This window comes from Geospiza fortis, unplaced genomic scaffold (assembly GCF_000277835.1).
Source record: "Geospiza fortis unplaced genomic scaffold, GeoFor_1.0 scaffold66, whole genome shotgun sequence".
Taxonomy (NCBI): Eukaryota; Metazoa; Chordata; class Aves; order Passeriformes; family Thraupidae; genus Geospiza; species Geospiza fortis.
In genome coordinates, this window is record NW_005054312.1 from 4,989,252 (window position 1) to 5,050,962 (window position 61,711).

Consider the following 61,711-nt stretch of genomic DNA (forward strand, 5'->3'; position numbering starts at 1 on the left):
CGGCTTTTGTCCCTGGCGGCGAAAGGGCCGGATCCCCCCCACCCCGGACGGGACTGAGCCGGATATCTGCGGCACGGACATCCCCTTCCCCTTCCAGCCTGAGAAACTCCTGCCCAGGGTGTTAGTTCAGCCCGAATTTGGGGGTACTGGAGAATCAGCATCAGCCTCGGCGCGTTCCTCAGTGTCCATCGCCAGCGCTTGTCACACTGGCAAAGCCTGGCCGAGAAAGGAATAGAGGGGACAGATAGAGGGCTGCCATGAATCAGCAGTGAGGGGCCCTTTGGAGGGCAGGAAGGGGGCTCTGAGTGTACCTAGGAGGCTCCAGCGCTGCAGTTGTGTAGGCACAAAACTGCACTTCCAGGGAGTCACAGGCCAGAGCTGGCACACAGAGAAAGGCAGAGCAAAAACTGGGCCCTGCAAGAGTGATTCTGTCAAGAGAGACCAAGAGTGCGGTGGCAGAGGAGGAGAACAGGTAGCATGACTGAGACAGGGCACACAGCTCAACAAACCTGGTGTGCCCAGACTGGCAAAGAGTTGCAAGACCCTCACATCACAGTGACTCCCCCCGGGAAGATGCTGGGACAGTCCGTGGGATGGCATAGGAGAGGTGTACTGGGATAGGACAATCTTACCTGCTCCTAGTAGGATAGACCATCCATCCAAGTCCAAATACATCCAGGGAGGAGGCAATACTAGTTTTGTCCTTGGCCACTTCTCATCTTTGCTTCAGCTGCCCATTCATTAACTTGGAGGTAGAGAGAATAAGGCATGAGAGTGCTGGAGTGCTTCAGTGTCAGTGACAGCACTTTTCCCGGCATGGAGAAAGACAGAAGCACGGCAAGGGGGAGTGAGGTGGTGGGCACTGCCCCACAGCCACTGCTCACACCACGACCTGCTCGTCAGCCCCTCTGATCTTACGTCTAGGTGAGGAACAGAAACACAGCTGGAGGGAACTGTGAGAGGGAGCAGACAGCGAGGCTGGCTCTCAGCCCCCAGGTGCTCTTCCCTCTTCTTCCTCCCACTCCTCCCACTTTCCTCCAGCTGCTGGTGCTGCTCTTTCCTCCCACACAGCAGCTCTAAGAGGCTGGAGGAGACAGCAAGGAACAGGGAAAGCACTTACAAGCTGACAGATGCCACTGCCTGGTTTCTTTCCAGAGCCCCATCTTCCTTCGACCTTCACTGTCTCCTGCCTTTGCTCCAAGTTGGCAGCAGCACTCACAGAGGTGGCCGAGCTGCATGGTGTGGGGCACAGAGAAATGTGGGTGCCTGGGAACTAAAGCTCGTGACTGAAGCCCTGAGAAGAGGTCATTTTGCTGCAAGTAAGGGAAGATTAATGTAAACAAAAAAGAGTAAAGCTCATGGGCTCTCCCCCTGAAAACCAAGCCATGCCATCCAGGATCCATTTTGCTGGAGATCTCGTGAGTAGTGTGCAAGCAAGGCTCTGAGATGGTAATCAAGGGGTGCTGGTGACACTTTGAAGTGAAAGAGTCACAGGGATGAATTAATTTACATTTTATCTGCTGTGACCTTGCTGTTCGTTCTAGTAATACCAACATTTAAATGAATATTGTGAATTCATTCACACTTCTCATTCCCCTCTCAAACTTCCTAGAGTCATGCTGACAATACTAGAAGGTCTTGTTCTTCTTTTTCACCCACTTGAAGGGTTGTGTGCTGAACAAAGAAATCACAGTAACCTGATATGCTAGGACATGCTATCCAGACTGAAAGAACTACAACTGCCATGCAGTCAGTCAAAAGGATTAAAAACAAACAAACAAACAAAAAGCTCAGGGCTAAGCCAATACATAAAAAGATGGAAAGAAAATAAAAGCTCTGTCCCTGGATTCACACAGGTAATGGAATGGGCAGGCTCTAAGCCTCTGCCCAGCACTGAGGAAGGTTGAAACTACAGGCAAATAGAAGAGGTTTGTCTTGGCTTCTCTTCCGAAGCATTTCTAAATTAACTTCTACCCATTTGGGTTTTTTCCCTTATTTTTATCTCCTGCAAGTCCTCCAACTGAAGAAAGCAAGCCTTGCCTACACTAAAATACATCAAATTGTTTGTTCTTCTGGTCAAAATGTCTTTGAAACATTTTAGGAGAAAGTGTTTCATAAGAAACACTCTAGGCATCTAAAGGCACAAAATATCCTGTTTATGAAAAGGGACAGAGGGTTCTTTGTCAGGGTACCAGAAGCAGTGCTGCACTGATCTGATCTGCTCCTGTCACTTGGGTTGCAGCCACCCAATTTTCTAAGAGGTTTTAGTGATGCTCCTGCTAAAGTTGGTTATTGCATGCAGGTGTAGGGGGTGTTGCTATAGATATTCAAAGGAAGGCCCATGTAGACCCACAGTGACAAGAACCCTTGTAGAGCTCTTGCAACCTGATGTGCTGACTAAGCTGCTCCAAATAATTAAAATTGCCCTATGATGACAGTCAGGAATTAAGTAGGGTTTGAAAGATCATTCAATTCACCTCTCTCAGATGACTGAAAAAGACTGTAAAAGCAATACTGTATTCAAGAGATAACACACAGATTAAATAGATTTTAGACCCAATTCTCATTATGGCAGTGTAATAGTTAATAGAACTGGTTCAGTGACTGAGGTAGGGTACATCATGTACTTTTTGTTGTGCAAATGTGTGCATCCAGCCATGCTTAGGGACTACACACTCTGCCATCATGCCACCCACTTGCACAGCGAACTGCCCACACCCTTGTGTGACAGGTCCCCGTGTCACACAAGACAGAACTCACTATTTGCAGGTCCCCAGGAAAGAGGGCAAGAGTGAGTGGGAAGATGCCTCCCTGTGTGTGAGGTGTAGATTGGTTTCCCTGGTGTGAACACCTCAGTTACTGGAATCACATCCTGACCCTTCTTTTCCAGAGGTAACTTCAATCTAGCCTGAGAAGGCAATAAAAAAGCAGATTACGGATGCTTACAGTCTTATTATAAAAAAATCTTAAAATTGCTTTCAACCAAGTATTCTACCCTCCCAAAGAAGTCAGTAGGCTAGAAGTCAAGCTGAGTCTGCTCAGGCCTCAGTTTAGTCAGGAAGGCATGCCTTAGATAAGCATGTCACAGAAAAAATGAGGGACAAAAGCTGTTAATGATCTTTTTTAACACAGAAGTAGCAGTCTCAAAAAGAACAGATGCTTCACTGGAAATTGACCTCTTGGACTCCCAGCTGTAGGTGACGAGGGGAGGCTTCGTTCCCATGCTCCCAGGACGTTTCTGCACTTAGGCTTGTCCCTGGGCCAGGGAGGCTGAGCAGCTGTGGCCCTCCAAACTCCATGGACACACGGACCGTGCAAGAATGCATGTCAATGCCAGGTGCCCCACTGCCTGCAGTGGCTTTGCAACATTGACTCACGGCTTCTTAGGTGTCCTTCTCCTTGTTTTGTGATGCCTCCAGACAACCAGAAGCAACCATCCACTTAGCCCACTGCTTTGTCCTTTTTACTTTGTCTGGTTCTGCCACCAGGAAGTCTCTGATGGTACAAAAAGCAGGACCCTTGCCTTCCTTGCTTCATCTACCTGGAGCTTCCTCTCTCTCCTTCAAGAGTCTCACCACTAAAGCCTGGTTTCTTCTCTGTTTTCACAGAGAAAACATTTTCCTACATTAACTTCTACCATAGCAGTGGGATATGACTGGCTCCTCCATCCATTTTTGTTTGGATTCCATCTGCCCACAAGTTGGTGTCCCTTAACAACTTTTATATACCAATTCTTTGCTCCTCAGCATATGAATCACAAGAGAGGGCACAGCAAAACACACTCCTAAGACATTGTGGTAACTCATGCTACCATACTGTAATTGTAACAGCTGCAGCTCTGGGAAGTAATTTCTTTAAAAAAACAAAAAACCAAACCAACAGTAGAATTAGACTATCAGAGAGAGGGGACATGACTGGATTTAGATCAAGAAGCAAAACAAACAAAAATTTTCCATTGAATTGTAGTAGAATGATGACCATTGTTTTGTCAGAGTATTATTCTCAGAGACATAAGGATGGGTTGGATTTCAAAACCACCAGTGGTGTCACCATGGAGGCTGTGGCCAGAAGATTTGACTCAACAATTGTCTGATCCCTGGCTAAGGCACCAGTAACCACTGAAATTCTTCTGTGGGCCAGTGTCTGGGGCTGTACACCCTTCAGAGCAGAGACTGGCACTTCTGTGAAGTACCTGGCATGCCATAGGCACATATAAACATGCACAGCAATACACTGTTGGACAAGTAATGACCTGGTTCTGAAGGACTGGAAATGGAAGGAGAAGCCTGAAACTAGATTAAAGAAAAAAAAATGCAACAAATCAAAACAACTGCATTAAGAAAATACCCCTAGATTATAAATACCACAAAGCTAACTCCTGCTCACCTGTATTCAAAACCATTCCTTCTGTGGCACTGTCATTGCATCTCCTCTGAGACTACTGAACTTGAATGCTATTATTTTTGCTCTGGAATCCAGAAATAGATAATTAGGCTTAAAAGTTTAAAAAACCAGCTGCTTCAAAAGTTTGAAGGAATGCTTTTTTGAGCAGTCAGCCTTATCAAAACACTGCTCCTAATCAATCCTGAGCTTTTCAATACTTAAAAATAAAGTACAAGAACCCTCTCCCTTAATTCAGATTATCACTTTTTAAACTTTCTTTGTGCGGAATATAGGTTGTGCCACTCTTGTGCTGATTCCCTAAAAATGGTAGTGAAAACAAATTGCCTTTAAACTTACTGTCTTTTCTTTTGTAGTAGTCATTTGCACAACTTTCTGTTGGCTCTCACAGATGACCAGCCAGTGAACTTCAGCAAGAGGACCACAAATTGATAGGAAAGCTTCATAAACCTCAGTGTTCACAGACTCAAATTGTTTTGTTTGAATAAATACTGGCACACTTGAGTACATTCAGCAAATCAAGAGTAAAAATAAAATCAACAAAACCAACCCCACACCTGACAAAGCCTTCTCTTGGGGGATGTTTCTTTTAAGAGTCTCATTGACTCAAACATAGCCAGCTGGTCCTCTAAGAATCAAGACAACCTGCAGCACTCCAGAAGGACACATCTAAGTAATGCTTGAGATGGGAGGATCAGCTGAACCTGCCATGCAACATCCAGTAGCTCTGCAGAAGAGGAGCTTGTGTTTTCCTGAATACCCAGGCAAGTCCTTCTAAAGCATTTTCATTCTTTCATTGCTGATACAGACTTAAACTTGGCCTATTCCCTGTTTCATAGGTTGTTTTTCATTTGGGTTGCTATTATTCATAACCTCTGATTACAACAGTTTCTCACCTGAATTCATAAACAGCAATAATTTCAGTCCCAACCACCGCCCCTCCCCCCCCCCCCCCAATATGTTCTAAAAAGACATCAGACAATGTGTGGGAGGGAGAGGTACAGCAAGGAGGGGAAACATGTTGCCTAAAGTCATACAGGAGGACAACAATGAGGGTAGGAACATTACTGACCTGGGTCCAAATGTGGGGGTTTCTAAATTGGTACCCAGACAAGTTAATGGCAGCTACTGCAAATTGTAGGAAGGAAAAGCATCACAATACAGCAACAGAACTAATTAGCATCTTCAGCTATACCATACTATTCTTAGGGAGAGGCTGTGGGGTTTTTGTTTCTTTTTGACCTTTTTCCTGTGAGAGGAAAAGAGCGAGAGAAAAGAAGGTTGTGAGCTGCATCAGAAAACTTTTCTGATGGCGATTTTCTCTCACAGGTGATGCAAGGTGTCCACAGATGATGTCAGTCTCAACTGCATTTTAAAACCTCTTGTTTGAATATGATCCTATGGTCACATTGGATGCCAATATAGTGTTTCCTTTTTTTGTATGGCATCAGTGCGGTGCTTACCAGTCCAACTAAGGCATCAACAGTGAATCAAATCCAACCACTTCATAGATACAAGTGTCTGATTCTTTTCCTGTACCATTTTCCCTCAAAAAAACCCTGAATGTCAGAAGCTTTAGAGGCTATCTAAAGCCTCTAAAGTGAGGATGCTGAGGATTTTAAGGATGCTATCTGTGAACAAATGGATACTTTTTTCCCATTTGTACTTCATTCCTGGATATGCTCTGAAAACAACTGAGAAAACCCCATTTTTTTGGAGAAGAGAGAATTTTGCTATTTACCTACGGTTATGTCATCCCTAAATCAGACTACTTTGGTGACATGTTAAGCAGAGCAATCAATGTGAAATGAGTTACTAAGCCTCATTATTAGAAACCATACTGAAGTTCAGTTTGTCAAAGGTATCCAAACAGTCCATGGAAAGGAACAGGTAATTTGTCACACTCTACAACAGGGAGGGTAAATCACCCTCTCAAGGTAACCATCTTTCCCATGCATGAAAGACAGAGCCTAGACAACCACCTTAGCTTATTTTGAAATAAGTTAAACGGAAGAAGATGCATGTACTCTCTGAATAGGTATCTTACCCTGCAGAGAATCACACTTTTGCTCTTAAAAATTCAGTGGCCCCTATTTCAGCATGCTGCCCAACTTGTTTTCTGTTCATAGGATCAGCATAATTAATTTTAATTGACTAACATTTGAACACAGTCAAAGCACTGAAGTCCAGCACTTCTTGGCATTTATACAGAAGGGTTGAAGGCATGGACATGAGAGTGTTCCATTAGCCTTCTCCAAGGGCAGAAGCCAACATTCCCCAGCAGATCACCAGTGGGTGAAATCTTTAAGACACACACTGTTGCTAGCATTAGGCCAAGTTTATGCTCCCAAGTAGATCTTTTTACTTTCCTGCTTCAGTTGGATGTACTGCTTGTGCACTACACATCCAGGAATTACCTAAAATTTCAGGAAATACAGTAAAGAGAGAAGCATAGGCTATTTTAAAATTGGCTGTATGGCAGAGAGAGCACACAGTAGCCAAGTAGCAAATGAACATCCATACATACAAATTTTATGGGCCTAAGGCAGTACACGTTTAAGTACTTACCCAAGATTCAGAAGAAAAACCCATCACCAGACTACTGCAGTTTTCAAGAACCATTTCTAACGGGCAAATTCTCTGAAAATGCAAAAGATAGCAAGAACAGCAATGTCCTGCTACCTCCTTGCTGCCAGTTTAAAGTAGGACCACACACAAACTCAGTCTTCCTACATTTTTGCTTGATGTCTGCGTACAGTGCATCTTGCTGGATTTCTTAAATAAATCAGTAAACACTGCAGTAAGCAAGATGTAAGCTGGTGTGAGTATTAATTACCAATTTCAAGTGCCCAGCAACATTTTCCATGAGTATAATCCTTGCTGATCCAGAAAAGGTCTATTTTAATTGCATCTTTTGTCAAAGTCATGACCAGTGCTCCAAATATTGATGCTTGAGGTTCTTAAGGACCAGCCTTACTCTAGACTTAAATCTCAGCATGTCCCAGCAGCAGTGAGACAGATGCAGTAGAAAAGAGCTCAGTACATGGCAACCACTTGATTTAACCATGTGATACATTAGGAAACCATGTTGTAAGGCCCATGCTCAGTACCAAGCTAGGTTTTTGCATACCACATTTTAAAACTAGTATATGAAACGGGAGAGTTACCAAATGTATTTAAGTGACTCCCAATACTTATTAACCACTATAAAAGTGAAGCAGACTAGTTAACAAAACTGAATAAAAGCACCTGCTCTGCACATTAATTCAAGGAAAAGCCTTTGTTCTTTCTTCCTACATCAAATGGAAATTCTTTCCATTTACTTGCACTTGCCTTGCTATTTTCCCCTTTCACAGCTCTATGTCAGAAATCTTTGTAATGCATTATCCCAGTCCATGATCCTAGTGGTGGTATTAAACCTTTCATGAAGTGATCTTCCTCTTGGAGTTTATACAGAGATACAGTTATGCCTGTCTCCAGCCAACAACATTCAGCCTTCCAGTAGCCTTGGGAAGAACATAAAATCTGACATGCTGTTGACTTTCTTGACAAAAATTTGACAGGTTCACACACTTTTAATAAAAATCTACCCAAAAGTAGCACTTGCTCATACCTCTGTCAGGATTCCTAGATAAATGGAAATTACTTGCAATAAAACAGAGGTAAAATTTGCATTAGAACTGCTCATCTTCAGTCATATATAAAAATATTCAAGAATCCTTTTATGAAGTACTAAGTTCCACTATAATAAAAATTACACTGATGTCACACTTTCTACCACTGCCATACTTACTCTTAATTTGCATCAATGAGACAGGAAAAATATTGGGGGAGAAAAAATACCCAGTAAGTTCAAAAGCATTGTTAGTTCTTTAAAAAGAATCATGAAGAAGCATGTTTAACACTAGAAGCTGCAGAGTGGCTTCCATGACAGCTGAGTTAGTTAACTTTTCCTTATTTCCTTCTGCCACAAACAGAGTGAGACACAGCGGTGCAAGGAATTTTCCAAGGGTACGCAGGAAATCATTGTCTGTTCAGGATTGTCCAAGGCTTTCCAGGCTCCCAGCTCAGTCTGCTCCCAAGGAAAGGCTGTAGCTCCTCCAGACTAACCTGCACTCTTGCGAGTGGCGCATCACATACACAAGTACAGGAGAAGCTGTGAGTTGTTCATAAACAATTTATTTTATTTCAAGTATGTGCCCTTTTTGATTCTGGAGAATCATGTCCTCCACCAACCAAAGACAGAACTGATTTGGAAATCTTCCACCTGACTTTTTTGTTGTTGATACCTTGACACCATGTCCCTCCTCCTCCTTGGCAGCTGAAAGTATGGCTCAGGGTGAGCATAAACTTGCACCTCATTCCAAAACGGCTAGAAATACAGTGAACAAAGAATTAGTAAATCAACCACTCAGGGAGGCAGAGGGCTATGAATATACAGACAAATATAAAACATCTTATTGGGATTTTTGCCTTTTTTTTTCTTCCCTGCAAATATGATTAAAAACTATTTTGACTTTAGGGTCCTGCTGTTACCTCCTCCTCCTCATTCCCCAACAGAAACGAAGAATTCCAAAAATGCTTCATGTTTCTCATGTTTTTAATAAATATTTAAAAGTCTGTTCCTCTCCTTCCGAAAAAGCAGGAAATATGGTATGGAGTGAACAAGACTGGACAAAGCATGAGTTTCACATGGATGAATTGCTGATTACCTCTTCTTACTATTTGGTACGGTTGTGTGCTTTGCATTTCCAGTGGCTTAGATTATAAGACATGAAGCAAGTTATTTTGGATGCTGATGCCAATCTGAGCATTACGGAAAAACTAACAGTGCCTAGGTCCTGTTACAGGTGGTCATGGACTCATGGAAGTTTCTTGGTTTAATATTTACACTGATGTTTTAAAATTATGGTCTGTGAAATATATTTTCCAAAGATGCTCCTCTATTTGACAAAAAAATAATAAAAGAACCCTTGATCCAAATCCCATCTCTTTTTAACAGTCTTGTTAAAAATTTCAATTCATCAATTTATCTTAGCACACTTAAGAGCAGAATAGAGAATAATGACATTTTTAAAAAAGAGAAAGATGCTGATCTCTAAGGAGACCGTCGCTCCTTTTTCAGAAGTAAATGACACTGAATGGTGCGGATTCGGTTCTTTGCTGGGGCAAACTCCGGCTGAAGCTTTAGTGTTGACTCATACCATTTCATGGCCTTTTCAAACTCCTCCTGTGGAGAAAGAAACCAGAGTGCAAAGAGTCAGATTCTAAAAACTGTGAACACATTTTCTATGCCTTTCCCATCCCAACCACTTGTGCAGCATGATATGTACAAAAGTAACAAAACCAATCCATGTGATTTAGGATTTTTTCCTTCTCCCACAAATAACTGATATTTTCTTGGGCTAATGACTCAATTCTGCATAATCCATGGAAAGGAGTCAAGTTATTGCTGAGAATTATTGACCAATGTTCTTGCATTTTCTTTTTAATATTACACCTCTGTATTCTTGCTGTGAAAGTAACTTCTAAAAACAGATTTCAGTCAGAATTTGAGTAGATCAAAGCTTTAAAATAATGGACAATGCAAAATCATCAAATTTTCTGAAAAGCTAACATTTTTAGAAACAACCTGAAATTATTTTTAAAAGATTACTCAATAAAAAGAGTAAACGTGAACAACCCCCCCACAAAACTTAAAGTGCATACAATAACTAGACAATTTCAGTTGATAAGCTGGACTCCAGGCTGGTAGTTAGAAGCATTCATGTGGAAATAGCATCTATTTTTGTATAGATGAAATCTCGTTACCTATGCCACCCTGCTTTTTTATTACCTAGGAAAGCATGTTAACATCCAATAGTGTATTAGAGGAAAAATGAGAGGAGAAAAGACCCAAAACATTCTGGGGCTTTCAGTCAGTTTCATCACTTATTTTTTTCTCTTAAGTTCCTTTTCTCAGTAACTTTAGCTATGAAGTAGAGATAATATGAATTTCTGCCCATATCATAAAGACTAACTAGATCAAGGTGAGTTGTAAAACTTGATTTTTAAAAAGGTGTATTTTAATAGTATATATAGACAGTATAAAGAAATTTGAGTTCAATCTGAAAATTATATTGGGCATTAATAATTGAAAATTATATTGAAAATTAACTTCCCTTGTGTTTGTTCACAACTAAGAGTTGGGTTTTACTTATTGCAAGCTTAGCTCTTCAAGATAGAGACCAAATTAATCACCAATTTTCCAGTACGATAAAAAAATCCTGTATTTAGATGGGTGGACAACCTAAATTACCAATTGTTTGCTACTATCTTTACAAAGCTTTGCACACAGCATCCTTAAGCCAGCTTATGAAAATGTCAGCCTTAAAGTACTAAATGACAAACAGGGGTAGAATAAGTAGTAAAAGTTTTGTCTTTCTGAAGATACTAATTCTTGATGATCATACCAAGTTTCTTGAACATTGCTCCTTCAAAATTATTTGTGAGAATAAGACTTTCACATACATTAAATAGTGTCCCAAAGACAGCCATACCTAGGCAACAGCACACTCACCATTGCTACATAGACATTGGCCAGTGTGAAATGATTCACCACGAAGTGCGGCGCTATTTCCACTGCCATGGTAGCCACAATGATGGCATCATTCCAGAGTCTGGCATTGTGGAAGATGTTTGCTAGGCTTATTAGTGGTACATCCTGGAGGAGAAGAGCAAGCAACAAACAGTTTCTTTCCATTGCAACTGTCTCAGGATCAGCAAGACAAACAGAAGAATCCACCACCAAACCACACTTAATCTGGTTCCTACCCACTTCCCTCTCTTTTGATGTTGAGAATAATGATCCAGACCTATTTTAATAAAAAACTGCATTTGAGCCTGAGTTACAAACAAAAAAAAAACCTCACATCCACTCACAATAGTGACAAACATTACTCTTGGACAGAAAAAACTCAACAATTAACTCACTTAAATGAAAGTACATTTTGTTTTCAGAAGCTCTTAGATTATTTTTCTCTCCAAAGATGAGGCGCACTCTTTAGAGACAAGAGAAGCTGTTTTGTTTGAATACCCTCCTTCAGCTCTTGCATAAAAGGAAAGGGAATATGAACAAAGGGGACAGCAGGGAAGAAAATATGGTCTAACCCTTAGTGCAACAGATGCATCATTTTTTGTCCTGCCTCTGCCACAGAATTGTTATTCTGATGCTGAGTAATAGCTATGAATAAAATTTTCTCAGCTAGACACTGATGGTATGTTCTGTATTTCCTGGATTTCCAGACTGTGACCTTGTCTGACTGAAAAAACTGTAGAGCCCTGGCAGCCAGAACAGACTCTCTGGGAGCTGGGCCTCAAATCTTCAAAATACTGCTTAGTACCAAGGCTTAAGTGCCTTCAACAGGACAATAAAAAGTTATGGAGAAAAGCAGATATTATGGAAGTCAGGATCACAAGAGAAGTTCACAGGAAAATTAATTACCTTTTATTTGCAAGAGAAAAGTAAAGAGAAAGTAGCCAAAGTGCATAAAAACAAAGAGGAGGATAAACCAAAATACACAAAATAGCTTTTACTCAGAGTTAGCACTGAATTAAAAGTTGCAGCTCTATCTTTACAAACAAGATCCAGAGTTTTCTCTGGGGGCAGCTTCAATATGGAGGACAAAAACAAGGCACAACGCGGGAGAGTCATACTGTCTCAAGCAACATTATATCATACTTCTAGACAAAAGCACTACTTCACCATAATTTTGAAAAACTGTAGTTTCCAATCCATAGTCTGACCCCTACAAATCACACAGCTAAGGACTCCTTTCCTGAGGAACCAATTACATGGAAAGACAGGAAAATAAGCAAAAGCTTGATGTTTTAGGTCTTCGTTCCAACCTTGTTTTAAATGGATAAAGCAAATAAATAGAAATACAGGAAATATACAAAGGATGTGCAGTGGGGATGTACATTTCTTAGTTGAGGCATTGCTGCTGTTAATGGCTAAATCTTCCTAATAATATCCTGAAAGCGTGAATTACTTTCAAAAAGAAAAATCTGCTATGTTGAGTAAGGAGCCTATACTGCATTTATCAGTTTGCAAGGGGGAGCTTGGTGTTTAAGAGCAGACATTACAAGGCTCAGCACAGCACCTGCCAAGGTGAAGGGTACAGAGCACTTCAGCCAACTGAAACACTGAAGAGAAGACTGTGTCCAAAGTACTGCCTTTTTTTTGGAGCAAGGAACTGCTGCACAAAATCAAGGACAAGTGTACAACCGAGATTCATAGCCCAAATGCTTAAGATTCAAGCACTTAAGTAATTCCTTTAGATAATCACCTTCCACCCTCTCTAAAAGCACAACCAGAAGACATACTCCCTTCTCTAAAAGCATAACCGGAAAACATACACCCACATCTTAGGTTAGACTTGTCCAGACAATGGCTGATGAAGACTCAAAGTCCTAACTAACAGGAGGAATTTCAAGTCTGGGATGCCCAGAGGAGATGTCACACCCACTGAACTGCAGGAAATTCCACTGAACCTTTTCTGCAGTTATCTTTTTTTTAAGTCTATACTAAACAAAGGGTGAAAATCTTGGTTTCACTTCAACTAGCTAGTATCTAATACATTACAGACACCTGATATTGTTGGCCTTAACAACAGTCTGTGAAAGCTCTGCTGTGACAAGCAAAACATTCTTTCACCTGAGAAGTGGGCACACACATGTACACACCTTCATGTGATGGGGTGCATACTGCAATGCTTGCCGTAAACAGTCAATTGCCTTCTTTCCTTGGCCTTTCACCCTCCAGTAAAGAGCTGCCATGCTAGAGAGGACCCATGAAGTCTGATTCTGGCAAAAGAAGAACACAAGAAACTGTCATGTAAACACTGGTAGTGAATACTCTTCCTATCTTTCACTCTTCTAATTTATTTGATATACTGAGGTAGAGGATGTTACACTTTAAAAGAGCATTAAACTATTTCAAAGCAGCAAAAAGTTTCTGACAACATATATGCAACAGCAAGGTAAATGAGACTGCCAAATGAAACAAATTCCAAGTTCAACATCATTTCCTTAGGAACAGAACAGCAGTTAAATAGCTTTCAACAGCAACAACAGTTTGAGCAGCCACAACAGCTTCTAACCAGCTCTCTGATGCTGAGCATCTATATGAGCACACACATTACCCAACATGAAGGAAAAAACTTAGCTAAATTAGCTGATTGGACCTGTAGGCTCCCTGCAGTCACTGGAAAGAGAAAGGATGCCCTGGGATGCAGCTCAGTCCAGAAGCCTGCCAAAGCCCAGTCTCTATCTGGCTGACTCCCATGCCCTGTGTTACAAAGGAAAATACTGAGAATTCTGTTTCTAATCTCTGCACTATATATTCAGCCTATTTGGATAAATCTTGGTGTCTGCAGGGGAAACCAGCATGTAAGCGAAAAAGCTAGTATACATCTAAAGTGAAAAGAAACTAACTCTTGTAACATGAGGATAAGAGTAATGTCTTTACTTTCATGGGATGGACAAAGCTATATTGGTAATAATTTCAAAGCACAGCAAGTACCTCAGACAGCTTTAGGTCCAACAGACTAGGGGCATCAAACTGTTTTCATTGAGCTCCCTTTTCCACAGTAGTTTGGGATATGGTCCCTACGAGTAGTAAATACAGAATAGCAATCCCCGACTGCTTTGTGGATCCTGTGAAAATTATCTCCCTAATCCTCTCATCCTAGGGCTCACAGCTGAGGTCCTTTAGCTAGGAAGCTTGGGTTTCCCTGGGGAGAACAAGAAGTGCAGGCTTGCACACGGTACCACACCTCTGCCTGAACACATCTGACACCTCAGGCCAACACTGCACCAGGTAGAAGCAGCAGGCTGAAACAGGAAGCCCCTTTGAGCTGTCTGACAGCAGCATGCCAGGAGTGTTAGTAGAGAGGGGAGATATGGCTTAACTCCACTTTCCATAAACTCCAAGTCAATGTAGCATAAAGAGAAAGAAGAGGGCTGAGAACTGTTGAAATAGTTTAACAAATCAATAATCAGCAATGCTGCTCACTACAGGGCACAGGAAACACTGGGACATTTGACAAGCTCAGGTTTCAGCAGAGAGATATAGAAGACACTTGATAGTGTAAGCATAGGATATACCTCCACAAAATACCTGTGAGGGCATTACAGATGCTAAATAGACACAAATCCCTAGTCCAAGTACTAATACATTCCTTGAGCAGGATTTTAGACAAACGATTGGCGACCGGATTGACCACTACGCCAGTCATGAGCAGTAAGCCCAGACTTCTCATCTCCTTTACACATACCTTTTCCAAAGCTTTGGCTATTCGAGTACCAACTTGTTCTAGTGACTGTGGTGAGTAGTGGTCTTTGCCAAGATTCTGTAGGACCTGTGGAAGAGGAAGTAAAAGTGCTTAGATGCTGGAACCTGGTAAGAGATGTTCCCTTGCTCATTGGTTGCTTTTTTGCCTGGCATTTTACAAATGCTGTAACCTACTTCAACCTAAACATAACTGTCTATCTTGAGTTGATACCATCTATATAACACAGTGCTATAACTCCATGGCACTGAATACTAAGAACACTAGAAATTCTGAGTATGCTGAGTTGGACTTTACCTTCACTAATTCGTTCACATAGAGCTACAAATACAGAGACACTAATGGTGTTTTAGGATTTCCCTCAGGGCAGACTGTAGATGGCTGAGAAAGCATTCTGGTAAAATTTCATGCTGCACTGTTCTTACAGTTTTATCCAGGCATTCACTCACTGAAAGTCACCTCTGGAGACAAGGCACTGAGCTAAATGCACCTTGAATCTGCCACGGTATGGTCACTTTTGTGTGACAGCCTTCAGCTCTGGCATACCTCTTTCAGCTGACTTTCTCCAGTGTAATGCAAGCTGGCCCGACTAGAGACACCTTGCAGGTGGTCCAAAGTATGCATACTGGCTGGGAGGTTTGGGTTACAAAGGGGCTCCATGGCTGGCTCCTGCAGCTGTGTGGCAAAATCAATGTGTTCTGTAATGCTACAAATGTCATAAAACAAGTCAAATTAGTTAAGAGAACAGAATAGTCATTAGAAAGAGCTCTCTAGTGAAAGTAAACTGCCCAGAACCTGGCAGAATCCCATCTGAGTAGCGCAAGAAGCAAGAGAAACTGGATCTTTCATCTGCACTTGCACTTTTCAAGTCTAATCGATGACATTCCACATAATGCTTTCAAACTTCTTAGAAATCCTTGAAGTTCTTTCTTTCTAACATAAAATCTTCAGTTTACACACACTGAAGACCACATAACTGTCCTGCTTTGTGTAGGTAACTTACTTAGGGGTCATATCCCAGATACTCACTCAATGTTTTTAGCAGAAACAGCAAGCCACGTGCTGGCTACAGTTGTAAGCTCTACTCTGCGGAGTTTCAGGCATTCATCGGGACTTGGCCAGCCAAGGCTACGGTAGTCATGCCTTTTTCCTTGAGAAAATAAAAATAGAAGAAATTTTCGGGAAGGAGAAAGACATTCTACTTCAGAACAATGACTCCTAAAATACTCTTTGCCAGTGGATACATCCCCCACGTTATAAAAGTCACTGTCTTGCAGAGACATTTCTTTAAGAATGTTCCTGAATCTAAATGGACTGAATGGGGCTGGTAGCATACACAGACAGAACCAGACTGTGCACAAGATTGATTAGAAGATGAAGTTTCAAACCTGTTTCAGTACACTTTTTCAAAACTACAGATTAAGAACAACTGCCAATCTTGTTTACAGGTAATGTTGCTACTTAAATGTTCTTAAACCAAATTTGTGAGTCATCATTAATGCTCTACAGCTACAGTTAAAAACTAGTAAAAGTTGACCTGTCTATTTGTTGACAATTCCAGGCAAAAAATACTGCCAATACTGTTCAATGAGTACTCTCTAAGACAGTCAGTGGCTTTTACCGTGTTCTAACACTCAAGATGGAAACCTTCCTGAAACTATTTAACAATTACAGTTTAGCTCTCCCACTTTGCAGAGGAGCAAAGCAAGGCAGGGAAAGGTTAAATAACTTGCTTTATGTTAACTAACAGATTACTGAGAGAAACATGAACCTGATATTCACATCTGAACTAGCCTACTGAAATCTTTCCCTCAAATTTGGTAGATAACTGTATCAAGTCCTAGGAAACTGGCCTGTGTTAAATGTTAGGAAACATTTTCCTCTGGTATCAGAAACATCCAAACTATGTGGAAAGTAAGAAAAATTCACTATAGCAGTAGATTTTCACAGTGGGAAGCCAAGTTTAACAACATGCCAGTCCATCAAACCAGCTACGTAGATAATATTTCAGGATTTATTTCTAGTTAGGAAATTTTGCCCATTGGATGCAATGCCTATTTCTCATCCAAGTTACAGTAAACCACTTTACCATATTTTGCAAATAACGAAGAAGTCTGCAATACCATGAATTTTGTAAAATATTGTGATAAAAAGGAAATTAATTTCGAGATACAAAGGGAAATTTCAAAGGGAAATGATCAGTTCTCCTCACCACCACTGTGAACCATCTGATTGCAAGTTCCTACTGGCATGAACAGTAAAGGACATAGAGAGATATGGAAATGCTACAGACACAGTTCAGTAGTCTGGGAAGGAGTGAAACACAAGACATCATTCCTCTGTTCTACCAAGAACTCCCCAGGTTATCTTCAATTTGTTACTAATATTTTGATGATTTAGCTCTTGCAAAGAGGATGCCAGCAGACCCTGCCTCACAGGAATGTTGGGAAGATTGCTTTACAACTGAGGGATGGTATGTAATAAAGCCACAAAAGTAACTCAGAGGGAAAGATGATATACATTGAGGAAAGGACAGGTGTGTACTCACAAATGACAGTCTGTTTTCATGTATTCCTTCCCCCCCATTTAAATATTTAATTCAATAACCTACATTTGTCAGTTGCTAAAAAAGGAGGTTGTTAAAGATTTAATGTAAAAGCCTTCAAAATGTGAAATCACTTTCCAGGTCATCAAATCGTCAAGAACTAAGATGCACTGTAGAACTGGGCTTACACATCAGCCCCACAACATTAAGATTTTAGCTCAATTGAAAGGTAAGACAAGAAGTGTAGGGGTCAATTACTTGGGTTTTATTCCTTGGCACTATATTAACAGATTACCCTCCAATTCCTCTTATTCAACTAGCAAAAACTCCATCTGCCTCTCAAAATCTCATCTGTGTTAGTGCAGAGCTCTACTCTTCTGTAGCTACACTGTTTTGGAAGACAGTCTCTAAGTTTTCTCTTATAATATCACTAACAATTATAGCAGAACACTTGATTTTTATTTATATACTTAATTTTTATTAGACTAAGCTTTCAGCTCTTTCTCTTTGAGTTGTATGTCTTCTGCTTAGCCAGAAGTCAGAAGTCCTATTCTGCATCCTGATAAACTAACTCCTCTGCCCATTAAGTTTACCAAAAGAGATCACCAAAGTCGCCCCTCTCTTTTACAACTTCTACTCACAATATCTACCTCTTTCATTCTCCACTCTCATCACCTCATCCCCCAGAAGTTTTGGAAATTAACCAGGAAGTTTTCATTCAACACATAACGTTAGGCTTCACTTCATCAAGAAGGTGCTGATAGAAGAGATTTCTTGGTTTTCCATGTACTCATCTACAAGGGGCATTTCACTATGTAGTTTTTGTGATGCTTATTTTCAGTAATAAACCAGTGTAACATAAAGGCTGCAAAGGAAATAAACCATAGTAATACAAAAGCTGCAAATTATTTGCTTTCTCTAGAAGTTGTAGGTTACCTATTGGTCCAGGAGAAGGTATCTTTGGTCCACTGATCTCTAGACCAGTATGGTAAAAGTTTTCATTTTCTGCATTAGTCCCTTCTTCCACATTTCTTCCAGTTGGCTCCTGAAGATCCAAGCTTTCAACTTTTGGTTTCTTTAGACGTTTGACCTGAAAAGTGATCTACCAAAAGAACAGTATTAGCAAGGTTAACAGTAAGAAACACCATGACTGTTTTGCACTACTTGTTTTAGCCCAAAGATGTTAGAGATGAGATCTTTGTCTCTTTTCCTCCCCATCTCAACTCATTCTCAAAGCCTGCTCACTTTCACTGCATCACACCATGCAAACCAAGTATGCAACTTCTGACCTCCAACACAAGAGAAAATCAATTTAACTGCTGAAGAACTGAAAGACATTTTTCATAATATATTTTACTGGTAACACGATGACAAGAGAGATTCCTGTGTTTTCATGCTAACTAGAACTTTTGGTTAAAATATTTTTTTTTATTTTTAACTATGATCAAGAAGTTGGTGATGGATTGAAACTACTTGTTCATTTCACACCGCTATCAACGACTGCATCTTTTAAGCTCATAGGAGAAGTTCATAGATCTGTATCTCCCAGTACTAAACTCCCTGAACTGTTCTCATCTTTCCCTTGTCCACAACACTTAGTACAAGACTTAAGTAAACTTATTCAAACTTACCCATTCAGCTTCATCATCATCACCACAGTCGCCAAGACAGGAGCTAGCCAGTCCATCCTGAGATCCCTTCTTCAGGACCCGGATTCCCTGCAAGTCCATCCGACGACCTTTTACCTCCAGTGCCCCTTCAAAAGCTTCCTGAGGCCAAGAATTTTCAAACTCATCCACCAAAGCCAGCATCTCTTCAGACATCTGATCATCTTCTAAACCCTCCACTCCTTCTGAACCATTGCTTTCTGCAGTGACTGTGTCTAAGAGGGAATACCATAAAAAACTTCAAAAATTATTTTCCCTGTGCTTTCACAAATTGTACAAAACCAATCTTTTTTCTGTGACCCAACTTTTCCACATGCACAAGTATCACTGACTACTCACTGCACAAAGAGAGAACTAGTCAATGCACACCTCCTCATCACAAATAAACATCCCTGCTGTACTTGGAGAAAAATGGTGAAGAGAATGAAACTAATTTATGGTAATGTGTTACTTTATGGACAGAGAGGGGAAAACACAGCTTCCCAGTGGAAAACAGACAGCTCTTCTGAAAATCTAGAAACAATTTTATCGGCCAGAACTGATTTTGTAAGGCTGACTTACTTTCCAGTCTCAAGAAGGAGGGATCTCTTGCTGAACTCTGAGTAAGGACTTCTGGATCTTCTGTACCTCCCTCAGAGTGTCCTCCTGTCACTGCTGTAGCTGACTCATAGTGGTCATCAAAGTATTTCTCCTTGCCATAACTGCCATCTGGATGTTTCTCATGACAGTGGCCTGAAAGAGAGAAATTTAATGATATACCATGAGAGAAAGTTCCTCCTGGATACAAGTGCAGAAGCTGTATTGTGGAAGCCACCATCTTCTAGTTTTGTGTGGATTTTCTATGTTTTTAATTATGGATTAAAACAATAATTCTACAAAGTATGAAAGACTTCATTCAGTGATTAAAAACGGATCTGCCCACTGACAAGGGACATAACGTAAAACAGTTATAGGAATCTATGCTATTAGGTATATGCTGTGAACTACTAATGCAAGAAAAATCAGCTACTTTTCAAGGGAAGGTTGCATAGGAGATGAGAAATTACTGTGTGCTGGTACCCACTCCAATGAACACTCCCAAGACACGTTTTAGTGACAATACACCATATGAGGTATTTGCTTGCCACATGAATTTTCACTTAAGACACCACAGTGGTGATCATGCTTGAGGAAAGAGCCAAGGCAGATTGATCTGGGAATGCCAGGCTTTCCTTCTATGCCAGCAATAGACAGCATGTTGGTACGACCAGCTCATGAAATAGAAAGACAAAAGCTAAGAGCATTAATCTGTGCAAAAAATCAGAAGGTTATACAGCTGAAAATTAAACATCTATAATTTTGTGCTCAGGTTACAAGTTCATATTCCACCAAATCCAAAGATCCAGGAATACCATCGGAAAGAATTCAAACGTAGAGTCAGTAATAAGCAGAAATAAAAAAGGGCACACTTCAACAGTAGCCTTTGAGCATCCTTTAGTGCCACATAAGCATTTAGACACTTTAAAGGGTGACCATCTGCATCTTTGTAACAATACTTATAATAAGTACATTTTAACTACAAATCTCCAATTTTCTAATACTAATTACTTTCCACGGCCAGAGGTGCTTAGGCAATGATGCCATTCTCCACATGTGTGAGAGGCTGGGAACTGCCCTGAACCCCAAGGTGCAGCTATGGGGCTGAGACACAGACATGGACACAGCTGCTGCTCTAAAACCCTTCCTTCCTTTTATTTCAATCACTTGTGAGTGAAAATATTTTACATGAGCAAATGAATTAAGAAGATCACAGCTGAATAAAAGCATTAGAGATTCTCAAGAACCTTCTCCATTCTACCCTCTCTGAGTGTAAATTGTATTTCTCCATGCATATGGGAAGCATTATTTTTTTCAACCAGAAGCATAATATAACAAGAACGTGAATAAAGTAGATCAGTGACCCCTTTCTACTTCACACAATGATCCTATGGTATAAAGGAAAATTCTAGGTTTTACGCCTTCATCAGGCCAGCGGGATGAGAGGATGTCTCTAACTCTCACATAAAGGTAACTTGTTCCCCTGCTTCTCTGCAAAGTGAAACTACAGCTTTTAGCTCTCTGCTTCTCCACCTGGGAACACTCAGGTGTCACCTCTGGAGGAGAAACAGACCAGTATTTTCTCTGTGTGTGTGAGTGACCAAAATCAAACAAATTAAACTAGATTTTAAACTAGATTTATAAATCTTTTGGGAAAACTATTTCTTGTCCTACCTCTTCTGCTGTATGTAAGAAAACAAACAATGATATGAGTAAATATATAAACCAGAAGTAGTTAATGTCATAAACTCTTCTAATATCTACCATCCACTTATACTCAACCTTTCCTACTCTATCAGTCATTGATTATTTCTTCAATCCCCTGCCCACCTCTCGCATTCTGCTAATAAAAACTAATCAGTTTCATACAAAAAAAAAAAAAAAAAGAAAAAGATAAAACAATCACTTCAATATATGGAGAGCCTCAACGTTTAGTCATGAGAAATGGTGCACACAGAACACTTAAGCTGTCACCACCTGACATCAACCCAGCCTGATTTCAATGCAAGTCAGGGGCTTCTCAGAAATGCGATGGCCACAATTCCTTTGGCTGAAGATCCACTCATCATTAGTATAAAGAAAGAAGCAGAGGGGCTCAAACATAGACAACTATTTTTAATTGAAATAAAAATGCCAAAAAGAATTAAAAAAGCTGGAAAGCGCAAGCATAAGGAAAAAAATGATGGTACTTAAAATTCTACTTAATACCAACTCTGTTAATATTAATTTACAAACACTGACAGCTAAAAACAGGCTAGATGACTGTGCTGGCTTTCTTGGGATCTGAGAGCTACTATATATAGAAACCTGAGTGGCCTAATTTTTTCAAATTGCTGCTTTCAGTTGTCTGATATTGCTGGAGACAAAAACACTAGTTGAAAAACCAATGGAAGTTGAAGATCTCTAGTGAGTGAACCATGAAGCTGGTGGCACTGAAACACTGCAAATCAGAACTTCACAGCTTCTGTCAGCCAGAAGCCTGAAACCCACCAGGATGTCCAGTGGGGAAGAGTGTGAGACCAGCAAGGGAACAACACAGCCCCAAACTCCAGGCACAGTCTCTGTCTGTGGAACTTGGGCTGTATTACTGCAATACTTACAGCACCTCTGTTATGTGAAGGACAAAAGTGACCACTGACCTAAAAATGCCCAGCTATTTATTATTAGTATTTCACACATATTCTGGCTGTCTTAGTCTGCACATGAGTTTTAGGCGTAAACTCCTGACACAGTGATATTACAAAACTTGGAAGTCTAAAATTTCTACATTGTACTTGGTAAGTTCAGCTTACTTCACCTTGAAAATTTACTAGAAAAGGATCACTTTCTTGCTCATTTATTTTCTGAGAGCAGCTGTTGTCACTCTTTCCATTGATTCTGTAGAGCTAAGAAAGCTCAGAGGGAAGAGGATCAGAGTCTGCCTTACCTTATGTATTATGAGACCTGGTTACTAAATTCCAGACAGTGAAACAAAAATCATACTGACGATACAAACAAGTGTCTGGGCCTTTATTTAAGCGATGCAAATAACACAAACAGTCTGTATGAGATTCATGTAGAAATTGGCAGAAAAAACCTACACAGTAGTTCCTAATTTACAAAGGAAATCCTCTGTAGAAAAAGCAAATACAAACTCTGTATGTGAGACTGAAGCCTTGAGACATTGCAGATTAAAAGCAGAACACAATATTGTTTATTAAAGGACTCTATTCCCATATTGTTATAACTTGGATTTTTTCGGCCAATGTGAACACACTTGTGCAGCATTAGCACAAACCAAACTTTAAATATAGGAAAGATCTGCTAGATTATCCATGCCATTTAATATCAACCACCTTCATGATTTTCAGGATTTCTCTCAAATGTCCACCAAAGCTGTGGCAACTACTGCAGTTGGTAGGGCGGAAAAAACCCTAGAGAAAAAGTCAGACTCAAGTTCTTCAGGAATGGAGTGAACTCTTAAGCTGAACTCCACCTAGCATAAGGAGGGAAGCACCCAGGGTGTTGACATCTGTCACAGGGAAGAAGAAATATTAGGAGGGAGAAGCGATGCACTAACTGGAGGTTACGAGTTGTTCCATCTATGAATGGGTAACAAATACTTATTCTGAGCCATATTTAATGTTGCCCATTTCTCAGGAAAGTCACACCTGGAAACCATTACGAACTCTCCTCATTACATATGAACTTTTCTGGTGCTATGTGTTGGTTTTTTGTCTAAGAGCAAATTCCTGGCAATTTAGGTGACCCCAGATGCTCAGACTGAAAGCCACTCACCTGAGGCAAGGAAAGAAACGTGGGAAGTGCAGAAAAGAGGAAAGATGAACAAACAACACCCCCAGAGTATCACACAGAAGTGGTGCATCTTGAGTAAGTTCTTCAAAGTAATCAAACCTCACCATTAAATTAGGCACTGTTTGTTCTAAAAATGTAAATTAACTGCCACTGTAGCTGTTCCTTTCTTGTGGTATATCTGGTAGAGAGAATGAGGCCTCATTAAATATTTTCACAATTTGATTCTTATATACTAACTAAAGATACATGATTTGGTATCATCAACAGCATTAGAAATAAAAAGTAAAATTATCTCCAAGTGTCTTTGGTCAGCACAAAATTTTTACTGACATCGAGCTCTTTGTCAGGGCAGAACCTGCAAAAAAAAAGGCATTGCTAACTCCATCACCTATTCTAACATCCTAGGTCTATGAAAATTATTGGGTCCTAACTTCTAATGTTATAAAGACTAGTTCCCTTAAATTTTTTTCAGTACATATTTAGAAATTACAGTGGCAGAACAATGCCTCAGAACTAAAACTCAAGTAATTTTAAATTTAGGTACTGTTTTTTTTTCCCTACTGTTTGTAATAAACACAGCTGCATTATCACCTGAAGTATAACAAGAGTCAAAGACTGTTGCTGTAGTCAGTGACTTGCATTAGGTTAAGCAAATGCACGTTACCTGGAGATATGTGTCACTTAAATAATTTGCCTCTTTATGGGTAAACACAGCCAAGAGAGAACTGCACCTAATACAGATGTAAGTCAGCCTAATACCTGAGTTGTCAGAGTAGAGAACAAACTGAAACCAAGCTGCTAACAAAAATTATTAACTCCATACTTATTTTTTATGAATGCTTAAAACTAGTATTCCCCGCAGTGAAATTCAGTAAAGATAGGTCTTTTTTTTCTTTCTACAGCAGGACTGACATATCACTGAGCTCAATGGAAATAAGTTTCAATCCCTACATGCAGATGAACAGACTCATCTACAGACATCTCAGCAGCAGTGCATCAATAAGGAGTCTTCTCTTTACTTTTGCACTGCTCACACAGATGCAGAGACACATAAATAAATGGGGGTGGTGTATTACCACTTTACATATGAGAATGGGCAATGATGCTCCTTAGAGGTCACGTGAAAAATCTGGGTGTGCTCACTACGTAAGTGACATATATTTACAATTAGGCTAAAACATATTCATTACAGAAATTAAACTGAAACTCAGCACGTTGTCACCCATCACTTTTATAGAACCAGTCTTGTTCAGTGCTTTGTGTCACAGGCAATATAATTTCCCAAGGTTTACAAAAATAATCTAGAATGAGAAAATTCACCTACCAGAACCTTTTGTGGATCTAGAACTATGGGGATCTCATTCATCAATATCTGGGCTAAATGAGCACCCTAAGAACTGTCTTACTTTCTGCACCACAGTGACTCTCTTGCAATCTGACATCAACAAGCCAGGCAGCGTCACAGAGAAGTGCTGTTTGGGAGCATTCTCTAGACAACACAAAAACATGAACTTTGACTTGCCTGGCAACCTTAACACTGGTAATTAACACACTGCATACTCTAATTACCCTGATCATTCAAGGTGAACATGGTAATTTCCTAAAGATCTTCTGAGACATTAACAGCAACCATGTTATTCCAATCACATATAAACACATATTTGATTGCAACACATTTGCTAAGGGAAAAAATCCAAGCCACTTATTTTGACATGAGTTTTAAAAGCAGTAGGATGAGCAGTAACTACAGAAGAGATCTTTAGCAGCTCTTGCTGCTCTGCTCACCTTAATAATAAATTAACATGGTTTTATTTAGATTTTGCTCTAAAATTAATGCAGTCCTTCTCTTACTGTTTTAATGAAAAAAACCCACATGTTTGTACTTCAAAATGAATCCCATGATTGAGCTCTGAAAGCAGAAACTGCAGAACACTTAGGACTAGAGTGGATTGCCATTAAAAATGTTACACAAATGTCACAGGCCATAACTGCTGAACTGCACAACAGCGCTGCAATAAAACTCCAGAAGCAATACCAATGGAATTTGTTGCTTTCCACACACACGAGCATAAAAAAACAACTACAAGAATATCCACTTAATTTTTAGTGAAAAATGATCACCAAATGATAAAAGCAGGTAAGTAAAAGAAGAAGCAAACTAGATGTTCCAATTAGAATTAGCTGGCAGTGCAATACTGACCCAAGAATGTTTGCTAGGTCTGTATTTAGTTCAAGAGAAATACCCCAGATCTACCACACAATCACTGTGATTTCAGCCACGCACAACTCAGCTCCAGAACAGGAACACCAGTGGAACTCCAGTGCCTTTTACAGTTGTAACACACTAGATAAACCACTAAAAAAGATGTATCTACTACCCACATATCATCATAGATTCTATTCTGGATAACAAAAGACAGATGGCAGTAAGTTCCCACTCTGATGAAGTTCAGTATCCATATGGGTACTGGAAAAGAATGAGGAGTGTAATGCCCAAATTCTGAACTAAGCTTTTAATGTGTTTTCTCCCTACACACACAAACAATTTGCTAATTTTTAGCTTTTTTCCTTTAATATAAATCCTCTTTTGAAAACCTGGAATCTACAGGACAAAACCAAACATTTTCAAAGGACAGGACAAACTGCTGATTGAAAAAGTGAAGTATTGAAAACAAATAATGAAAAGCAAAATTAAGTATTTTAAAAGTTGACTTTCACAAATTCCTCCCTTTGATAGCCAGTGGTCCTTCTTCAAAATGATGAGAGGTGTGCTTATAAAGGAATAACCAAAGAAAACACTACATAAAAAGCTTTCATTTGATGCAGAGCAAAAAACAGGATGATAATTTATGCCAACAAAATTTAGACCAAAGCACACAAAATGAAGCATAGAGAAGTTCTTTCTTTTTTATTATTTATTCCAACAACAGTTTTCCAGTTAAGAGGTTTATATGGTAAAACTGTTCTCACTTGTGGGAAGTTTTAAAATCTGTTTTGTAGCAAAATAGCTGCTTCTAAATTGGTTATCTATTTGTTTCATCACAGCAGTTCTGATTAAACCTTTCAAAACATACAAATGCCAACAATACATAACCAGATTTCTTGATCATAGTGAGAGAAATATCTCACCAATGTGTTAACAGACCAGTCCCTGATGAACAGATACAAAAGTTTTCCTCATGAAATATAAAGAAGTGATAAATAAAACATGGGAAAAAATTAAAGAGAAACACAAACCTACTTAAAATAGAACATAATGCAGTTTAATAAGGGACATGCTTGCAAAACATCCTGAAGAATTCAGTAGGCTACTCTATAACAGAGTAGAAAATATCAATCTTCCTCCCAGCATCACAGAGGACAGAATCAAAGAGACGGATTACTTACAGCCTTCTCTCTCCACCCACTAAAATAGGAACTTATTTTTTTCATGATGCGCATGTATAAGCAGAAACTTACTCTACGATGCCAGGAATAGGGCATAACACATAAAAACATCCAAACATCTATATGTAGACCGCCCCACCCCGCAATTCAGTCAGTGAATAAAAGAAGACTGGACAATGTCTCTTTCAGAGGACCCTGTTTCTATGTATACAGCAGAAAGGTAAGTAGCCCTCCAGTCTGAATTTCAGTCTGTGCCTCAAGGATAATAATTTTTTCTGCTTGTTTGTTTTGGGGAAAGAGAGAAAAAAGCCAAGAGAAATAAGCACATAAAAGCTCTGAAGACGAGGGCTTGTCCTCAGTGATATCTCCCTGGGCCAGATTTATTTACTGTAGGTAAGAAAATAGTTACTTATTAATTTCTTAACAATAAATACTCACCCGCAGTAGATCCCAATATAAGGCTTGCTGTGAATATTAAATGACTACTATTTACATCCCTGTACACAACACAATTCTGAAATCAGTTTATGATTAAGCAAAAGACAATTCTTAGTTTAAGTATCACTGGCATAAGCAAAGCCTACAGTGGCCTTTTTATTGAGCTTTCTAATCTTTCCTCTTTTCCACACATCTGTTATACTAGGCATCACATATCTTGTAGATCCTGTTAGATCCTAAGTATCAATCAACTCAAGTTTAAAAAGGACTTTAAGTACAATGGTAACCTTCTACTGAGAAATGGCATCATACGGTTGAACTCTACAAGAGTTACTAACTCCACCATAGGTTACTGTTAGATTCCCACTTCTCTGAATGCATATGTCTTGATAACCACTTTGTCTGTAAGACTTGCACCATACACTGGAATTTAAACAACATACCACAGGGACCTGATTACATGTTTTTTATCCAGAGAAACTAATTTGCTAGGCTGTATTTATGTTTATCTGTTTATCTGTTCACTAGGTTATACTGTTCAGCAAGAGCAGATTCATAGTCAGACTTGATCCATGACAATTTATAGATTTGTTTGGAATAGATATTCATGCAACTGCTCCTCCTAACTGGACACCAAAGCAGAGCTGACACACCCAAACAGCATACCACTGTTAACTGTCAGGTAGGCCTGTCCCTTACTAATCTAAGAGCTTTTAGGTGCTTGGCAATTTGCCTGACAAGGCACATTCTACACAAATCCATTTAAAAGCAGAACTGTTCTGTAAACAGGATAAAAAAAATCCTGGTTTGATGGTTCTGATGATCAAGATTAGCCTTAGGTAAGGAATACCTACAGAAGGGTTATGTTGGACAAGAATACTGCCAACCACTCTAGATTAGAATTCAACAAGAAAACACTCTCCTCACACTGCCAGAACAGTACAAAGTCATAGAATAGTTACTGCAGAAAGACTAAAAATTTTTGCAAGAATGTCCTTTCTCCCCAGAATGGTTACAACATTCAGGAAGCTTCAATTTCTTCCTCTAGGGAAATGCTGAACTGTCCTAGTTTCAGTCTCTAGTAGCCAGAACAGATGATAGATTTAAAGCTTTGAGGACAGTCAGAGCACAACACAAACTCACATGAACCAGGCAACTAACCTTAAAAGGAAAAAACAAATCAATAAAGCAGACAGATCAGGGGTAGTTAAGTGCCTGGCACTCCGTGGCTCAGCATGCAGTGCTCATTTTAATCTGAGCACATGGCATTGCATGCTGCTTCCAGACAACCTCCACATGACTCATTACACGCTGAGGCCACACATCACCACTTTACAAGTTCTCAGATTTACACCAAGTGAATACAGCCTTCAAGGTCTTGGCCAGCTGCTAATGACACTAAACTACACATTGTCACTTTCCCATATGTGGTTCTTTTCTCTTCCAAACATGCTTTAACCAACTCACTAGTTCAGTGGGTACAACTCAACTATAAACTATGTTTGTGAAACCACATCTCCCTGCAGATGTACCTGGGGAATTACTATTCCTCCTAAAAAGGCTGTTGAACATATGCAGTTGTTGGAGCTCTTTAAATAGGTCCAGCTCTAGGTGGTACATCCAGTTAAGGTTCAGTAAGAAATTTTAGCAGCTACACAGAATAACTGCCACTGGCAAAGAAAGCCTCTCAGAGAGGAAGACACAGTCACAAATTTCTCATTTTCTCTACATTTTTGTCACAGAAAAGCACCACACACACTGCAGAGAAATGATAATACATCTGATAACTGAAGGTATCAACTTTTGAAAACTTAGTTGGAGAGGGAATCTTTTCCCTTTGAGCAATGCCTGATGTTTCTCCTCCTCCTATATGAACATGTAGCTATTGCTCAAGTAAAGGAAAGATCCAGGTAACATATAAAGAATAGTCTTTTGCACTGTAAAGGCAGATAAAAATGCGAAATGTCATATTTAGTTTAATACTGTACTGCTTTTTCTTCATACTGAACGGTCTTGCATCAGTAAACTCTCACTGAATTCTCCTACAGTTCTAAATTTCCTTCCACAGCGCAATTCTCATTCCCTCAGTTACTACAGCAGCTGAGGCCATGATTTTCTCCTCTCTCCTCTGCTAGCCAATGGCCTTCTGATCTTGGGAAAAGACAAAATGGATACAGAACACTAAATGTTGCAGGTGTACCATTCGTAACAGAGCATGATGCAAAGTGAGACTGATGACTGCTGGGAGAAGCTGTCAGGTGCGCTGCCATGCAGGAAAGAAGCAGGCCATGTGTGTGGGATAGCAAGGCATACTCTACATGATGAAAGAAGCTGCAGAACAAACTCAATCATTAGCATATTTAACACATGCAAAAGAGAATGACATTTGAGTAACACAGATATACGCAAGGAATCATGCATTGTTTACAGAAACCTTTAAGATTCTCAATGGTTTTCCAGCAAGCAGCAGCTTGGTAGCAACATGCACAAACAGTGGGTGCACAGCCTTGGGGTATAGATGTAGCTAAAAATGCCATGTTTAACACAGCACCACATTCTTTCATTTTTTTAATGTAAGAATCTCTAGCTATACATCCTTTATATAGTTTTGACAAGAAAAATACATGGAAAGAGAAGACAGGTTTCAATGAACGTGGCACAGCAGTGTTAGGGCAAGGTCATTTGCCTTCAACTTCCTTCAGCCACTCAAGAGACACTAAATGAAGACTTTTCAGGGAAAAGTATGATTTATAAATCAGGCTCCAAGGAGTGAAAAGTACCAAGAAGCCTGCATCTGGTCAACTATCTTCAAGACCACATCAATATTCTTAAGATTACTGCAGCAAAAGTGGACTGTGGGAACTGCTTCTTCCCTTATTTGGCTAGTGGTGCAGAAACAGTAGCACAAACCCAAAGTAACTTGGTCGCATTATTCACACAGAACACATTCTCACGTGGATTTCTCCAAGATCTTCCACTCAGAAGCACATCTGACATTTCCCAACACCTTCACTCCCCAGGGATGTTGGATTCCATCAGGACAAAGAGCAGACATCATTCTCCATATCACCCACCCGCCTGCATTCTGCAAGATGTTTTCACTCTACACAAGTACAATTTAACCTCCTCTTACTCCTTTATCACTAAAGAGCCCAAATATGGTGACCTAGAGTCCACCTGTGTGGCACCCACCAGATCTTTCAGATGGACAGTCACTGTATGATCCTCAATGACAGAGATGCTTGGCTGCCAGAGGGATCAAGAATCCAGCTCGATTTTCAGATTCCAGGTGGAACTTGCAGGGTGAACAACAGGCACGTGGGTGCACTCCTACGCATGTATGGGGCATCAATAAACAACTGAGTATTTAACTTCAAGGGATAACAATGATCTTAGAACTGCCAGTGTTACACACAGAACCCACTTTCTCTATGCTACCGCTACATGATCAAGGCAAATTATTGTCCTGATGTGTTTCTGAGAGCTCTGACAAGCTGTTCAAGTGCTTCGCAGAATTCTGCTTGTTGTTTAAATACCCTACTGGTGTTGACTCTTCTGTTCATACAGATGAACTTTACCATACAGCAAGAGAGAGAGTAAAAGCAACAGAGAAACAAATGGTCACCCAAAGATCCGACCCCTTTCACAAACTCTAAGATAAGTAAGAGCACTAATACATGCAGTATTCTCACTAAGGTTCAGGAGCACTCATGAATTTTGCCTTCTAATATGCAAATCAAAGTGAGAAAAAGCTGAATTTTAAACATACAGAAGTGCTCCAAGAGTGAACACCTTAGGGGATGTTTATTCCGTTAGCATTAATGTAACACCATTAACACTGTAAGTGATAAGCATTCCTTGGACAAAAAAGATATAGCAGTTGAAAAAGGAGGAGACTACTTTTACAATAAAAATATCTAATGGGACCTCATTCTATAGAAAATTGAACAAAAATGTAGCTGTTGCTGGGACTATCAAGTCAGTCATAACTAGTAGGGAATAATTAAGTGAAAGGTTCATTTTAAAATGCAAAGTATTTCACATTCCTGTGTCCTAACATACAATTGAAAGAAAATGATGTTATACTTTTGCTTAATGTTTGTGTATCTCAAATCACTTAAAGGGACCTGAGGTGATTGCAGCTGTCAAACTAGTGTCAGATGCTTGCTTAAACTGGGATGTTGATTTAAGGAAGTTATTTAATCTGTCATAAGCTTACTATTAAGAGTTTCAACCTCTCCCCTTCGGGTCAATTTGCTTAAAGGTATAAGCTTATTAACTTTAACTTACTTTAACTTGTAAGAACCTAAGTGCTGAGGGATAAAGGGAAATCCACATACATATAAGCTGAAGCACCTTTTCCATGTTTTATTTTAAGGGGAAATAGAAGGAATAAACCAGGAGTTTTGATTTCATGTGGCACGGAGTATTGGTACCACAAGAGGGCACTAAAGCCACGCCTAAAGCGGATCCCCATTACAGAACTCACTCTGAGGAAGAAGGATGAACTGCTCTCACAAACACTCCCTCTACAGAGGGATTCAGGTTTCCCGGTGGCATGCACATACATTCATTATGAACTCACACTCCCTCGACTTTGCAAAAAGCAGCACAAAGCCTTTTGTAAAAGCACTATTCTGCCAAGGATGAAAGACAGTAAGACTTGAACTTGAAGCTTGAAACAAGTTATGTTTCATGTTTTGAATAGCATCAGTCTATTAATAAGATTTTGAATTTTGGTCTTGTCTGAAAGAATGTGAAGTGCATGAGCTCACAACCAAATGGTACTGTGAGACAGAGATAGATGCTTAGTTTGATAAAAATATTTTGAGTACAAATAACTTCTGTTTGCCCAGGCAACAATTCTGTTTACACACAGAAAGAAAAGTCTTATCCAACAGCAACTAACAAATCAGTATGTTTCAATGGCCAGCGGACCATCACACTAAAAATATGGCTCTCGTATTCTGTAACATTTGCTATAAGGTTTGGCAACATCTGAATGTTTACATTAGCCAGTGAACTGCCACAGGAACAATCCCACAGCTGGACAGTCCTCTACAGACCTTAATACCTGATAAAAGCTACTTGCAATACTTTAAGTCATAAAGTGGGCAAGACAAATCTCAGCAATGCACCATTTAGCACCAGACAAAAATGATGCTGGCTTTCTCTGCTGGCTTAATAAGCAGCCCAAATATTTAATTTCTGCACCTTTAGAGTGTCCCTGTTTTTCACATTAAGCTTTTTACACTTGTTAACACACATCTCTTGGTCCTGTTACCTGTGTGTCAGACATGGGTGCTGAAGTTATCTGTCAAGCAACATGAAGTTTCTTAACCTGCTTCAGGAACTGACTCACCAGTAACCTAACAGCTGATGTGGCAGCACCCTTAACACTGCCAAGTCACCTCTAGAAGGATCACCACAGGATAATGCTGGAAAAACGAAGTCTTCCAACTGTTTTCTCAGTTATTTGGGAATAAGGCACTGTGTGGGTTCTTGCTATATATATCATCTATATTAGATACAATTGCCTGAAATCCTGCAGCTAAAATACATGTCACAGGTGATAGGGTTGGAATAACACTGGACACTTCACACACATCCTCCATAAAAAACCCCACCAAAAACCTCTGCAGTTTTGGAAATTCTTCTACAATGAAAAAAAACCATTTATATAAACTTGAATACAGGAAGCAAAAGTTAAATAGAAAAGTGTTGGTCTGAGATTTTAAATTCTCATTCTCATGTGCATGAAGAGACTTGGGTTTGAATATAAATTATCTATATCAGAAGTAAGTTACTAAAAAAACAGTACCAGGAAGCAGTACAGACAGGAAAATATAAGCAAGCATCCAAAAAGTCAGTGTTAGTCTGTTACACTTCCAACGTCCTGTGCTAACAGCAAACGTCCCAACATGCTTGAGAAAATGCCTGTTTCACTTATTTGAAATAACACCAAGCACATACTGTAATCAAAAATCAGGCCATGAATTCAGATTTTTGATCCCATATTCCATCTCATGCTAGCATATAATTCCCACTGACCATTGGCTGGATTCTGCCGATGGCTCACGGCAGCAGAGCAAGGAATTCCATGTCTCGCTACTCAGTTCAGTTTTCATGAACAGAGGCTTTTGACAGGCGAAGCAAAAACACAGCTATCACATGGGCCTACAACCCAAAGCACAGGAAGCCTACTGCTGTTACTTTCAGAAATACTGAAGGAATGCTCATCAAAACAAGATATTAAACCAGAGAAACATCTGACATTCCAAATTCTTGGTACATTTTTCAGCATAAAATATTGATCTCAAAGGATATAAATACTTTATGACGTGCCATCAAGTGAATAATAACAACAATCTCTTTTCAACTGTTTTCCTTGGACTGAAGGAGCAGTAGAAGACTCCCAAAGTTTCAGGATACTTTTAAGAGCAAAATATGATTTCTGAGTACACATTCTTGAAATCATTCTGGTTTTGGAGACTTTACCTCACTTTCATATAGCCTGTCAAGGTTTCTCTTGAGTCAGTTGAAGTTTACAGTGGGGGAAAAATATTTACCCAAGCCGTATGCAAATAAGATAGGTAAATCTACTTTTCAATTTTTAAATTTTGAGTTTGGACTTAAACCACAAATCATCATCAAGGCTCAATTAACCAATTTGTTTATGTTACACTCTGCTCAAGAATGTACAAAGAAATTTACGCTATTTGTCAGCTTTGTATTTTCAGGTTTCTTGCACTAAACCAAAAGATGACCTAAAAGACTTAATAAATAAAAATAAAAAATATTAAGAAAAGTCCTAGAAAAAGGTAAATAATATAAGTACAGAGTATAATACTTAAATAATGGAATACTGAAATTTAATGACTACATTAACATGCTAAGGCATATTCTGCTCCTCCTTGATTTAGCAGCTCCACAAATTCCTTATTGACCAAATCCCAGCTCCAATGTACCAGATGAATATATTCGGGGTCACTTTGCTAACCGGTGGCCAAGCTGGGGAGAAAAAGGCAAGATAACACTTTTCTCCTAAGCACTTTTGAGATGGGTTTTCCCTCACATTCAAGAAACACAAACGTCCTAAACAGTATATGCTGTAACAGCTGACCTCAGAATGAACACCCTGGATCAGGAACCAATGCAAGCAGAAGCCAAAAATCAACCAAACTACATTATGACAAATTGAAGGAAGAAAAGCATATAAAACAAAACATGTGAAAGATAACTTTGGAGTTCAGATACAACCACTGCATGTTTCTGTTTAAGTTCTGTGAATATACTTTTAAATTACTTTCTGCTTAACTTTATCACGTTGGCCATATTCAAGTACAGACAAAGTACTGAAAATATTCAATAGGATTGAATAAAATGAAAGAATCCACCTCCAAAAACTAATATTTTTTAAAAATATAAGTAGCCATTAATGCAATAAATAATTCAGTTGAAAATATTTACAAATTTTTTTGGGGGAGAGACTGGATTCTAATTCATTCTTACAGATTTTTGGAGTGTTAAGAGCAATGATCTTGGCCTCATACAAATAATATAATGCTGACACAAGACGGTCTATTCCTTGAAGACTGAACTCCAGAAAATGACAACCAAAGTACTGAACACACTGAAAGGATATGAATTCAAACTAAACTGCCCTTCATCAAATTCCTAAACTTTAAGAAAACAAATCCAGCTGACTGTAAAACCTGAAGGGATGTTCAAAGGGGCAGTTGAGCAGCCTAGCAGTAGATGTGCCCTTTCATAAATACTGCATTCAGCATTCCTTGTTAACCAGTAAGAGATATTGGTGGTGTTGTTAAGGTATTACTGACAGTCAGGAAGTAATTTGCACTCAGTGGAAGCTCTCTAGATATTCAAGAAGTCATCCTCAAGCAATTATTTAATGGACTGTAACTTTTCCATTAAAAGCAACATCTCAACCTTGATCCTTAAAGGTAGAAAGCACTGTGAAGCAGAAGAGTGGAAACTTGGGAAAAAAAATCTCCCACACCCAAGGCAAACAGACATTATTTCACTTGTGGTCCACCTTTCAGCAGTTGCTTACCACTGCACACAGAAGAGGTGATGTTGTAGAGGAAAGGATAAAACTGCAGACAGCGGATCATCTTCAGGCTGCTCTCACACTCCAAGCACTTGGCTGTCAAATCCAGCGCATGTCTGAAGGCCTGCAGTGCTCCACTGATGTTGTTCTGAGCCAGGTATGCATTTCCTAGGCTCAGAAAAGTCAGGGGCTGTGAATACAAAAGCGACACACTGCAGCATAAGTATGTTCACTGTTTTAAGATTGAAGCCAACTAGGAAATACCCTTGTCAAGTCACACCCCCATAAATTCGGAAAACTAATGGCTTGATGCATTGCTGGTAACCAAAAGCTGTTTTGCCATAGGGTTGTGTTAAGAGTTCCATCTTTCCACAACAAAAAACAGCTGTTAAATACACACAGACTGAAATGAAGCTTGAAGTACTTACTTACTAACCATCAGAAACATAATGCTTACTGCAGAGAACGCCATGGGACTAAACTGAAATGTGCAAAGGCAATTTAGAATCATTAAAAGTCCGCAAAAAATTAAAATATCACTAGTGTTCTAGCAGGACACAGATGCATTGTATTTGCCAAGAGTGTTCAGATTTACCTCAGAAAAGCTAGGTTACTGAAAACACCAATGTCACACTAGCCTAGGGGTACACATTTATGCCTTTCAATTGTTTGTAAAACAATATTTTTGTCTACTGCTTTTGGCTACTATCTCTAAAATATGCATTTTTTTGAAAAGTAAAGATTATAAACACCTTTTTCACTGGGTAGAACTCAACTCTTTAATATAAGCACAGAGCAAAGCATTACATTTATTGGTTGACTGAAAAGTCTTTCACTTAGTCAAAGTAATTTGCTGCAATTACCAAGACACTGCTAGAATAAAGACTATAGTATTATAATTTAAGCAGTCATTTTTCCCACTGAAACAGCCTTTACATTCATTATCTAAAAACGTGAAGACTGAGCAGTAGCTGAAAATTTTTCCAACTCAGCTTGCATTACTAAACAGCATTCAGAAAACTGTGCAAGCTGAGCAACAGGATTTATTTTTTCTTTTTAAGAGCTTTTGTTGATGGAGCACATGTTTTATTCCCGGTAGCTGTAATTAATCTTAACTTGTATTTACTTTCCATTATATTCCAGGAAATCGCATTCAAGTGCAATGCCTCCTGCTAGTTTTTCTGGTACAATAGGTATTACAGGACTGAGTACACCTGAGAAAAACACGAGCAGGCATTACTGTAACGAGGCAGCATTTACAAGTGTTTTTCAAGAAAAGCCCTACTCACACAGCATGGTCCTAAGGATTCCTAGGTTCCTCCCCTCCAAGGTTGTGTTTTCATATGTTCTTCTTAAGGCACATCAATCAAGCATAGTTCTTTCTGCAGTTCCTTTTTGCACTCTTACCTGCCACCCACATGGACTACATTCCCTTCCAACACTTGAAAATTTGTTTCTGATTGCTACACTGAACAAACTTACTCTGTTTTTAGCTGTTTTATGTGCTAGGTGACTGATGGCCTGGCAGATTTAAATGCTGTTAATCTAACTAGAGAGCTAGAAGCACAGGAAAGAAATCACTTGAACTTCATACTGAAGTGTCTGTGATGCAAGACCAAAATTATCTGCTAGAAAAAAGATGTTTCCTCCTATGCCATTCCCTCCTCCTTTCTTTTCACAACTGTTCTGGCCAGTCCAGTAGTTCAAACAGTTTCTGTATAATACAGAAACTGCCTATATGACATAGGTGACAACCTACAGAATGTTTATCATGTTACTGTTCAGAAATACAAAAACCTGGTTTGAATCTGTGGTTGGAAGTAAAGCCACCAACAACTAGAACACATTTTCTTTTATGTAGATAGACAAAAGCTAGGGACAAATCAAACTGTACAGATAAAAATCAAGTGTCACAGAAAGATGTCTATAAAGATCTTGGTGGCATACACACTACTTTAAGGGTTTTAAGAATCAAGATACAATGCTGACAACTTGACAGATCTGCCAAACACCAGGATTAAATTCTTTGGAGGCACTGCTGATAATACAGGTTTTGGGAGGTTAGAAGTCTGTCGCTGATTTACAAGAATGTCTCTAGATGTTTATACTCTCAACAATCAGCATCCCCCCTGGTGCAGTCAGGAATTTATATGGAAATTAACATCCATTGCAAATCACCAGCTGGAAGATTAACTGCATGTGCAGGTAAACACCAGTAACATGTACTTAGAAAATAATGAAGGGAAACCCATTCACTGCTGGGCAAACACAAAACCCCATCATCTTACCTCAGAGGCATTGATGGCCAAAGCCTTCAGCAGAAGCCTGCTGGCATCCAAATGAAGACCATAATGAAACAAGAGGTTAGCAAGGTTGACCAGAGGGATGTCCTGATACTCATGTGGAGCCAAATTATATGCTTTTTGCAAACAGGTGATAGCAAAGGTGCTATTTCCAACTGCACGCCAGTACAATCCAGCTTCATTAAGCACAAGCCACAGAGGATCTTCTGGCTATAGGAGAGTCAGGGAAAAGGATAAAAAAACCCACAAAGAGGTGTCTCAGGAACACAGAAATGCCTGCTCTTTAATAATAAGCAAACAGAACTCACTCTTGCATACTACATTGTTAAATTGATACAAATTAGACTTTGCTGTAACTATTAGTAGATTATTCAATCTGCTCCATTCTACTCAAATGGACATGATTTACAGGCTGAACTGCAATTCAGTAGTAGCTGCTGCTCACGCTCCACTCATATGAATACTTTGTATCATGACCAAAAAATCCCTTAAAATGTACAAGCGATAATGGTTAGCTCACTACAGGAAGCAACGCTTGAGAGCCACTGCAGAGTCTTAAAATTATACAAACACAGATCAGTGTAAAATGCTAGAACTTGAAAGTCAGGCAGATGTGCTTCCAGGTCCTCTGTCTAACATTACCTTTCCCTGTCAATTTAAGGTTTCAGAGTTGCTTTTTCTTAGATTTAGTTATCTATTTGTCTTATTAAAGTTGACAATTGGCATGCATTAGATACTGTTTAAAGATTGTAAAATAGTAAGCAATAAGTGAGCGCAGATGAAAGAATGGAGGAAGTGTCAAATACACCTTGAATGTTCCTTCCTCCTCTTTAACCTCTAACAGCAAAAAGAAGCACTCAACCTAGAGGAGAAATATCAGAATTCGAAAATACTGACAGGTTGACAGAGGTAGGCAAAACATCCACTTTCAGATGCACTTTGTAATTATTTAGTAGCATGTTCTAGTTTTTAATATTTTCATCATTCGGTATTACCCAATTCTACAAAACATTTACAGCATAAAACCAATACCTGAAATGGATGTTCAGTTCTACCTACATGAAGCCCAAATGCATGCCTGAGTAGGAAACATACAGCTAGGATTAAGGAAGCAAAACAGCGATACTATGTTGAGTTAGTAAGAACATTTTTGTTCCAGGTTTTAAAAAACCCCTCCCACAGAAGGGTTCTAACTATGGTTCTAGATGAACTGAAAGATATCAATAGGATACAAAATTCATCGTTTGGAGTGAATTCATCACCTTACATAACCTGTGATTTCAAGATTATTAATGATCCCTGTTTTGCAATGCACGTTGCTCTTCATTGCAAACTCCTCACTGAATTACTCTTCATTCACAGGTCTCAATGACCTCCCTTAACTAAATCGTCAGCAAGTTATTAGCATTTTGTCTTTCCCAATACAAAGATACTAACTTTAGCATTCCTGTTCTAAGTAGTTTATCATTAGCAGAACAGGTAAAACACTAGACTGTTCTTACATCAGCAGGCAGAAAAGTTCAGGCTTTTAGCATGACAGCAACAGAATACTACAGTTAAAACCAAAATACTCATGCACTGCACAGTAAGACATTAGACATGTATAGGACTCTTCTGAACAACACAATAAAAGGAATCAACTCCTACTGCTCATTTCTTCTCCTGGTTAAGACAGATGCACATAGTAAATGGTACTGATTTTAGACTAAAAAAGAATCTACATGTAATACCTTGACACAACTTCTACAAGAAAGTTAAACTGAGAAATATCAGCTTGACATGTCAAAAAGAGTCAACGTCTCTCTCAATGCTTCCTGTCACTTGACTCTCAAAGGCCCCACGCAAGATGGAGGAGGCATTCCACAGGCTTCTATACAGAGGTACATTCTTTGCCCCAGAGTGCTAATTATCCTGACAGAAGATTGACAGAGGGTTGGTTTCCTTGGAGGGAGAGTAGGGGGAAAAGCAGGGTAGTGGGAAGGAGGAGGAAGAGCACATGGCAGGCATGCAGGAAGGAGTGGCAGACAGAGGAGTAGCTTCAAGCTACCTCTCCCAGTTAAGCAAATGGCTGCCAGAATTAGCTAATATATTGCTGCTCCACATCCTTACAACAGGAACAAGCAACTACAGGGCTGTTTGGTCCACATTAAGCTAAATTAGATACTTACTTCTCTACATATTTCTGCTTTGTAAACATGGCTTTTAAAGTTAGTTTCATTTCAGTTACAGGTAGCAAATAAACTCCTCTCTAGTGTGTCACTGACTACTTCAGAAGTATAGAAACAAATCTCAAGTAAGAATTCTGAATTCATATAATGTGACAGATGGACATACCTTTTTCATGGCATGATCTAGAAACACTCCTATCTTTGCCAGTGAAATAGTCTCATTGTTGATACGAGAATGCAAAACCTGGAAGACAAAGATTTGTTTTTCCCCGAACTACTGAATAAATTTTACAGTCAAGACCTACAAGGGTCATTCACTTGCTTCCTTAAATCTTCTCTTTAGTAAAGGGAAGATAAATATATTGTACGAAGGGGAGGATGTGAACGCATAACACTTAAAGCAACCAATCTCCAGAATGCACTACGAAGTTATCAGCTTGGTAGAATGCAGTAGCTCTTGGAAATGAATCATTATCCAGTGACTGTTAGATTTAAAAGAAAGATGTGATTTCAAAGAGTAAATTAAATTTTCCATTTTGTGTGCTTTTGGTCAGCGTCTGAAAGAAGCCAGACAACTTAACCCTTTCTCCAATACTATTAGAAAGAATTTGCCCACATTTTTCAGAATTACTGATTACCTTGAAATATCAAAATCTTTCATGATGTGAATAACATTTTTAAGGCAATAAAAAGGAGGATTTTAAACCAGAAGAGAACCAACAAGAAAACGTCTCTTACCTGTCTTGCTTGATTGTCTGGCACCCTGAATTTCAAATCTAGATTAGTGTCTAGTTCCTTGACTAGTATGTTTAGAGATTCATTATTACGAGCATCAGTAATGGAAGAACAATCTGGTGCCTGTGCTTCTCCATGCTCAACAGTATCTCCTGGAATATTCAGTAATGGCTGGATTCTAGTAAGAAGGAGAACCAAGACAAATTAACAGCATGTGCTCCATGTCATCATGTAGAAATACACGAATCTGCTAAGCCTCGTACTGCAGACTCTTATGAGACACGAGCTGCAAACATCAAGAACTCAAGGACCACCCTTCCCTTGAAAAATAATTTATAAGGTCTTTACTTTCCATTTTTAAGCACAGAATAATAAGAACAATGAACAGTGCAGTAGAGATAACAGAAAGTTCTCATATTATGCTAATAAGGATTCTATGAAGTTTAGGACTAAACAGATATGTGATAAAAAAAAGTTGAATTTTTCACACTAGAACTTGATTTCAAAAACATCAAGAGGTAGCCAAATTACGTATAAAGAACATTCTAAGATGAAAACTGCTTTTCTCCAAAGGAAGTTGCTGGATGTTTTCAGATGGGAACATTTAACACAGGCTCAATACTAGTATTACAATGACTAGGTAGAACAAAACAGCTTTTTTACTACCACTGTCATAATTTAAGCGACTAGGGTATTACAACACTGCATTGATCTATGTAAGTTAGCTATTGCAGTACAGACACATTTATTTTATCCTATATAATAACAAGTATTACTGACTCTTCCATGACTAAACTGATTTTCTACCTCTGTCCCAAAGGAACGAGCTGGAGTTTTCCACTCCTAATCCTTTTTTACTGTTTTCTGGTCTTCATTGTTTTCTGTCATCATAACTAAAGCTAATAGGATGTATGTAATGTACAAGAGTTAACTGTAGTTATTAAATAGATGTTCACCTCATTCTCTCTCTCAAGCTGTTTTTTTATTAATATAGTTCCCAAGACATTCAGACTTGTGCTTAAATCCCCATTCTGTCCGTGTTTAATGTGCTCACCCCGGACCAACAGTCAGGGAAGAATCACCATGAAATTGGCTCTGGCTGTTATACTTACAGCAAAGATAACAATCAAAGAAAATGCCTTCCTTCTGTGGAAAGGCCAGAGAAAAAGGTTTGAACACCTCTGTGCTGTTGATTACTAATTGCATCCATCCTCTCCAGAAAGAAAATACTCTTCACTCATAAAATAAAGATTTACAAATATAGCTTTTAAAAATCAACACTTGCCTGAATCCCCTGTTTTCTGGAGGCAAGAAATAAGTTGGCAGTTCTTCTGGGTCAGGAATTCTGGGGAAAGATTTCATGCATTCTGACCGCTGAGGCCAAAGAATATGCTGTTTGTCCTAAGAGGGAAAGGAATTATTTTTTAATATTTTCTCAGCATTTTTAATATTCTAATAAACTAGGTAATAAAAGAGATAATAAAGGATAGTCTGAAAAAAAAAACCAAAGCAAAACAAAACTGAGACCTTTATAGCTATTATTTTTCCATCTTTTTTTTAACATCAGCAGTTGAAATTTCTATCTTTAGCTGTACCACGTTACTTGCAGCAGATGCTTATAGAAAAACTCCCTCAGTGTTCCAGTAGTTTCAAAGGCTGGGAAACCAGTACAGAGAAACTAGGCAGATACTTGTATGTTGAAGAAATTTGGAATGCTACATTCTCCAGTGCTGTCCCACATCAAAACTGCGGCCCAGACGCTAAAAAGTTTCACACAAGCAAGGAGAGGATTCACTTTCACCCCTCCCCTGTGCAAGGGCAAAGCTCATCCTCTTCACTCACTCTGCTGGGTTCCACACTCCACACTGAAACAACAGAACGAGCCACAGGGGAAGACTGCAAGGACTGGCTGTGAACACTTTGGTTTGCATGAAGATCCAAATTCATAGATGTCATACTAGAAGTTGAAGAGTCTTCACCAAACTAGAAACAATAGAAAGACAGATTTTAATAAAGATGGTACATTCCTTGTTGAATTTCTCCATTTATTTCCCCTCCCCACTTATGTAGTTAAGCCTCACTGATAAGCTGAACTGTGGGTAGCAAAAAAAAAAAAGGAATTTAAGCCTCTTGATCCACTCAGAACATGAAAGAGTAATATTCATACTGTAAATAAGCCAACAATGAAAACTCAAGTGCAAATCAAGGAAAGAATGCTAAAAGATACCAAGCAGATACTTGTAATAGGCCAAAAATAAAATCTACTTATCTAGATTGCACAGCTCAAAATCAAGTCAGAATTGCTAAGACTCATGGCTTTCAGAATTATTTCAATAATCTGAATTTGCAATTACTATAATAGCAAAAACAATCAGACAAGAAGACAAGAGCAAAATTAAAAATAATTATTCCTATTTCTTAAACTAGTTAAGGGAAAACTACAGAACATACTCCCCATTGCAAAATAAGGGAAATCATAATCCTTATCTGCAGTTCTAACACAGTAGAGCTGTTGCTTACGTGCCTGTCATTTTGGATTTTCAGTATTAGTACACACCTTGCTTCCAGAACTTCGTAATATTCTTGTACAAAATTTTCTTGGTGCAATCATAGGGAACTAAGGCTTTGGACTAAAATGAAGTTTTTGATTTCAAGTAATTCTCTTTTCTAGGTTAAACAAAGCCTTTTACAAGAAACCCTCTCTATTTCTATAGTTCACAGTCTCTCAGCCTGTACTAGTATCAAAAGAAATATGCTTTAAAATACTTTGCACTCTGGAAAAGACTAAGATTTCTCACTATAATTACTACATCCAAAATGTAACCCTTGTGTCAACCCTGAAAAAACTGAAATTACTTTGCTAATAAAGCAAATGGGATGTAACTTGAAGCAGTGGTATCAATTCACAGACAAACCTGAACATATTCCACATTTTCGAAAATGTCTCCGCGGTGATAACGAACAGGCTGATCCCACTGACAGTGCAAGCTATGCTGCTGGTTGCCCAGTCTGCAAATCTGGTGGTTCCCTGCAGAGCAGAAAATATTTTTTTATACTAGAGAAGTATGGTTTCTGAGAAGACAGACAGCACACAGTCAACCTCTCTGCCCCCAGTATGGTCAATCTTTTTTATTTACTCCATCAGCCCAGAGGAAACTCCAACCTCAAAAGACTCAAAAAAGAATTCCCTGTTCAAGAACATACTACAATCGCTTGTTTTAATAAGAAAAACCCAAGAGCCACTCAGGGCTATCTGAATATATGAAGAAGTTATATCCTGACACTTATCTGAATATGTGCCGTATTTCATTGCTTTAATGAGCATGAACACTAAAAAGTTGTACCTAATTGAGCTTCTTTTGCCATCTGTGTCTCATGAATGATGTTCCTCAAGATTTGTTCCTCCTGGATGAGCTTGTACTTGTCTAAAACATCTTGTTGCCTAAGGTAATGGTCATGCTGCTTTTGATATTCCTTTAATTCATTTAATGTTCGCTGAAGTGATCTTGGAAATTAAACAGAGAAGATTTACTTTGAATGCTTTTTAGAATATCACCTTTTCCTACACTCTTGCATATTTTTAACTCTAGGTTTCTTAAAGTATTCTTATGCTTAATTCTATTGCATAATCAAAGAAATACAGAAATTTAAAAACAATTCTTCTTGAAGTGTAAATAACTGCTGCAACAGAACTACAGAAGTTAGATTGTAAGCATTGCCACTGGGATATTTTAGTTACCTATGCTGGGCTTCCAATTTTTGCTCAAGTTTTTGCTGACATAGGACAGCATGCTTCCTTTTTACAGCTTGCTCAAACCCTGGTTTGGCCTGTAGAGCATGATCATAACACAGGACTGAGTGGTTGTACTCTCCGAGCATCTGAAGAATGACCAAGAGAGAGAATTAGCCATTGTGCAGTAATAGTTAATAAACAATACTCAGTTTTTAAAGAAGCCATTAATTGAAATTTTAATTTATGATAACAAGTAGCCTGTCATTTCTGACACTCAAGCCACTACATCTATTAAAGAAAGGCTGCAGAAGAATTTTACTGGAATTTATTTCCAGGTGCAGAGAAAAGCCTTTACTAATAGACAGACTTTTGAATAAAACTATCTTAACAGAATCTTAAGCATTAAGCATGAGATGCACATGGAGCACAAGACACACTGTAAAAGATTAAACCATTACAAGTCAACCTCAAAAGATTAAATAATATTTAATTTTCTTCAAGTCTTGGAAAATAAAGATTGTATTTACTGCGTATATATTTCCTAAAGTGTAATAGCTGGTAAAGAAGTCACTGTAATCCAGAGCTGCATGAACCACAACAGCTGCATCTGCAGAGAAGTGAGCCCGGTGCAAAATATTTGCCAAATTTACCAGTGCAATGTCTTTATTTTGCCTAAAAGAATAGAAGAAAATAAATAGGAAAAAAATTAAAAACTAAAATTAAAGTAAGACTGTGTAAGAATCATGCACAAGGATACATTAATTTGCCAGTCACAGATTAAAACATATCACTTGCTAGAAAAAGGTCTCAACTATTTATATGTCTAGTATAGCACATAGAGACCAAGAACAAGTAACCTAGATTATTCCTTAGCATACTGTCTTAGAAACTAAAACCTGTTTACTAACCAGGATAACTAGAAAAGCAATCTGAGAAGAAATCCTTATTAGCAATTCTTACCTTGAAGAAAAATGAAGGGCACGCATGGCACATTCTACTACTTGGTATGGCTCATTCTTTATTCGCCAGTAAAAAGAAGCCATGTTATAGAGTACCCAGGAAGAAGAGTTCTGCAGTAAAGAGAAACACATGAACTGTACGAACTACTAACACATGAACTAAAAGGTTAATCAGGGCTTTAATTACTATAGGATGAAAATCTGAGCACCAAAGCTGGCGCTCAGCTGCTCTAAGCTATCCTTCTCCACTGGAAAGCTGCCATTTGCAACAGTTGTCAATGTTTAGGACCACTGAACTAGCATACTCATGTATTAAAGAAACAGAATTTCTGCATTTCAGGCAGGTAAAAATACAAAATGAGGTGAAATGAGAGGTGACAGTAGTTTAAGCATCAGCATCTTAGCTGGAGTTCAATGAGGGTTCCTAGATTTTGCAGGAAGACATTTAACAAAATCATACACACTTCAGTACTGTTGTTTCTTCTTTGCTCTTCAAGTACCTGTATTTTTTGATTTAAAACTCTAATTACCTTGACAAAGCAAAGAATGTGGCTTGCTAAACAACATAACTACATAAATCCTTAAAGATGACAGAAACTATCTATTTACTGCCTTTTCTGACGCCTTCTCCTGCTTCTACTTGCCTATCAGAAAATGGTCTCAGTTTGCCTTTTGAAACTGAACTGTAAACCAAAAATACACGTGCAAAACTGGATCTGACTGCTTGTACAAGGTGTATCTAAACTTGTGAGACCTCTCCAGCACTCTTTTTTGTGCACCCAGCAAGATTACAGTTTCATACCTTCATAAGCCCGTCATAAATACGGTGACCTATTTCCTCTATACTTCTTCCCAGTCTCCGTGATAAGTATGTGAAGATTGGATCTTCTTTAGGTAACAGGGGTGCAGAAAGATTAACCCTTTCTTGGACACCCTGAAATAAAAATGGAATACAGGTATTTGCTGACACTTAAGAGTAGAGAAATACAAACAAAAGCATTACTCCAGGAAAACACGTGGCTTGGTTATTTTACAATCTTATCTTCCTTTCAAGATCTTTGGGAATTGATAGAACAATTTCACCTCTGACAGATAATAATATATATTATTGCAGATGGGAAAACAGTAGAAGCAGCCAAAAGCACCTCTACTTGTGAGTTCTACAAGGGAAATACTCAGTTCTGGTAGCACTCTGTATCTGGCAGCTACTGATTTCACTAATGACCACTGAAGCACAGAAGTCAGTGTTGTAAGGTTACATTCACACAGTGGAAGTATCCCTACACCTCTTCTCTTTCTTCCTTCCCCAAGCACAAACACACTTCTTTCAAAAATACATCCAGACCCAGAAACAAAAAACCCACTTAGTGTTTAGCTGTAAGAAAATCCTTATTTGTTGATGAAAAGACTTGCAATAAAATAAATATCAAGATAAAAGCACTAAAGCTGCATCTGCATTAGAAAATCTGCTCATATAATGCTGTTGACAAAACCAGTTTTCCTACCACTCTTGTGCTCTAACTTTTTTAGAGCAGTTGAACTTTGTACTAGTAGGGAACAATTATCTCATCCTCTGGGTTAGGGCCTGGCATTCAGATACCAAACAGACACTCATGTTTGTTAGGATGTACCAACAAAACTGCAAACAATTTTTTTATTCTGAATCTTCACACATTTTAATGATCCTGTTCAGCATTCTCCAAATTTCAACTGAGACGACTCACAAGCTAGTAGTAGTCTCAATGAAAGCTACCAATTTGCTAATGAAATGTATTATGAAAACAAAAGACTCCGTTTTCCTAAAAATGCCTTCTATAATAAGGGAAAAAACAACAAAAGAGAAACTGTATACCTGATGGAACAGGTGTAACCTCCAGTACACAAGTACTTTAATCAGGGCCCAACTGTAGTTTTAAAAAAGTGTGAAACAGTCTTGGAAGATTACAATACCTTTCAACCTGGAGTGAGAACTGCCAGTAGCAGTTTTCTATTCCTCCTCCTAATGGGGGAAAATACTTACTTGCATTTGCTCACTTACCCGTAAGTGCTGAAAAGCATGAATACTGTATGGAAGATCTAGAACTTTTGTACAGTCTGGCTGCTGCAGGTCTGGAGGCACTGGGGACTTTGTGTCTATATAGTCTTCAGGGCTGAGGACATAATAACATAACACAGCAGACTGCAGATTAAAATACTGCTGAAGCTCCTAAGAGAGAGTACGATAGCTGATACAGAGAGTACTCTGACTTCATCATTACAGAAATCCCCTGTTCGGGCTCATTAGCCCATTTATTCTGTATTCCCAGATTTCAGTTGTATTGGGATGTCATGGCTATAGGATAAAGTAAATAAATTTGTCTGCTTTACAGAAAATATCAACATTTGGATAGCCTCCAAAATGTATCAGGGTCAACCTAGTGTATCACTGCTATGATTAATGATGTATCTGCCAGGCAAATGGCAATGCATGCAGGCTCTTCAGCTGAAACAAACAAACCAATCCCAAATACGGGGGATGAGAAGTCCAAATGAAGGTTTATGACAATAAAATTGATTTTTTCCCACTTCAAGTACTCATGTGATTATGATAAAAAAACCAACTAAAACAAAACAGTCATTCCTGAAGATGAATTACCAATGAAGCTGAATGTCAAGTACACTGGCTGCTCATCCTTCACTTTATAAACACGGGACAAAATATGAGCAGAAAGTTCAACAGCTTGGTAATCAATGGAATTTCATTCAAATTTGAGTCAAGACAGTTTCCACTAAAATAAATATCCAGCTCAAAACACTGAAAGCACACTCAAGCAAATTCAACCCCCTTCTACATGACATATTTCACTTTAATTTACACATCTGGTTGTATCGGTACCAAGGAACAGTGGTAGAACTGGGAAGAAAGGAAAAGTTTCAGGGCAGGGCTAGCATAGATGGTTTGGGGGAAACAGCTTTTGTACATTGTACCTGCTCACAACTACCGGCAGATGTTGTTTCAATTTTATTCCACAGTAACACAAAACAAAAACTGCCATCTAAAGAAAGTCAGTGCTGGTCATTTTTCACTTGTGTTTAGAGGTACTCTTGATTTTATTTTCATTCAGTAAAAATCTCAGAATATAAAGTATGTTATTAAAGCATCTTATTACCGGATATCTTTGCTCTCTAAGGTGATGTATGTGCCATCATACAGATCTAGGTCCCCCAGGGGCACCTTTGCTTTAATGCAGTCTGGATCTTCTTTATTATGCCTTTGTTCCAGCCCTGTGTCTCTGTCCTCATTTTCCTCTATATGAATCTTTTGAGCAACTAACTGTTTCTGTAGGGAAGAAAAGGAAACAGAAGCATATGACACCAATGAAAGCAAACACTACAGTTGTTACAACTCAACAGTCTCACCTTTTCCTTAAAACAAAGTTCATCTGAAGAAAATCTAAAAAATTCTCATTAAATTTTGGTAATAGTTCCTTATCTTTTATAACATCTGTAGGACTTTTTTGGATTTGGATGGCATATAAATGCTTTCCTTAGAGATAATATAACTTGAATGAGCCCTTATTTCTCCTGTTTGCCTAAAAAGCAGGCTAGTATCATTCCAAATCTATGGTAGGCCATTTAGGAAAAGAAGAAATGGTTGCTACAAGTACAACAAATCTTTTCACATTTGGCCCCCTTTCTGTCAGTAACACCTTGTGGAAATAATACAAGACATTGCAACAAATCATCATCAGTCAGTGTGCTAAGTACAACTGAACATGAGTACATGTGAATAGTACTGTACGTGAATATCTGTGAAATGAGAAAACCCGCATTTGTAATTAAAGCCATACACATTTGATTACATGCTACTGTGAAACAAGAGATACATATACTAGTAGAATTTGTATGAGAATTTTATAAGTTACAATAGGTAACTGCTGCTCAAAGTCATTTGTGTACCAGAAGTTGGACATCAGCCATTTCCACACCCACAACCCATGCCCCAAAAAGCTTGCAAGTGTTATTCTATCCACAGCTAAAATGTCCATCACCACAAAAAAGACTGTACTCTGATGAGAAAGACTGGCTGAACAGAGTCACCCCAGGGGCAGTCCAGCTTATTTTCCTTTCTCCTACTTCACCCATTCACCTAAAGCTACCTTTGGTGTTCATCTAGCTTTCTTTTCTCTGGTGTTCATGTAGCTTAACTTATTTATCCCAATCTGATAAAACCAAAGCTGGCACAAGAAAGGGGTGCATGGCCAGAAGGGCTGTCAGCTGTCTGCTTACCTAACCCCTATTATATTTAAACTTCAGTTTATCAGTTCGAAGTTCATTAAACCCTTTCCAAAAGGGTGGTCTCAGACCCCATTTCAATAATAAAAAGGCTTGAAGAAAAACAGAGATGATTTGCTCTGTGTTCTTCCAAAATACAGTACAACACAATCTAGTGACTTTACCCAAAAATGTTAAGATTTATGGCTAACAACAGGGAACGATACAACTGGAGACCAGTTAGGCAAACTTGAGGCAAAAAGTTATTGAGATCTGAAAAATTTTTCATCCTTTCATTGAAGGAGAACTTTGCCAATAACAAATTTTTTTCGTCATCTAAAACTATCACTATAAAGTCTATGGGAAAAAAAAATCTGTATTTTCAGAATTAATTAGTACTTAAATGTTATACTTTACCTCCAGTTCTTTGAGGTAGTTAACTGTTGTTTCTTGTCTCATTAGTATTACCAAATCATGTGGGTTTCTCAAGTTCATTGGTGAATCCACCTGCAAGACATTTTAACAGTCCATCATGTAAGATATTCACCTAATTATAGTGATTTTAAAAGAAGGCAATTTTGTTCATTCAATCACAGATTGTCTGTTCAGAGGTTTTCTGTCCAGTCAACATTCATAACATGTTCATTATGAAAATCCATACTTCAAACAACATTGTCATTTGAGAATCCAATTCAACCCATGCTTTTAACTTTAAACCAATTTTAATTAAATCAGGCACACAAGTTCTAAGCATAAGAGGCAAATAAATTTCCACAACAAACATTACTAAGAGTACTTACTGCAGAAATACTAGATATCTTAAACTGCAATCACAGAAGCTTATTTTTTTTTGCACCTTGAAAATTCCTCCACCACGTCCCTCAAAAGGCATATAGGAGTTCAACTTCAAGCCCTCTCTGCAACTCATTTAACACACTGGCCCACCATTAGGATCTACTGCCTTCAGAATTAATAAGTAAAGGAACAAAATCAAGAGGGAAGCAGGGGAAGACTGTAAACTCTGTTACAGAAACCATGCTACAGCTTCCATAGCTACGCAGAGGAGTTCCCAGCTCCATGAAGAGGGACATTAGAGGCAAGTCACAGATAGAGCAGTTACACGTCAGCCCCTGGCTGGGCTCAGTTAACTGCAGCACTTCACCCCACGGCTGAAACACCCCAGCCTTGTCCTCATGCCAAACTCTGCTGTCTCACTGGGTGGGGAAAGTCCCTACAGTGGAGAAGGTGGTGGAGCAGCAGCTGAGCTGATGCAAAGGCTCACCTCCAGGCTTGCAGCCCTGTTTCCTCCCCTGTGTCAGGGTCAGAGCAGTACACTTAGCTGCACACCAGCTGTGGTAACCACCAGGATCTCTGGGAAGCTAACCCAAACTCAGGAGCTGAACAGAATGTAACTCCCTCCTGGTTGTTTTGTCTGAACTAGTAAACTAAATTAGTTCATGAAGGATTCAATGGGCGTGAGAACAGAAACAGGGAAATAGGAGTATGTGACGACAGGGTGAAAACTGACAAGGACAGAAACATCTCACACTTTTAACATGACTGTTAGATGGTCTACATCAAGATGTTTTTTCCTGGATCTGCTCAGTCTCCATTCAAGTTTTCAGGATACAGAACCTGCTGCTGCATGAAGATGTGCAAACTTGATGACATTACAATTTAATGGAAGTCTGCCATATATACAGGTGCAGGAGAACCTCCAGAACCACAGTTCTTCCTTTTCTGTCACCTTTCCAAATAGCTTGGACAAATTTCTGTTACACTCTCTTACTGCAGAGAACTGCATGTCCAGCATATGTTCTGGTCATAACGTGTCCTGTCAACAGGCTACACCTTAGGCTGTACTCTCTTGGTTGTGAGTCAGGTAAGAAGCTCAAATCTGCTTTCTCTGGACTACTGACTGTGAAGTCTACATTTGTTGCAAGATTCTTGACTGAGTAAGGACCTTGTCCTCTGAGATATAAACACTTGTTCCTTTTACTAAACCCTAAGGGTGGTTTTGGCTGAATTTGGCTAAGTATTCCTTTCCAAAGCAAAAGCTGCAGGGCTTCTTTTAGTATGGAGCCATTTTGATGGGTGGCTACCTATACAGTCCAAACAGTTACATAAAAAAACTCAGTTTCTTCCTTAGCAAATTAATTCTCTTGTATCACCAGACAAATAAAAAATAATGGGTGCTACTGACACTAATCAATTTTTACACTGTGAATTTGGAGATTCTGGATTAAACTGTTGCAAATAAAGGATGACCAAGTATCCACCATGATGCAGAGAAGCACAGAAAATACCATTTCAAAAAAATCTAATGATTTTGTTAGCTGAAGTATTAAAGTCTACAGCATTTTATTCACGGTCATATTTCCTATTTCTTCCTACGGGCCCCACCTCACTCTGAACTGGCTGCACACAAAGACAGAGTTATGCACTGAATGTGGCACTGGTTTATGCCTCACTTGCTAAAGAAATGACCACGGTATGTGCAAATGAATGAGAGATTAATTTGCAAAGAAAATAAGTTTTACTGTGTTTAAAGCACTTCATTACCCATTCCAAAATAGCACTGCTCATCTGACATCTAAAGGCTGCTTGCATGATTCCACACAGTCACTGAGGCGAATATCAGCCCTACTTTCAGTGACAAACAGCATCTGGGCATTTTTGGAGAAAGTTATGCAGGCATCACCAATCAGAAAACCTTATTCTGAAAGATGAAGGATCTTGGCTTATCATTCATTCAGAAACAGAATCATATTCAGGGTCGCCTTCTGTTTTTAACTTTTGGCAAGACAGCCTCATGAGAAGTCTGAATTTAGTATTGGAGAATTTGGAGCAGTATGTTACCAACCCAGTGTGTGTGGGCTGACAGGAAAGCAATGCAATAAGTACTACACTCCCATCAACTATTATCTGGCAGCAGAAACCAAAGTTTCAACAGCCAAACAGCAATATAATTGAATTAATTCATAAAGTTATGGTGATCCACCAGGAAATCATCCCAGTTAAGGATATTTTTCTTTAGTCTTCAGATTTTCCCTTCCACATCTGACTCAGTTGTCACCAACAAATAAGTACTTTTTAATAACAGCAGAATCCTTCAGCCTAGTAGAAAGTTAACCTTACCAGTGTGTAAGCACAAAGCTCCTAACACAGAATTTTAGTAGTTGCATTGGGATTGCATGGCAAGGGATGCCTTCTGTGAGAAGCTGCCAGAAGCTAAGTCTGACAGAGAAGCCTTCAGCTGGCTCCGAGATAGATTCGCTGCTGGCCAAGGCCGAGCCCATCAGTGACTGTGGCAGTGCTGCTGTGATAACACATTCAAGAAGGGAAAAGAAGTTACTGTGGCCAAAAAAAAAGTAAGAATATGCAAGAGAAACCAAGGTCAGCGGAGAAGGAATGAGAAGGTGCTCCAGGTGCCAGAGCAGAGACTCCCAGCAGCCTGTTGTGAAGACCATGATGAGTCAGGCTGTCCCCTGCAGCCCATGAGGGAGCAGAGATCCACGTGCAGCCTAGGGGGGACCTCACACCACAGCAGGTGGATACCCAAAGGAGGTTGTGAACCTGTGGGAAGCTCACACTAGAGCAGGATTTTTGGCAGGACCTGTGGCCCTCCAGGAGACCCACACTGGAGCAGCCTGTTCCTGAAAGATGGGATCTCCTGGGAGGGACCTTGAGCTGGAAGAGTTTGTGACAGCCCATGAGAAGGAACCACACTGGAAGTGTTCATGCAGGACTTTCGCCTGTGGAAGGGACATGACATTGGCATCCAGGAAAGAGTTCTTCCTTGGAGGAGGAGTTCTTCTTGGAGGAAGCTGTGGTAAAACCACTCTGTGATGAACAGACCACAATGCCCACTCTTCATCCCCCTGTACCATCCACGAGGGAGGAGGTAGGGAATCAGGAATTAAGTTAAGTTCAGGAAAAAAAAAGATGAGTTGGGGGAAGGTATTTTTAAGATTTGCTTGTATTTCTCATTACCCTACTCTGGTCTGATTTGTAATAAATTAACTCATTTCCTCAAGCTGAGTCTGTTCTGCCTGTGGTGGTAACTGGTGAGTGATCTCTCCCGGTCCTTATCCAAACTCTTGAGCTTTCTCTTGTATTTTCTCTCCCCTGTGCAGCTGAGGAGGAGTGATAAAGCAGCTTTGGTGGGCACCTGGTAAGCTCTTCATTACCCCCCTCTCTGTAGTGACAGACTGATGGCTTTTGAACTGAAACTTATTAATCTCAGATCCAGTCAGCAAAGCTGTGAAGACTTACAGTTCATTATTCAGCTTTTTACAACACCCATCCCTACATCAAACACATTTTCTTCACAGTGCCAGCCATTTGTACAGTAAGAAAAAGACAAAGCTGACATACTGAGCTGTGAAGAGCACCAATACTGTGTTTGCCATTGAGGGGAGTAGTGACCTCATGAAGAATACAGTAAGTTGCAAACAAAGGTTTGCAACTGCATAACGTGTACAGCACAGATATGAGTAGCAGCAGTGATAAAGATAAGTGGGAAGCAGGATGTGCTGAAATCAGGAAGACACACTTGAAGCCCTGCAGGGCTTGTTACATGGATGCTCACACTTCCCTCATGCTGCTTGTGCTCAAGTTCCACCTGGCATCTTCCTGCTTTCCTGTGCAGCCACATCCCCAAACCAGGAAAATTATACCCTTAATAAAACCACAAAATAATCAGAACTTTCTTGTGAGCTGCGGCTTATTAAAATTCAAAGATAAGGCAACATAGCCCAGAGACTTGGAAAAGCCCTCAGAGCTTCACTCACTTAGTCAGAAATACAATAGTCCAAATAAAATTTGATGGATACCTCGGGACTGTTCTGGATTATGCCCTTCCTTCCCACAACAAGACTCCAGGTAGATTTCAGAGGATACTGGTTTCACTCAGACTCATGTCATGCTTGTGCTCTTACAAACACTTGCCACCTTCACCACCTCATGCAAAGTCTGTCGTGCCTTGTCACCTGATTTTGGAATCAGACGAGTGAAAAATACACAGATATTGTGACTTGGATCATGTTTTTCAAAATGTAAGCAACTCTCCATAAGGGTCCTCTGGGATGAAACAGAACAGATGTCAACCTGCACAGCAAACACAGCCTCATGGTGTGGAGAGTGGAGACCCCTGCACCAGAACAGATGCTTTGTCCAACTTAGTAATTTTTAACTCTGCTTGGCTGACAGCAAAGCACCACATTCATTTATTCTTCCTCCAAAGTGCTGAAACTGTGACATGCAAGATGAAGTGCTTGAAATGCAAGAATTTGACTTCAATTCCAACACAGTAAACAGGGAAAAAAAGTTGTGCTGAAAAGCTTTCTTTGAACCTTTGACAGCTACTGTAGTTACACTGCAGAAAGCCTGCCAGTAAAACACTTTTAGAATAAGTGTTTTCTGTTCAACTTTGCCCAAAGGTGAAAGTTTCTTTATAAAGCACAGTTCAAATTTATTCACTGTCACAAAGTACACCAAGAACCTGATTCAGCGAGAGACACACAGAATTTGTGTAATGAATAAAGACAGCGAGTTGAATCAAACCCTGAAGTTTTAGTCTCCTATGTTACCTCCACATATCAAAGTCTCTCAGCAATTAGACTTGCAAGTTTTGCCAAACTTTCCAGGTTATTTTGCCCAACAATTCAGTTACATTGCACCAGGAAGTAATTATTTTAAAATGAAGGTCGATGAATGCCTCAGTCAACTATTTTTAAGTAAGGCTTTTTTTTAAAGCACTGTGGAAACCCCACTGTTAACTGAGGCACCGGCACATCAAAATCAGAACTGCTGTTAGTGCCTCTGCACATCCTAAAAGCATTATACTACATGCAGAAGGCAGATTATTGGAGAAAGAAGCTGAAAACACACTGTATCAAATGATGACATACAGAAATATGGGCTCCCATATTTGTTTTACAGGCAGTGGATGTTTTGTCACTGTACAAAATAAAGGCAATTCCCCCTCCAACAGGCTGGAACGTCTTGAAGTCTTGAGGGGGAGCCAAGAATCTGAAAACTAGTGCTTGTCTTTTGGTATATTCTTGCTGTCTCGAGATACTTTACACTCCAACATTATGCTACATAGCATTTCTGAGGAAATGCCACAAAAAATCTGTACAGGTTTCAGTGCAAGACAAACTACAAAACTGGAAAATAAACTGACTCATCCAAATGATGAGTAGGCAGTGTCAGAAGATACTTGTTCCAATATTGTCACTGAAAAATTCACACAGAAAAATGACGTTGAAATGAGTTTTTATAAGTACAGAGCCATTTAAAAGCTTACTGCTGCAGAACCTGTTAACAAACAGCACTAGATATTTTGATATTATTAATACTAACTGTGCTACAGGGAAAACACAAATTTTAAACACTTGTAGCACTTCAGAAATAAAACCTAACAAAGTTGCAGTATTACTGAATAGCTCTGCTCAACTGACATCACACAAGCTATGAATATCCTAGGTAACAGATCTAAATGCATCAAAGGGAAACAAGACTTTACTTGGAACACTATGTGTCCAATGTGTTGCTAGTCATATTTAAGGGTACAAATTTCTAACCTGTATATTCTAGGTAAGGCTTATATTCTTCAGTCCCTATATGCTCAGCTGAATCAAAACAAGAGATGGAGAGATCATTCAGATTACATCTGTAAAGAGCAAGTACTTTTTTTCATAAAAGCAGACTGGTTCTTGATGTCTCCTCACTGCCAAATCCTAAAACTGTCAAGTGTTCTAATATTGAAAATACAGACAGGAAGACTAATTATTAGACCTACAAGATATCTAAAAAAGATTAATTCTGAGCAGTAATTTCTTCAGCAAATGAACAATAGAAAACCCATTAATTTTTTCTGTTAAACTTTGAGGGAAATGACTTTATCCAGCAGTGTATTTTTAAAGCAGGCAGGTACACGCAATAACAGCGGATATCAGTCTTGCTGACTCTGATCTTTTGGGCTTTGGTGGGGTCTTCATGCAAACATGTGCCTGGGCCAATTCCAAGGCTACCCGTCAGCTGTGAAGCTCACAATAAGGGGAAGGCATTCCAGGCACAAAGCACAACCCTCACCACAGAACAGCCAGTTTGAAACAGTTATTCATATCATCTTTTCAGATTGTCCAACCTTTATTTTAAAGGTGACAGAAAACAGGAAATACAGTGTGAGGACCCTAAAAGAAACGGGACCTGGGAACACAGTGTGTCCAGAGGACAAAGGCTGTATGAAAACCAGGAGCTGAGGAATGAGCAGGACATGCCCTACACATGGTCAGAGCCACTGCAGCAGCACTCTGGACTTCCAGCCGGAACTGCCTTGGTGTGCATTACCATGCTCAGATAATCCAGACATCTCTGCACCAAAGCTTTTCTGTCAGCAGTCAAAACCTGCCATAAGATTACCTGCTGGACTGTGGCAGCTGCAACTCAGCAGCCCTTGAGATCTGCCTCTTAGCTCGTCCACCTCAGATGCAAATCTCTCACTGCTGATTTGGGAGCAGTGGATGCCACTTCTCTACCACGACTCCACTGAATGAAACATTTGCATTTCTGATGCCACATACAGGCTACCACAAGGCCTATTTTTATAAATTTGGATCTAGTTATGATGTTCACAATGACACAGACAGACATAGGCTGTGCTCCCCTGGGAGCAGGCAGCACTGGTGAAGTGCAGTTCTAAATGCCTACCTGGGACAAGGACATTAAGCAACTCAGCCATTCACAAAACATTCAGGCTAAAAAACTTCTTTTACACTTATGTAAAGGCAGAAAATGTAAAGATATATATTTTTTAAACTACTATTTTTCATAGCACATGAAGGCCTATGGTCCTCTGGTGATCAAGAGAGAAGTTCTAAACAAGTTTTCCTTTTCTTAAAGAAAACCTTACCTATGCCTTAAAGAAAACCTTACATCAGAACCATTCCGCTTCAGCTCATCCTAGGGACAGGGTAACATCTAATAAACTACAGAACATTCAAACCAACCAGCCCAGGTGTCTTTGCACATCCTCGTAAGGAGGGACTGACAACTATTTTGGGGAAGGCATAGCTCCACCTTACACAATTCAGTAAAAATGAACAATTTTTGTGTATGTGTGTGGGGGTTTTTTTGTTTACTTGTTTGTCTTTTGTTTTTTTGTTGTTTAGCACACAATAGACTTGGAAGGATAAGAAATTCAGTCAAGCAGGATTTCATGCAAACAAGCAAACTAACCTTTAGAGTAAGAGCAAAGCAAACATTCACCTGTCATTTTCAAGATAGGACTACTTAATGTATCACAGAAGATGCTTTTGTAAGCAGGAAATAGCTTTTTATTTGGCTGCACTAGAATCTCAGCTTTCCTTGGGTTTGGATGGCTGCTTTTCCTGTATTCTTGAGCACATGGACCACTGCTCTCATTTCAACCTGTTAGCATACATGTGCACTCAGATGCCAGACAGAGTAATGCATTAACTAACTCTAAAGCCATCCATGAATCAACTTGCCTTGCTGCTGCTTGAGGTGCACTTGCACTCAAATCTGCAACCAAATGAACAACTGGCAGGTACTGTCTCTCCTCTCTACTGGACTATGCCAGAGTGAAGCACACTACACCACTGCAGGAAATCCAGATGTCACATTCATTGAGCAGCTGGTTGTCTTAATTCCAAATAAGTTAGCCAGCATTGCTCTTTGACTCTCCTCTCCAGATCATCTCTCATGAACTTCAAAACACATGACAACACATTAAAACTAAAACAACTTTTTGCCAACTCAGATTTCTTGCCAGGGGCTCTTTGCTCCTGACAACACTTTCCCAATCCTGCTTTGGATCATCTGCCTAGAAGTTTCTGTACTTTGTTTCATTATTCTGACCTAACTTCTTCAGAGTTTACAGCAGTCCACAAAAAGGCAGCCCTTTGAGTCCCCACTAGCTTGCTCAGTTTTAATCACCTCCATCCAGGTATCTCTAGAAAGATCCCACCTCTGCTCTCATATGTCAGGTCTCCGAGCCATGGTAGCAGCTGGTCCCCACCATTAAAGCCACGAATGACTGCATTCTGCATTGCTTTTCATGTGACAATTGTCTGTCCTCTCTTTACACCGAGTTTCTCTCTTCTCTGGAAGCACACTAGTATTTCTGTAGAGTGACTAGCTTCCCTACTGGTAGACAAGCACTGTCAAAAATCAGTTATATATTAGCCTGAACTTTATACTGTGAGTTGTGAAATGGCTTATAAACATGTGCACTGAGCAGATATTATCTCATTAAAGAGAGACGATTAGTCAGTCTGGCCTTGCAAGAGCACACATTTGAAGGTAGACTCAGACTAAAAGAAGAATATGAACTGATCCAGAGAATGATGTCTTTGATCTGAAAACCAGCTACTATAGCAACAGATACAGCTTGATGGCTTTTTTCTTGATGGCTGAGACTCTGAAATATCATATGCACTGCTAGTAATTTGTTTTGTCATTTAGAAATGCTCACTAGAAACTTGAACAGGGCCTACTTAGCAAGTACTCTTGTTTACTAGATGAAATCTTGATGATATATGGAAAATTGTTTGGTCTGTGTTAATTTTGCCACTGCTGCCAGGTTTTTGTACCGCTAGGAAATCAAGGCTGAGCCAGGGTACTCCTGTGGCCTTGGGTCACAGAAAAGTCAATCTCACTTGAATGCTTGAATACAGTCCCATATTAAATGCTTGCACCCTTGCTGCACTGTAAGGAAAAAAAGCTAAGAGAGGCTTTAGGTCAGTAATTTATAATAATCTCATCTTTCCTCCCTCAAACACATTCCAGCAATGATCTTTTGTATTTAGGTCAGGATTTGTGACTCCTGCTGTCAGCTCCTCACCCACTGGTTCCGCACTTTGGTAAGAAGGAAAACAAAGCTCACAGCAGCAAACTCAAAGCTACAAGGAAGTCATTTGTCACTGGTGCTCATCTGCATTTCCACTGAGAGTGGCTCATTCAGCAGTGGGAATGTCTGGGTCTTACTATCAATTAAGTTCTGCCTATCTCTTAACTATATAGGCTTCATTCAGATAAAGTGAAGTAGTCCAAGTGAAGATCAAGCCTGTGCCTCTCTAAAAAGCTGGTAATCTTTGAAGATGTGTTTCAGACTTTAAGAATGTTAGTATTTCCAAAATTAAATCATATAAATGCTGATTAATATCACCACTCTTTGCTACCAGGAGCCACTTGCAGTCAGAAACTGCTGTGCTGGAAGCACTGCAATGAGCAGTGCAAGGTCCAACAACAGCTGACCACCAGCAACATCCCCTGGAGCACATAACAAACAGAGGTCTGCAGTGCCAATGAATCACAGAGTATCTCAGGTTGGAATGCAACCCTGAGTTCTCATGATACATAACAACTTAAAGAAAAATACTCTGAAAGATTAAAGCAAAGGAATGCTCTGCAGTGAAGTTGGAGGCTTTTGTCCTGTTAATAAGTTGTTGGTATTATGAGGACAGCTTAAATATTTTGGAATATTGTGGTTTGACCAATTAACTGATAAATCCCTTATGAATCTTCCAAGTGCTGCTGAGATGCTGCTTGAACTCAGACACATTTGGTGTTGAGACCACTTCCCTGGGGAGCCTGCTCCAGTGACCGACCACCCTGTCTGTGAAGAACCTTTTCCTAATGTCCAGTCTGAACTTGCCGTGGCACAGCTTCTTTCCACTTCCTCATGTCCTCTCACCAGTCACCAGAGAGAGGAGATCAGCACCTGTGCCTCCACTGCCTTGACTGAGGAAGTTGTATGCTTGGATGAGGTCTCCTCAGAACTAGGCTGAATGAGCTGAGGGACCTCAGCTGCTTCTTGTAGCCCTTGAGAACTTCCATCCGCCTGCTTGCTCTCCTCTGGGAGGGCACACACTCTAAGAGTCTAATATCCTTATCCTGAGGCACCCAAAACTGCATGCAGCACTCAAGGTGTGACTGCACCTGTGCAATGAAGAGTGGGACAACAACAATTCCTGCCTGCTGCTGGACAGGTGGAGACTGTCACTTTTGCTGCTAACTACTGAACTACTGCTACATTTTGGCACTTAAAACAACATTGAAGTTTACTAAAAAACTTATCCAGTGATTCCCCAAAACACAAGTAAGTGGAAAAAATGAAATTCAGAGGTGTCATGCAGAGTTGGCAATAGCAATAAGCACAAATTTAAATACAATTTTCACAAGAGCCACTAACAGCTGCCAAAATGCATCTAATTACAAAAAGCTCACTGGACAATTTGCAGCACTACATTCCAGGTACCGAAGAATCTGGCTTCTCATAGCCCAAGTAAGAACATACTTATAATTGGAATTGCCTTGCACACCTGGAAATGAGTGAATTAATTTTGACCATGCAAGTAAGAGAAGCTATTCCACAGATACTGTTTTCTCACCTCACCTACAGACTTTGAGAACTTGACAGAGGGAACATGCGAATGCCCCTGCTTACAAAGCCTTTGGAACTGTAATAGAAAAGACTAATGCACAGCAATGGTACAGTGGAAGCTTCTACCTGTACCATCAGTTAGCTGACATAATGAAAAACCATGCCTTCAAATAAGTAATGAATTTAGCTAATAAGATTTTCAAGCCTTTTTATCTAATTGGATTTTTTCCAAGTCACAGCTGCTTTTCTTGCAATAATCAAAATCAACACCTAGCCCAAATGTTATAATATACACTCAGTATACACACACAGATGCTTCCAAACCATTATCATATACTTGCACCACTTCTCCACTATATTAAGCAGCAAAAAGAGATGAGACAGCACTGGAAGTGGTGTCATTAATTAATTTATTATTAATGAGGGTGTTAGAGTGCCTGGATCCACCGAGACAGCCAAAGTGCCCGAGAACCATAAAGACAGGAGGAGTTTCCTGCAGAGAAAAGTCTGCTCCACCTGTCTGAGGACCTCAATGCATTCTGACAGAAAACCCGACTAAAAATCCTCACAAATGGAAACTGATAATGGGCATTCATATCTCCACTCTTTTGTACAGGGGGAAGGCCACACTGCTTGCTACAGCGATCAACTCTTCCACTCCAGAGGGAAACGGACAGATCTGGCACAAAAGTAAATTTCTAGTACTGCTCCCTTAACAACAAAGAGGAAGGCAAACAACTAAGAAAAAGCCTAAATATGAGATACAGATCGACTCTTTCAAGCCGCCTAGTGAACATGCGGCACAGCTCACTAAAATAAGACATTTTGACTAAACCCACAGGGCGTGCGTGTGCTCCGGCACCGAGCACACACGCCGCCGCTTCTCTTTCCTACTTCCAGCAGGAAGGAAAAGTGGCCGGGGCGGGTGCGGCTGG

General features: G+C 39.5%; 1 protein-coding gene across 1 annotated transcript; it reads right to left on the minus strand.

Moving 5' to 3' along the window:
• Window positions 1-8,560: 8,560 nt before the first annotated feature.
• On the minus strand, window positions 8,561-51,004 carry TTC17 (tetratricopeptide repeat domain 17). Its single transcript, XM_031055794.1, has 25 exons — window positions 50,999-51,004; window positions 49,781-49,870; window positions 48,259-48,428; window positions 47,148-47,259; window positions 45,912-46,043; window positions 45,111-45,220; window positions 44,678-44,822; window positions 44,157-44,296; window positions 43,762-43,922; window positions 43,333-43,445; window positions 42,260-42,400; window positions 41,703-41,818; window positions 40,421-40,595; window positions 39,849-39,926; window positions 37,500-37,724; window positions 35,215-35,401; window positions 19,506-19,676; window positions 18,909-19,159; window positions 18,214-18,379; window positions 15,762-15,882; window positions 15,279-15,438; window positions 14,718-14,801; window positions 13,126-13,245; window positions 10,961-11,104; window positions 8,561-9,631 (listed from the first exon to the last, which is right to left on the minus strand). The coding sequence occupies exons 2-25, from the start codon at window positions 49,856-49,858 to the stop codon at window positions 9,500-9,502; spliced, it is 3,432 nt and encodes a 1,143-aa protein (XP_030911654.1). The 5' UTR covers window positions 49,859-49,870; window positions 50,999-51,004; the 3' UTR covers window positions 8,561-9,499.
• Between the last annotated feature and the right edge of the window lie 10,707 nt (window positions 51,005-61,711).

What these genes read in the sequence shown, in the direction of transcription:
- TTC17 (XM_031055794.1), bottom strand. Translation starts at nt 49,858, where the DNA reads ATGAACTTGAGAAACCCACATGATTTGGTAATACTAATGAGACAAGAA. An exon ending in GGAGTGTGGAACCCAGCAGA is followed by an intron (nt 41,819 to 42,259) that starts GTGAGTGAAGAG and finishes TTTCCCTCTTAG; the next exon opens with GACAAACAGCATATTCTTTG. An exon ending in GTTTCTGCTAAAAACATTGA is followed by an intron (nt 15,439 to 15,761) that starts GTGAGTATCTGG and finishes TGACATTTGTAG; the next exon opens with CATTACAGAACACATTGATT.